The following is a 72089-nucleotide window of genomic DNA, read 5'->3' on the forward strand; positions in this document are numbered from 1 at the left end:
ACTTAAGTTCCAAACTTGTAGTTAAGACTTAAAAACTTGAGGAGGTATTATTACTTAGTAGTAGTAATAGTAGTAAGCTTTGGACTTCAAAGCTTAGTTAGAGGTGAAAAGAAGAGAGAAGGGGAAGAGAAGGGCATGGGAGAGAAGGAAAGGATGGAAAGAGAAAGAGGGGGAGAGATCATCTATTTTAAATGTAACTGAAAATTTCTAAGGTGGTCACCTTCAAGTATGGCTGGATCCAGGTGCTCAAGTAACATGAAAATGTCTCTCTGCTTTTCACCTTTCTTACTTTTGTGTTGACTTCAAGTTCATTCTTCACTCTGGGTTGAGCTGTGTCACTAGAGGCTTACATTCTCTTACCTCTAAGTTCAGGGAAAGATAGTGCTTTCTTCTAAGTCTTCTTTCTGAGCTTGGCTCTGCATAAGTTAACAGGGGTTGCATGTCCAGTTTGAACACATCATTGTGACTGAGTGATGGCATATGATGATATTCCAGAACAGCATAATATTCCCACTGCTAGTGAGAATGGTGCAATCAGCTTCAGACTAACTGTAAGGAATGAAAATTTGTGCAGAAAGTGGAGTCTTAAAGCAAAATCTGCTCTTCTCAGATCAAGGGAGAAAGGAAACTAGGTAGGTAGAAGCAACAGATTCCACTTAAAATGATTTATATAATCTCTTAGGATTTAGTCTCTGCATCTGTAAAACAAATATTAATAACACAAGCTCTACATACTTTCTAGGCTGATTATTGTAAATCTTAGATGAGATCGTAGATGTGGAAGTACACCAAAATGTTTGGTTAAGGGAAAAAAATTGTCATATGGTGAAAAAAGTCTGCAGGAAAAATTTTTAAAAAAACAGAATTTTTGATATGTTGAAACTATCTCAATAGCTCTTCAGTGGAGGGTTATGTGATCATTCTCACTGTGCTGATCAGCAATTATTGCTGTTTTCTTCTCTAGGGCATAAGGACTGCATAAGGACGATGATATATATCCAGTTGTTGTTGTTCCTCAAATATGTAGTAAATCTATGATACAAATAAGCAAGAATGAAATATTGAGATTCAATAAATTTCTGGGAAGTCACAAAGCAAATATCCTCTGGAGGGTGAGAAAGCTACTTCTTTTTCCTAAGATGACAGCCTGATGCAATGAAAAAAATATAAACTTGAGATATGAACCGAACTGCATGTGGGTTCCTGCTTTGCCATTTTTTAGGTGTGAGATGTTGGACAAGTGAATTAACATTTCTGACCCTCAGGTTTTCTCTGTGAAAACAAAGATGATAGCTAGCTCATGGGGTGTTACTGGATTTTAGAGATAATGTGTGCCACAGGATTTTTCACATAGTAGGTGGTTTTATTCATTTTTATCATGAACCCTCAGAATGCTATTCTAGCAGTTCTAGATAATGAGATGTTTTCAGAGAAAATGGTAATGACTTGGGACCTGACTTGAGGTGAACAGGTCAAGAGCTTGCAAAATGACCTTTGCTGTCTTTCAGGAGACCAAAGGTATAAGTCACAGTTTTCTGGGAGCAAGAGAGCCACTGTAAGTGATGAAGAATATGGAAATTTTAACATAGGGATTAGACCTTACACCTCTTTGGGAGCTGGTGGAGACAGTCCTGGAGATCAAAATGTGGAGACAACTAAGGGCACATATGGTCCACGTCTGTCTCTCACCACCTGTAACTGCTCCCCGGGTGACCTGTGGTGGGACTCATGCTCTATCTGGTCTTCACCACCAGGCTGTAACATACTGGATTCAGGACTAGCAGACACTGAAGGAGGAGATCTGGTGGGAGCTGAAGGACCTGCAGGTCTACTAGATGGCCCACACCAACAAAGAAGGCTACCAGGTCAGTGATAGGTAGTGTAAACTGCCTGAATGCTTGGAGACTGCGCTAACTTTCAAGGGAAATAGAATGGCTACTATTTCCCTTCTAACTTCAAAATCATGTAGGAATCACTCTAGGGTCCGACACTGACTCTAACCATGTAGGAAGGGCAATCTGGGGAAGGTAGTTCCAGACCAGTTATGATCATACAGTATAAAGCCATCACGCCAAGTAACAACTTGGAATCCAAGAACTACTTATAAGTAGAAATGAAGAAGCAGTCACTGTGGTTGACGTTAATGCCAGGGGTAGACACAGTCAGAAGCAATCTCATCTTAACTTGTTTGTAGCTTTTTACTTTCAAATAATTTCAAACTTATACAGGAAAGTTGTGTTGGGCAAACAGCCCCATTATACCTTTAACCCAGTTTCCCCCATTTTGCCAAATTTGTGAATTCCTTTCTATGTCTAGATAGATAGATGGATGGATGGATACATGTAAACCTTTACACATGTTCTCCTAAAACATTTGAGACAAAACAATGGTACCCTCAGAGCCTCAATATCCACACGTACGTCTGTGTATGTTTCCTCAGAGTAAGGATCTCCCCTTCCATGACCACATTAAAATGATCCAAAACAGAAAACTACTTTGATACAATACTGTTATCCAATCTCCAAAACTTATTGAAATTGTAACCAAGTATTACAAGCATGTCCTTTATGGCCAAAACATTGAAAATGTAAAGAGTCTGGCCAACACCCCAACCCAAGGTCACATGCTGAATGGGATTGCCATGTCTTCCTGGTCATCTCTTTTCTGGACAAGTTCTGTCTGCCTTGTCTTTTGTGAACTTGTCATTATTTACAAGCATAGGTGGGCACTTTTGTTGATTGTCCCTCCTTTGAGGTTGTCTGATTTTTCTCAGAATTAGACAAAGGAATTTGGCAGGAAGAGCAAGGACTGATGTTGTTTTTTCCTATGAGATAGAGTCTGCCTTGTCCTCTCAATTTGTTAAACGTATATTCCTGCACCAAATATCCACAGGTTCTATTGTCACAGAGGATTTTTGTGTCCCGGAGTCTAGAGTTGGCAGAACTTTTCCTCTAAAGAGTCAGAGAGTATATTTTTGACTTTGTAAGCCAGGTGTCTGTCACAACTACTCAACTTGCTGACGTAGCCTAAGAGTAACCAGCAGCAGTATGTAATGAACACGCGTGACAATGTTCCAAGAAAACTTTCTTCATAGACATTAAAAGGTGAATGTATGTCATTTTTACATGGCACGAGATAGTAGTCTTCTTTTGATTTCTTTCAACCATTTGGAAATGTAGAAACAATTATTTGCTCCTGAGTTGTACAAAATTATTGCAGGCCATAGCTTGTTGAGACCTGCAGGTATTGTAACTCAAAGCTGCAAGATTTCTTCCTCGTCACAGCTTTTCTATCACGTAGATATCTCTGCTGTGAAGGCCAACTTTGAATGTTCTCTTGGCCATTGAATAACCTGAAACCAGTGCAGGGAAAACTTATATTGATAGAAACTGATTTTTTTTATTACTCCGTATTTTTATCCTGTTCTCTTCTCATAGTAAGAGAAGTACATGTAAGCATTGTACTTAAAACCAATTTTCATCTATGGCACATTATACAATACTATTAGTTTGATTAATTAATGCCTAATATATTCTGGAGACTCATTTGTTTACTCCTTGAGGACTCATTAAGGCTTGCTGAATGAATGTGATCTTGGGTTTAAAAAGGGAATCACCTTAGAATGATTGACTTCTGTGTCTGTTTAAAAAGAAAAAAAAAAACCCCCAGCAATCTGTATCCCTCTCTTCAACCATAAAAGAGCATTTGAGGATTTCTAATGCCGCGTGCCTATAACTTGACCTCCTAGGATGACATTAGAGAGCCTCATGATGTACATTCAAAAATTGATCATAGAAGCAGCCAATTAAAGCAGTCTGCTAATATTTTTCTCTGTAGATGAACAGAGCCATGAAAACTGGCACCTCTGCTTTAAGTCTGCATGCCGGTGCATATTTTGAGTTTAGCCTCTTGCCACCCATGTTAACACTATTGTCCCTCAAGTAGGCATAAAGCAGCTTCTAGTAAATAGGATGGCTGTTAGGCGAGCCCCAGCCAGCAAGCCCCGCCAAGGCAGGAACACACACGTATTTGTTAGGGCGGAAACTCATCTTCTTGTCCATACAGTAGAGGATTACAGATCAGCAGGCCCATCCGCATGTAAAAATGGGACTTATCGAGGTAGAGGAGAAGTCAGGAGCATCAGGTCCTTTGCTCAGAGGACTTATATAGCTGGTAGGATGGGGTAAAGAAGTTACGTACTGAATGACAGATAAAGGTGGTGTAAACTTCCCCGAGGGGACGTGACTACCCAAACTTGATATGTGCGGGTGTCTATTAGCCCAAATCCTTGTTTGACCACATTTTGGTCATCTTGTTACAAAACAGATACACGAGAGGGGGCAGTTAATTAAACTTGAGGCAGCTACCCAAAGTTATTTATGGGCTCGATCCTTAAGCACTGGGGACCCCCTCATAAAACAAATAGTGACCAGAAGCAGGCAATTAACCAAACTTTTTCGGTGGGCTCTTCCTTTGGGCACTGTGGATATCCTTCTCTTCCCTCTTCCGGGTGTTGAGATGAACACCCAGTTTCAAAGGCTTTCTTTCCGAGATAGTGGAAATGATACGGAGAGTTTCAAGGGCTTCCCTCCTCCTGTGCTCACATGGTGTTTCTTGTGGTCTTGGAGCACCTGGCAATATCATCACACCAGGCTCAGGACTGCTGAGTTAGGGGGTTAGACACGTCCCCCTCCCTTCTCTCTGCCTTGGTTTACAATCTATCCTACCTAACATACGGATGATACCTTTTGTATTGTATTGTACCTTTTAATAATAGTTTATACACCTTGGTAGGATGAGAGGGTAAGCATAATCCTTCCCCATCTCTGTCCTGATATACTATTTTTAGCTAAGTATTTAGGTGTCCTGAAGGAGCCGCCATTCAAAAAACCAGAGATACGTAGATGTCTACAGCAATCTCATGGAAGAGGTCTCCAAATTCTGTATCTGTCACCCAGTACCTCTTCCAGGGCCTTGACCTTCGAAAGAGCTGAAATCCAATTATCAGATGTGGGTGCTGGAAGGCTATTTTAGTAAGAACAGGTTTTGTGATTAGAATGCTTGGGGCTGTGAGTTTGCTACGGGGCAGAATGTGCAAACACTCCCCTTTCATTGAGAACTCTCTGTAGAAGGTTTGGGGTGATCTTCCTATCTCCATTTGCAAGAAAACTAGTGCATTGTGTTCTTATAGTTTGTGCAGTGCCCGGGTCCTCTCGGAGACTGGCCGTGTGTAGTTTACACGGAGTTGTCATTATGGCTTGGCTTTGGGTATTTATGCTAGAAAATATGGAGCAAACAGTTTGTGATGAAGTCTCTTTGGGCCAAGGTTATCGGAACGCCATCACTGGATTTATTTAGGTGTTGGATGGGAACCCAACCTTCCTGTGCCATTCTAGGAGAGCAAGTCTGCGTGCCTGGGGTTGAAGAAGATGACCTCCACGGATACACTGGCCTTTGGGCGAAATTGTTAAGTAGTCAAAGTTCCTGATTTCATTTGTCATTTTGCCACAATGCCCTCAAGCTGTCCCCTGCCTCCCAGTGGTTATTTCACCCCTGACTTTATCAGGCAATTTCTCCAGGTTTCACCCTCAAAATGTGCCTGGTTGGTGCCCAGCTCCTTTAGGGTGTCCATGATTGTGAGAATAGAGATTTAAGTGAAATCGTTTTCATAACTTAATAAATGATGCCAGCTTTCCCTGTTTCTCCACATTCTTTTAACTCGCCCTTCATTTTCTTAAATATATATTTTATTTTAGAAGGACCGTACTAGAACCTCAGTGTTTTCACGTAAAGGGATTAAAAAAATAGTGAATATTTTAGTTATCATAGCAGTAAAGTGAGGGAAGTATTTTGGAGGCCCTTTCACTCTTTTAAAACCATTTCAAAAGGAAATCTCTCCAGGGAGGAGCCGTGGCCTTCTCTGCTAGTATGTACCCTTCCTTTGCTGACAAGGTTAACAAATATTAAGGCTGACTTTCGAAATAATTGTTTGGTCGCTTTGAGTCTTTGCAGATCCGTGACTAGTGAAGGGATGGAAATGGTAAAAAAAAATAAAAAATAATAATAAAGAAGCAGCTTTAAAAAGGCACAGTTGGGAGCGGGAAAGAATGGCAAGAAGAAGCAGAATAAAATTACACCAGGATTTAGTTAGGGGAAGCCAGTTTTATCAGCCAGAAAGTGAAAAAGATGAGCAGACTGGTTTTGTTGTTCTAAGAATTGTGTTCCGTGAAATGCCTCCCCCAAGCTAGGGACTGAAGAAGTTGCAGAATCATAGAGTTTTAAGTGCTGGAAGTGAACCTCAGAATTGACTTATCCAGACCATGTACTTTCAGGGTGAGAAGTGTGAATCACACAAAATAAAGCTGATGCATTCAAACTAAAGATAAAGAGGCATCGAAGCTAATACAGAGGATATTAGATGCCCCCAAAACACGCAAGAGTAAAGTTTCAATTTGAAATGCAATCACAATAGCACAGAGCAGTGACTAGAAACACCGAATTTAAAGTCAGGTGTATTTGGAATCCTAGTTTATTAGTTGTGTGACCTTGGACAGAGGATACTGTTTTACTAAACAAAGCTTAGTAGGCTGTCCGGTGATATTCAGATTATTAAAATGAGTGAAGACTGAATGATATAACCCCTTGATAGAATGCCTGACGTACTGTGGGCAATTAGTAAGTAGGTTCTGCTACATTACTATTATTTAAGAAGCAGTGTTTCTCTTGCCACATATAATAAACTAGGTAACATTAGAGTGAAAAAAAACAGTGAAGTTAAGTTAATTTCTGATAGCTCTATCCTGCCCCCTCTCCAACTGGTTAACTTTTTCAGGTTTTTCTTTTATAATTGTTAATGGTAAATTTTTTAACAAGGGTATATTAATGAATTTATCTAGCACTAATCATAAATGGTTGTATTTCCTGTGATTATAGTAGATTTACTAAGTTAAAGATGATTGGCATTATTTGATAATGTAAGAGTATGGTTTGGCCTTTCATTTGTCTAATATACTTTTGATCTTTCAAAAAATTTACAAGTTGTCTTTATTAGGTTTGGTTTATTTGCATCTATTTTATTTCTAACTATTTAATCTTTAAATTTGTGCTAAAATGTTTTTTTCACTTTCATTATTGTTTGAAGATACAGAAAGTCTACTGATATTTTATGTTCATTACATATTCTGCTATTTTCTTGAGTTCTTATTGTGTGTCATCTTTTAATATTGATTTTTTGAGTCAGGAATCTTCTCTTATGATTCATACATACAGATAGTTTTACTTATTCTTTTCAGTTTTATGCCTCTAATTATTTCATTTGGCCTGATGACATTGATTATGTCTCCTACAAAATACTAAATACTGTAAGAGTGGAGATAGAGTGCATTTTCTCAATGTGCTTCTTTTTAGTGGAAAATCAGCCAGTAAGTAAGATGCTGACTTTTGGCTAAAATATCAATTCATCTGTGTATCCATATGCAAGTAGATACATAGATTATTGATTGATGAATTGATGACATAAATAAGTTTATGTAGATAATGTAAATATCATGTTAATAAAGCATACATATATTCCTCTTCTGGTAAGTAATTAGAAAAATTTGTCTTTTCTAAGTATATGGCAATGATAAGAGTTATCTCTTCAGATCTGCTAACATGGGTATCTGCTGGTTTTTAGATATTTCTCCCCCATTTACCTATAAATTTCAGTTTGTTGGCCATATTTGTGGCAATAGACAATTTTTTTTACTCTTCCTATTTACTGTTATGTTTTTCTTGAGGATTATAGAATTAAATTTAGGCAATAATCATTAGCCTATAATAACCTAGAATGTTTAACAGATTTTTTTGTTAAGTAAATATGTGCACAATTTTTATTTTTAGGAGAATGGTTCTTTTAGTTTATTACCTGGAGGGTAGGCATATAAAGAGATAAATCACTCAGACCAATGAATAAGAATATTGTGATGTTGTCTTCCTAGAAATTATGAAGTCACCATCTTCTTCCCATGGTGAATCACAAACAAATTATATTTGCCTTTGAGATATTTTCTGCCTTGCAATATCTCTAAAGGGTTTTCCACTCAAAGTCCCAGTATGAGTAGGTTATCTTCTCCAGGAGAAATCTTCTTTAAGCTTCCTTAGTGACTATCTTTCTCCTGAATATTTATAGTATCTTAAACTTTTTTTCTTTTCAGTTCTAGTAAATAAATATTCTCTTCCAGAGATAGATTGAAAATTTTATAAAAGGTCAGAGTTATAAGATTAATTTCACATTTTCCTAATGGCTGTATACAGATATGTCTACATGTAATTAGCTATATTTTTTAAAAAATAGGAAAGCTAACTCTGCCTTCTTTTAAAGTGTTTTGAAAACAAGCCTTTGGTTAAATATAAAAATAAAAGTTTTAAGAAATTTGCATACTTTATGCAAGGGATCATTAAAAACTATGCAAATATTCCTCTATTGAAATGATTGCTGCTTCAATCAATCATTACATAATTTTAAGCTAAATAATTCCACATTCCCATAAAAATCAATTTTTACTTATGCAGATAGTTCAAAAAGTGTATTTAAATTTCAGAACCACTGAATTACATCCCTTATAAAAAATTTATCGCTGATGAGTGCTGAAAAATTGCTAGAGAACTCTTCAGTATTACTGGAACATTGCTTTATTCTCACTGACAGTCAGGGGTTTTTTTTTCTGTTTTTTTTTTTTTTTCTGGAAAAGGCAACATGTTTTTCATTTCTTTAAAAAGTTAACTTCTCCTGACCCAGCTTCTAAACAGTCATCGGAAAATAAGATTGGTCAATTCCCATCTTTCAAAAGAAACAAAACAGCTTAGAATAGATTTTAAAAGAGGTTGAAATTTGTGTGTGTGTTTTATTTTTCCCTCCACAATACAAAACCAAAAATCTTCTGAGAATAAATCCTGTTTCCAAGGAGTAATAGAGGTCATCTGTGGGATCAAAAAAGGAGAGGCAAGTGTGGGGAGAAAGGAAAATGTTTGTAGACCTGAGTCCCCCATAACATCACTTATTATGTTTGTTATTTTTGTCAGATGGGTTTAGATGGGAAACAAGGACAAAAATTTATTAGTTACCTTTTATGGTCCCAATCACCTAGTCCTGACAAATCCTCATAAGTGTACTTTGAAAAGACATTCTCGCCCCAGCTGCTGTGGTTCAGTGGACTGAGTGTCAGCCTGTGAAACACAGGGTCACTAGTTCGAGTCCTACTCAGGGCACATGGCTAGGTTGTGGACTAGGTCCCCAGTAGGGGGTAATGAGAGACAACCACACATTGCTGTTTCTGTTCCTCTCTTTCTCCCTCCCCTCTCATTTGTCTAAAAGCAAATAAATAAAATCTTTTATTTTTAAGAAAAAGTATTTAGAAAAAATCTAAATATTTTTAGATTAAGGAGCTGAGGCAGATCACAGGAATTAAGGTAATTTTGTACAAGGTGACCCATCTGGTGGGTCATCTCACTACAAAGTCTAAATGTGTATGTTTGTTTCCTGCCTTTAAAATAAGTATCTTAATCTTTTAAGATGATACTTTCCAGACTTCTGTCATTCATGTGGTCTTATGACAAGTTTGTCATTGCTCTGTACCACTGACAGAATTAATTGTTACATGACTAAAGAAGTTCATTCACCTGTGTGTATCAAAGTCCAATCAAACATGAGCAGGAGTTTATAGGAAAGAAAGTGAGAATTTACTAGTTGAGGAATTGGTACCATGTCTGTATTCACAGGTATACTAACGTTTGAAAACCTGTTTCCCTAATGGCCTGCAGGGGAAAGATTATATATTGAGAAAATTATTAATCATGTTGATTAAGGGAGTTGGGGTATGGGCTCTACTGATGAGCTGGGGCCTGGGTAGGGAGCCTTTAGTCATTGTATCAGGTCCTGATGTCAGCCATGGCACCATTCTGTCTGGTTTCGAGGGGGTTAGTGGAAAGGTCTGCCTGCTTTCGTGGGCCTGGGGTGCTGAAAAACAACTGAAGTCAAGACGTTATGTTTAGATGAACAGAAACTCTATTTCTGTGGTCCATCTCCCCGAGGCTTTGTTCTTAAGACAGCTTTATGGGACCTGAGTCTAATATCCTCAGGGCTTAATGATTAAGGAAGAGAGTCAACGGGCAGAAAGAAGAAAGGGCCATGTTCAAAAAATGAAGCAAGAGGGAACCTGCTGACAATGCACTTTTCTCCCAGGTGTAAGTGACCACAATGGCAGAGAGATTCCAAGGCTTGCTGTGGGGATGATACAGCCATGCTCTGGCTTTGTGCATCCCACGGATTTTAATGATTAGATCATCAAAAGAAGAGAAAGTAAACACAGCATTTTCCAACGGAAGTGAATCTAACCCCATTCAAGTCAATTTGGGCTCTAACCATTGTGGTTCTGGAAAATTCATTTTAGAAGTCTTTACGTTAACTGATTTTTAGGTATTATTTACGGTTCTCATGAAAAAAGGGGTGCGTGTTCATGACAGTGTTGTACATTTTCTACATTTGTGACTATTCTATTTTGCCATTTTGAGAATAGTAACAAAACTTTGATGACAAAAAAAGCATTTCTGTATTTCTTATTTCAATGATATGATGAATGTATGTGTAACCCCCCAAATTCATATGTTGAAGCCCTGACCCCGACAATGTGATAGCAGTCAAAAGGTGGGGTGTTTGGTCAATAATAAAGTTTAGATGATATTGTGAGGGGGCATGATGGGATTAGTGTCTTCACAAGAAGAGGGACCGACACCAAAACTTTCTATCTCTGCCATGTGAAGACACAGTGAGAAGGTAGTTGTCTGTAGGCTAGGCGTAGAAGCTTCACCAAAAGCTGAATTTGCCAGCACCTTGACCTTGGACTTTCCATCCTCCAGTACTAAAAGAAATAAATGTCTTTTGTTTAAGCCATGCAGTCTATGGTCTTCTATATTGAAAGCCTGAGCTGACTGAGATAGGTGGCAAAAATATAGCTTGGTGTGTCAGAGAGACTTGAGAAATTGTTGATTCAGAAACTAGAGCTGGATTCAAGACTATTGCCCTGGAAGAGAGCTGGCAAGGGATAACTTACTTTAGAAGGAAAAGGAATCCAGCTGATGGAGCAGTGTGACAAAAAGCCACGGGAAGAGAAACTCCCTGCAAGATTTGAGATAAGGGCTTCCTAAGGGTGCCTGGAAGCTTGTGTACAGATGTGAGATATAAGAGAATGAGCTAAAGTCTGGCATGATTGTAAAGAACATGGACTCTGGCCCTGGCTGATGTAGCTCAGTAGATTGAGCGCAGACCTGTGAACCAAAGGATCACGGTTCGATTCCCAGTCAGGGCACATGCCTCAGTTGCAGGCCAGTTCCCAGCAGGGCACACATGGGAGGCAACCATACATCAATATTTCTCTCCTTCTCTCCTTCCCCTCTAAAGATAAATAAATAAATAAAACTATTTTTTTTAAAAAAAGAACATGGACTCTGAACTCAAACTGTTTGATTTTGTCCCTCATGTCCTTCACTCACTAGGTTTGTAACCTTGGAGAATTAAGTTCATTTCCTTACTCTCAATTTTTTCATCCCCCAAATGGGGAGCATTAAAGTCCCTGATTCATCAAGTGAAGTCATACATGCAACATGTTTAGTGGTTTTGTTAGCTTCATAACAGTAGATTTCTGTTAGATAATGTCATTCATGTAGCTATATTCTTACTACGATACTTGGCCTGCAGAATCAAAAGGTCATGGACATAATAATGCTGGAAAAAATGATGTTTGTGACCTATCATAAATGGAGAAAGACAACCCATCTTTTGGGGGATAACAATTGTTTATAATTATTCTAAAAGAAAATAATTAATGGGGAATGAAAAAAAAACATAGTTTACAGATGATCCTGGTTACTTGGAGGAGCTACTGGTATTTACGAAGACAACTTCATTCACGCAATCTATAGTCGATGCTAGTGGATTGATTTTTCAGAGAGTGGCAATAGGTTTGGATGTATTTCCCACTGTTTCTAAGGGCTGACTTTTTGTATTGTGAAAGACTGGAGCCGCTTCAGTTTTCCAGCATCATACTGTCTAACTCCCTCAGTCAACTAGCACCAAATACTGTAACAGTTGCCCTCCTGACTTATGGGTGAACTCTCAAATGACCACAGGCCAAATAATTTATTTAATATTTTATTCTTCTGTAAAGGTTCATGAAGAATTGACGACTATTGTGGCTTCTTATGCTCTCCTTTAGGAAGGAGATGAAATAAGAAGGAAGGCGATTTTAGGATTAGAGCACCAGAAGTACAGTTGTTTGAACATGCTTGAAGTATCCCCTCCAAATTTATGTCCACACACAAAAATATCTTTACTTGGAAATGGGGTTTTCACAGATGTAATTGGCTGAGGTCACATTGGATTGGAGCGTTCCCTCAATCCACTGACTGATGTCTTTATAAGAGAGGAGGGGACACACAAGGGCCCCAGACTGAGAGGACAGAGGAAGAAGAAAGCAATGGAGGCAGAGGTTGATGTAGTGTGCGTACACACCAGGGAAGGGCCAGGATTGTCCGAAGGCACCGTAAACTTGGGGGAGGCAGGGAAGGATTATCCCTACAGATTTCAGATGGACCATGGCCCTGCTGCCACCGTGACATTGCACTTCAACCTGCTAGAGCTATGAAAGAATGCATTTCTGTTGTTTTAATCCACTACGTTCATGGTAACCTGTCATGGCAACCCTGTGAAACTAATATAGAAACCAGTTTCCCTTAGTCCTGAATATCATAGGTAAAGAATGAAAAGTACAGTGAAAGAGCATAAGTTGACAACAGTTAAAATATACTTGGAATAGATTTGTTATCTCAGAATTGTGACTTCCTGATTATCAAATGCCTTGCACTTCTGTGAGAGATACTGAATTTTTTTTCTGACACATTTTGTTTCATTGCATTAAACTGTTTCTTGTATCTAAATTTCATTGCTATGCACCGATTATTATCTTAAGACAATTTATGTTCATTTTTCCTTTTTGTACATGTCATTCCAGTCTATCTAAAGGAAACTTCAAAATATTTGTTCACATTGAAATTCTCTCTGTTTCCCCCAGCTATCCCCATGAACCCTACTACTCTGGTCGTCTGTCATTGCAAAGCTTTCACAAGGACAACTTCACAAGATAAGGAAGAGTCTTAAAAGAGAAGTGCTTCCATCTTAAAACATAACCGCTTAAAAATTCTGTTTGATGACAAAGAGACTCTTAGAACATTATCGTCAGTAATTTCATTTTTAGGGGATATAGGTTGTCTTGTGACTGCCTTTGCAAATTAGGAATAAATTGTTTTCTTATTTGCTCCACAGTTTTATGGAAGGAACAACCATATATCTTTAAGTGGTGAAAGATATAAAAAATGCTGTCAGGGTAACTGAGTTATGCTGAGCCATAAGTAGGTGTTCTGTTTTGACAGTAAATTAGTGGTATTCTCTGGGAGAGGCCGTAGGGATGGAAGGTATAGGAAATGGTAGCATATGTTTTTTGAGAGTTGGGACCTTGCTTTAGAGAAGTTACCAGGTGCTGTGGTGATGTGAATTGGGAAAATACAGTGGCAAGTTGATTTCATGTGTACATGTGCATTGTCTTTGAGGGCAATGTGTAGCATTTCCACAATCAGAATAAGCCACAGCACTAACATATCCCCAGGAGAACATATGGACCTCTAGTGTTGTTTTGGTGTATATGAAACATCGTGGCATCTTATAGTATGCTGTCTGTCCACCATTGTGCCGAAGTAACTACTATGAATATTCTGACATATTTCATTTTCATCATGTTATCTTGCCTGTGGCTTTTAGAGAACCATGTCTTTAATGACATGGTTATAAGCCTTCTCTCTAACATGTCTTGGCAGAGGAAGAGAAGGTTGGATGTGTAAAACACGTGAAATGTAAGGGAGGCGGGCAGAGGCATTTAGGTGTACTTCACAGCTGCTATCTTCTGAACACCAATGCATCTTTTTCTCCTAAGCTTATAAAAAGACTCCCAGAAAATTTAAATTAATAGGTGCTATCTCCACAGTAGTTTCCTGCAGCTGCCGTAACAAATTACCACTTACCAGATGGCTTAAGACCACAGAAATGCATTCATCTGTTCAGAGAGAAGAAGTTCAAATCTTGGTGCGTGCAGGGTTGGTTCTTCCTAGCAAAAAAAAATATGTCCTCATGCTGATGCTTCCAGCAATCCCTGGACTTCTGGGGCTTCCATAGACACATCACTCTAATCTTCACTTTTGTCTTCCCATGCCTCCCCTCTGTGTCTCAGTGTCCCCAAACTCCCTCTTTCTCTATAAGGACACTAGTCTTTGAATTTAGAGTCCACCCTACATATAGAATGTTTTCCTCTTGATATCCTTAATGATATCTTCACAGACCCTATTCCCAAATAAGGATGCATTCACAAATATCAGGAGTCTGTACACAGACACAGTCATACCTCTGTACCCATCAGCTTCAGAACTTGTCAAACTCTCTACTCATCACATTTTCATGAGAAAAAAAAAGTGTCAGCACCGGGTGCTTGCTCAGGACTTTTTGCACTTTTTAGAACTTGCATGAGTCACAACAGGACGCTGCAAGGGAAAATGCTTCATCGTTTAGTGCTCTTCGGTTTCAGCATTTGCCATGAGTTCCAGAATGAGTTAATGATGAGTACCAAGGTGCCACTGTATGTCTGTGGGGGAATGCTCTTTGATCTACGTGAATCTCCTATGTTGCATTGTAGTCATATCTATCTATGGCCAGGTGTGTCTTACGAGCATTAGTGGCTTACTCTAGGCTCCTGTGCAATTAAAGTGAGTTGAGGTGATGTGCCTATTGAATGGAGCACAGTATTCAACAGGACACAGTAAAACAAATGAAATTGGACCTACCTTGTTTAATTTAGAATATTGTAATATTAGAAACCAGAATGCACAACTTCCTTCTGCTTAATTTTGTATTAAGGACAGGACACCTATCGCTTTTCATTAATCAAAATTGAATACAAAACAAGTAGGTTTAAAGAGTCAATTTCTAACCTTCGAAGATTCATTTGAGCATTCAGCTGAAAGTTCTCCATCTCCTGCCTAAATAGAGACCTCTTGTTCATTAATATTTTCTCCCATGTGGCTTGCTTGCTTTTTAGGGTTGAAAAAGAAACCCCAGGTGTCTGCTCTGCTATTATGAAAAATAAATGGTTCTTGTAAAGAATATCAATGATCATAAACTTTAAAAGTCAACTTTTCACAATGGGACTTTGGGTAAAATTGGAGAGTAGGGGTGCAGGGAATATCAGTGAGCATCCTGTAACTCCAATGCTTTCCTGAGAGCAGTGGCGTCCAAAATCAGCTCACTTATGATTACACCTTTTAAAAAAATTTATTCAATTACTTTTCAAGTACAGTTTTCTGTCTATTCACCTGGCTGGTGTAGCTCAGGGGATTGAGTGCAGGCCTGCAAACCAGAGTATCGTGGTTCAATTCCCAGTTAGGGCTCATGCCTGGGTTGCAGGCCAGTTCCCAGCAGGGGACACACAAGAGGCAATCATACATTGATATTTCTCTCCCTCTCTCCTTCCCTTCCCCTCTAAAGATAAATAAATAAAATCTTTTAAAAAAAAGTGATTACTCCTTAGTAAAGATTAAAGTCACATGTCCCCTTTCCGAGGTATGCTCGGCAGGCTGCCAGTATTCTGAACTGGTTATTGGCCCACCTTGATCCATGCTAGATTTTTTCCCTCCTTTTATCTAAATAATTTCATGTTTCTACTATGAAAAAGAAATAATGCTAATTTTTAAATTAAAAAAGAAATAATGCTAATTTTATGTCATCATTAGTTTTCTGTTATACAGGCCCATTAACAGTAACTGGAATTTTTTATTGTTCCAGATTTTAATAATCTTACAATGGTGTTTTGAATCATACACATGTCTGAGTTATAATCTGTTTCCAAGGTATGTGAACTTGATAATTAGACAGTGAATACAGGTCCTTTTTTTTTTCTGTGAGGCTGGCCTGGGTGGGAAGAAATGTGGGTATTATAACAAGGTAGAGGCTGTAACCAAAATTCTAATGCACAGCAGGGGTCTGACACAAGGTAGTTCCATTCTTCTTGTGAGTTGGCCAGAAGCCATTATTTTCAGGGCAAAAAAGTAGTGCATTGTTCTAGTCTCTGACCACTTGTGAGTTTCCATGGACAGCCCCCACAAAAAGCAAGCAGTGAATCATTTTTAAATGGTATTTGTGTAACCTTCAACTCTTGAAACCACGAAGGTGACTGTAAAGTCAAATGAATATATGTTTTAGGAATCACTTAAAATCGGTGATACACTTAACCCTAAGAGAGGCTAACATGTTTTTTTATCTCACATGCATAATAGGTAGATGTAAGAATAGGCCTGTTTGAGAGGTGTATTTGTCTTTGCTTAATAACAACCCATTTTCTTCTTCTTTCCTAAGTATAATTTTAAAATCTTTTTTGTTAAAGTGTAATGCAGATACCGAAAAGTGCACTATGTAAGTTTCATTGATGGACAGCTGGATGGGTTTTTTTCAGGTGGGTCACACTCAGGCCATGGGATGTCACCAGGACCTGTCCTTCTCCCTCATGTCTCCCTTTACTCACTATGTCCACACAGATTACAACTCTGCTGATTGCTAACATCATTAGTGTTTTTCTGCTTTATAATAATAGACTGCATACAATATAGGGTCTTTGGCCCTTGGCTTCTCTTATTCAGCATTATGTTTACAAAATTCACCTGTACTTTTCTGCGAGGTTATAATTGTTTTATTTTCACTGATGCATAGTATTCTGGTGTGAGAATATACCACACCTTAGGAACTTTATTGGTGAAAAATTTTTGCACTTTTACATTTTGACACAATTATGAATAGTTTCTAAGAATTATCCAGTACATGTGTTTTGATGACTATTTATACATTTTTCTTGGGTATGTATATCTTAAAGTGAAGTTTTAGGAGCACAGGCAGGGTTCTGTTCACTTTTGGTAGAAATCAGGTATCATTTTAATATGATTTCTTTTTTTTGTCTATTTTTCTATAATATATAATTTTTGTTCATGTTGATTGTTACACTTGCATGGAAAGCCCATACTTTTCATGATGGAACTTAAAGTTTTCATTCACGAAGATGATTGTCCCAAGAATTATCGAGTATATGAATTATTATCTTTCCATTGGATATTGCTTCTTATAGTTAGGATTACTAGATTTATCTTCTTAATTTCTCACAAATATTTTTTCTCTATTACTCCACGTCATGCTTTTAGTTCAGACTCTTTTCTCTTACCTCCTACACTAAACATTAGTTACTTAGCTGGTTCAGCTTCTTTTAGCCACCGATACCACCCCCCGACCCCCACTGATACCTACATCATGAGTGGTGACCAACACAGAAAAACTGGCCCACTTCTGTGAGACTTACACTTATTATAATTATCATAACCTATTGTTTCAAAATCTGCAATGTTGTGTCATATAGCCAATCTTTTTGTCATTGAGTTTCTGCCTCATACGGAGTTCATAAGCTATTCATTTGTCCAATCCAACATAGTCACACTTTGGAGTCTCCAACTTGCTATTGACTTTACCACTGTTTTTTCTCCCATTGGTTGGATTCAACAAATATTAATTTTTCTGTATTCTCTGATAATTTTTAAGTTTATACATTTGATTACCATGCATGCTATCTTAATTTATTTTCCCTATTAGACTAAACAAATAAGTAAGGGCTTATTTTATACTCCAAGTACCTTGCATGGTTTTGGACCCATGACACACTCATGGATAAAGCTAAAGACAAATGTTGACTGACACTTGCTTTTCACGTGCTACTATTACCAAGTATTTGGACACTTGAGTTGGTTATTTCTTATTTTTCCTTTCTATAAATGTCATGTGCATTCATTCATTCAACTCAGTTGGTGATGTTCAATATAAAACAATTAGCCAGGATTGATTCTTGATGTTTTTTCCTGCCATCTTGCATTAAGTACGGTGTAACTTTGCTCTTAAAAACAACTAAGCTGATAATACTGTCCTTCCGACAAGAATGAGGCATTAGTCAGTTTTTCAGAGGGCACACAGTTATGTTTATACACTATTCTAATTCTCCAAATGTTACCATTCAGTAAGGTAGGAAATGCCAGCTTCATATTCCTGAACAAAATATTTACAGAAATGCCCGATCTCCCTTCTACAAGCTTGTCAGTAACCTCATCTCCCTCCAGGCTGATTGCCAACACATGGTCCTCTGCTGACTCTGCATAGAGGCCCTTGGAATGTTCCTGTAACTGCAAGATGAATTACGGTTCAAGTCTATATGTGCATTTTCAAAATGCTTAGAATCGCATCATATGCCATGTTCATTTCCTTTGGCTCTCTTCTACTTTTCAAAAACTGAGCAGCACAGGTATCAAAAGTGTTAAATTAATGCTTTCAACTTGCTGTTACAAAGTCCCTGAATGCTTTTCCCGACAGGCCCCAGGGCCTGAATTTACTTCACAGAATGCTAAGTGCTGGAGGTTTATCTGGTGCATGTGCAAAGTGTTTGTCTTAAACTTGAAAAATCTCAAACCCCTGTTCTCTTCTGAGGTTATCAGACCTAAATTACAACTTCAGTTTTATGACGCTGAGAAGGGGCTGTTGTAAAATACAATTGTGTAACAGGTTTTATCTGTTCTATAATAAAAAGGAAAAATGTGTGTACAAACCTTCAATAAACATTTAGAAGATTATATTGAAGGTTCTTTAGACCTGAAAGAAATCTGTCAGAAGTATTGCTGACTCCACAACCTACAGGAGAGAACTAATATGACTGGCATACTCTGTTTCTTAGTTTCTAAATCCAGGTAAAGACTTCTTGCAAAAGACAAATACACTACTGCAAATTTAAAGGAAGCCCAAAGAGATTTCTGACTTACAGTTCAAAGCTGTGAGAAATGAAATAAGAGATATTATCATCATGTTATGATTCAGAAAATATATACCATCTGTACCCCAACATATGAAGAACAGGCTTTAGGCAAGCCACTAGCCCCTGATTTAAGGTGGTGTGAGATTTTACCTGGCCAAGCCCACATTATTTGTCTGGCCCATGACTACACTTTGTAGGCCAAATCTAACTTCCTTTGTGGCCCACAGAGCAGAGGTTTTTTTTAGTTTTTTTTTTTTTTTTGATGGGGAGGTTGTCATTTAAGTCTTACATTCTCCTTTAGAACTGCATAAGGACCCACCACTACCAAAGAGTAAATAAATAATACGATCCAGGAGAAACTGGTGAGTTAACTACTGGTTGCAAGTGTGGATTTTGTTGGTGGGTTTATTTATTTATTTTTTAATTTCTTTTTTAAAAATTTTTATTTAACTCTTGTTCAAGTACAGTTTTCTTTCTTGTATTCCCAGCCCTGCCCACCCCCAGTGCTCCCCACTTCCCTCCCATCTCTGCCCCCCACCTTAGTTATTGTCCATGTGTCCTTTATACTTGTTCATGTGAGTCCTTCCCCTTTCCCCCTGTAGTTCTCTCCCTTCTCCCCTCTGGACCCTGTCAGCACCTTCTGTATTACAGTGTCTTTGGTTGCATTACCATATGATATCACCTTTCACAGGATTCTAAACAACAAAACAAACAAGCAAGCAAAATTGTTGGTGGGTTTAAAACAGTGAAGGACAAAGCCACCCCAGGCCCAGGCCCAGAAGCAGATCCGTGGTTGCTGTCCATGGTGCTGAACCGTCGTCCTTGAGTCCATGTCAATTTTTTATTCCAACTTTGGCCCACGAGAGCTGTCTGCCCAATATTTCGAGAATTCAGGTGAAATGAGAAGCAGGAGACACGAGGAAGGGAGGAAGTAAAAGAGAGAAATGAATAATGTCATTAGACAGAATTTCTGAAACAGAAGAAAATACAAATATTTTTTTTCTTTTAAAGTGATATTCAAGCATTCAGTTTCAAGGAAACAAAGCGACCATTGATTTTTGTCCAAACTAAGGTATCTCAGAAGAGGTAAAAGATGGTGTAATAATTAGTACAGCTAAAAGATATCAGCAGTTAAGAAAGCTCTAAAATGCAGAGAAAATACATTTCCTCTAGGCATCCATATATATCACTATAGAAATTCCAGTTGAATACTCCTGTTTATTTCTGTCTTTCATATGTTAAAACATGTTTTTCAATCAACATATGCTAGTAAAAAGTATTTATATTCCAAATTGGCCAAAGTTCATTTTTCTTGAAATTTTTGATATTTTTATAATATTTCTGATTTTTACAGGTGTTTTTCTCTCTATGGCAATTTTAATGAGCCCATTCTCCTCTACAGGAGGAGAGGAGAAAATCTGCTAATGCTTGTGGAATTTATAAGCCTAACTAATACTTAGAATTATCTTTAAAACTCAAAGTGGGGTTGGGTGAAGATATTTCTCTATATCTTTTAAGTTTCACTTTGCAAAAGGAAGGTAGAGAAATGAGAGTAAAAATGCTCATAATGCAAACTTTCTGGAGATTGTAGATGTTTGAGATATGGTTTGAGTAATGAGAAGATAGTTTGACATGAGTTTCTTATTTATGGCTTGAGTTAGTTCATCCTTATTCTCTTTAAATCTAGCCTCATTAAGCCTAGATGGAGCGCACTATTTTAGATTTTTAGAAAATATAGAAGTACCTCATTGACTGAAGCAGCTGCTTCTGAAATACGCTTGCTTTTGCACGTTGAAAAAACAGCTCTAGTACTATGCCTTGATTTGGTGTTGTACTTTACACATTTAAGTGTTACTACTTATATTTAATGTGCATTATCTCACTGACTGTTCCCACCTAGATTGCAAATCAATTAAATTAATTTACTTACCACTGAACAGATAAAGAAAATGGAATTTGGGGAGATTAAGCTACTGGCTTAGGGTCACAAAGCTAAATCTTGACAGATCTGAAATTAGAAATGAGCTCGACTTAGTCCAATGTTTGTTTAGCAATTCCAGAACGAGAAGGTTTTCTCTACTGTTCTACATCAGATGGTATAAAAGTCGGATGGACTGTCATGTCTCACTTCTTGATAGAGACTCACAACTTTCAGATGATCAAAACATCTTCCACTGTAGTTGCTAGAATTTCTTCCAAGGCTGTCCTCCGTTCTCATGGATCAGCGCTCCTATCTCAATGATGTCTGATGATTTTCAGAAACCACATGTATTCCTTAAATTAATTTAAATTTTTGTTTAATGATTTTATGTTCTTTATTTTTCCTCATATGAGTAATAATAATGCTTCTTTATAGGAAATAGTTCTCTTTTTTATAATTTTTTTCTTTAATTCTTGTTCAAGTACAGCTTTCTGTCTTATATTCCCAGCCCTGCATGGCCCCCACCCTGTGCTCCCCACCTTCCTCCCATTTCCACCCCCCACCCTTAGTTATTGTTCATGTGTCCTTTATACTTGTTCATGTGAGTCCATCCCCTTTTCCCCTGTGATTCTCTCCCCTCTCCCCTCTGGACCCTGTCAGCCTGTTCTGTATTTGAGTGTCATTGGTCATATTTTGCTTGCTTGTTTGTTTTGTTGTTTAGATTCCTGTTAATGGTGATATCATAGGAAATAGTTCTCTTAACATAGCTAAATTATTTCCAGTAAATCTCATGCTTGGGGGAGGGTATAATAATTGTATAAGTTAAGTAAAAGAGCCATAACTTTTTAAGTTTTTGTAGAGAAGGTCTCTGAGTCTCAGATAAGTCCAAGAATTTCTGAATTTTGCAGAGGCAGTCAGTAATGAAAGCAGGACCACTGGATGGGTGTCTGGAGTCTAAGCCCTGAACTTTAACTCCTGCCCAACTGACAGTGGTGATTCTTAAAGGGAACATGGGGTATTTTGCTTCCCATGGAACATGTCAAAATGTCTGGAGGCATTCATTAGTCGTTGTCAACACTTGGAGTATCATGCAACCATCATCTAGCCACTAGAAGCTAGGGATGCTGCTAAATATTCTACTATGAGCAAGACAACCCCACCCCACACACACGTGCCCACCTGAAATGTCAGTAATGCCAGTATTGAAAAACCTTGCTTTACACAAGTCTGTCAATGTTTCTTCTTTTTCTTATTAAAAAAGTAAAAGGCTGATTTAAGGATACCAAATTTTATACTTGAACCCAATGAAATATGGGCCCCAAATGATCAGATTACAAAGTGAAAAACACTCAGACTTTGGAAGTAGATACACTGCTTTAAGATTCTTATAAAAAATAAATAAATAGCATGCTCCCTTTGGAGGGGACATGCTCCCTTTGTGCCTTATTTCCCTTTCATATAAAATAAGAATAATTCCTACCTTTTAGGATTTTTGACAGGGTTATATGTTATTGTTATCATTATTTTTCATCCTTCTCTTCTAAGCATGTATACTTTTATCTCTTGTAGACTCAAGGCCCTACAGTGCTTCTTGTATGCCCAAGGTCAGTCACTTTGGTGGCCTATAGATCTAGCCCATTCTCTGGACATTGGTACCATCAACATGACCTGTCTAGCAAATTACCTTGGACTGGTAGATACACACACTAGTGGGAGCTTCTCTGGTTCAGTCAATCCCTGGTGTTCAGAGCTTCACAAGGATCCCCTTGGATGGGTAGGGTAATTGACAGAAATGATGATTTATTGATTCACTTCACCCTTGCGTGTGTCTCTCAGAATTAAGGCAAGCTCAGGTTTTGTCATGCAGTCTCTTCTAACATCCCAATAAGAGAGAGGAAGACTCTACATGCAAGAGAAGAAATGTGACAATGAGTTAGATTTGAGTTCAACACCCATTGCATCTCTTCTATTTATTTCCTTAACTCGATACTGCTTCAGATTGTACTGTCATTTCTGTAAAAGAGTGCTGTCCTAGGAATGAAAACAATTCATATAATATACACCTAGCTTCATGCTCAACAAGTAGTAGCTATGTATCAAAATTTGTAAGCATCACATACATGCATCATGCTTCGATCATGAGTTCTAATTATACATAAGACATTCTCTCAACTTCATCCCCACTGCATAAAAAACCAAATACTTACAAGCATGACTTTCCCAAGACAGGTTTGTACTTCCCTTTATATTCTCAACCTCATTTTTTCCCTGAATCCTCCAAATTAACATGAAATTATCATGTTAGAGAGTGTTTGTTCTCGTTAAAAAAAAACCTCGACTTACATCTGGTGATGAAAGTAAAGGCATTTACTTTAATGATGTGACAGTGTTCTGCTTTTTAGCAGCTTTGGTCTCTGGGGGTTTTGAAGGGATGAGCATTTAGCAGTGTTGGATGATGGAACTATCAGAATATCTAGACCTATTCTGAAAAATGGAGAACTAAGAAAGAGAGAAAAATGCCTTCTCTCGTTTCAAGGACTCCTTCTGGTTCTATCTGCTGCCAACATCATCAAAAGCTGTTTCCTCTGAGAGTGTTAGAGCAAAACACTATCAGTAGAAAGGAGAAAAGTTAGTTTGCCTCTGAAACCTTTCTTCTTGATTCAGTAATGCTTGCCCTGAGGGACTCTATTTCCTTCAGTAGAGGACCTTCACAGTAGAATTCAGTACGAAGAGACCGGATGGATATGGCAATGACAGTTAATGCTACCCAGTCAAAGGACATGTATGAATGACCCACAGGCATGGACAATAGGGTGGGGATTGCCTGTAGGAGCAGGGGGTGGAAGGGGCAGGGGGATGGGCAGAGGAGGGCAAAGGGGGGAAATTGGGACAACTGTAATAAAATAACAATAAAAATGATTTAAAAATAAGAATAAATGAATATTTAAAAATAAGTAGAGATGCCACATATTCCAGGGGAAACGAGAGACAAAATATCTCAATACAAAGATATTCCAAAATATTCCAACGCAGTTGCTGCATTAAGGAAATGCAGAAGTCTGGAAGAGCCTGAGGAAGAAATAGGGAATAGAACAGCTTCAAATTCACACTGTTACTTACTGCTTTAGTAAGTAGGAGAGGCCAGAACCACTCCCAATTCCAATGTCTGATTCCCTGTGTCAAACTGCCCCCAAACTTCTATTGTTTGGCATAGGGGGGCTTTCAGATCTCCAACCTAGGATTCAGTTCATTTATTCATTTTTCCATTGATATATTTAATCCCTTATTTAACAATTACTTATTGAGTAGTTAGGGATTCTGGGTACAAAAATATATCTTTTTAAATGTGATCATGTGACATATTTAAAACCGAGTGAGGGAGTAAAAACTACAAGTAAATAAGTGAATTACAATTTAAATGGATGTATTGCTGTAAGGGGAAAAAGAGTGTGAAATAGAGACCAATACTATATTTTCAGTAGAAGTGAGGTTCCACAAAATAGGCGGTAATTATGTTGGGGTGTGTGTGTGTGTGTGTGTGTGTGTGTGTATGTATTTTGGGGTGGGATGCATGGAGGGAAAGTGTAGCAATGTTTTGAATTAAACAAAAGCACCTGAAAAGTTCAAGCCCCCTCCAATGCTGTACTGTGTTCCATTGACTCAAAACCTTGCTCGTTTCCATGGCACTTAATATAACTTGAGGGCCACTGATTCATTATATAATGTATTGATGCTGCAGTTAACATACTTAACAAAGGCCTGTCTTCTAATATTATTTGATACAATGATTCTTGAATGTACTGTAGACCCTTTGGCAAACAGGTGGGAGGCATTGTTTAGATTTTTTGTCTTTTATGGAAATCGTGTTTCCCAGCTTTCTTCAAGCAACCCTAAAAAGACAGGTGCCAACTGCACTTAGAACAGCCTAAGTGTCTGACATATTCAACATTGGCTTGCAAAATATCAACTCAGTAAGTGCATTACTAGTTGTTTATTTGTTCATCTTTAAGCTCTGTGTAGCCAGCCAACTTTGTATCTCCGAAGCCTAGCAGAGTGTCTGCATTAAACTGGTATTCAGAAAACGCTTATTTAAGAGGTGAATAGTTGAGTAAAGAGTGAAAGATGAACAAGTAGCAAGGGCTGAAGTAAACCGTTATAAAACTGAATCCCAGAATATTTTTCTAAACCAAATTACAAATACACACGCACACGCATATTCACCTAAGCCCTGACTAGTGTGTTTCAGCTAGTTGGTTGGCATTCTGCAAACTGAAAGGTCACCAGTTCAATTCCTGTTCAGGGCACATGCCTGGATTGCAGCTTAAGTCCCTAGTCAGGGTCGTACAGGGTGCAACTAATCAATGTTTCTCACACTGATGTTTTTCTCCCTCTCTTCTCCTCTCAAAAGAAAGAAAGGGGGAAAAAAGAAAAGGAGAGGAAATATTCACCTAAGAAACATGGCATATTTAAATTGAAAAACATAAACATTGACTTTACTTCACTAATAGAAATAGACAAAACAGTTTGGTCAGAAACTTTCAAATTTGAATTGAAAGTATTGCTCTATATGTCATCCCAATATGTCAAGGTTGCAGGTTCCAACCCTGGCTAGGGCACATATAAGAACTGACCAATGAACGCATAAATAAGTGAAACAACAAACTGATGTTTCTCTCTCTCGAAAAAAATAATATATAAAAAATAATTAAGTATTGCTCTATAATTACCCACGAGTTTACTTACTCAAAGAAGATTTGGTCTCTTGTCGTTGATTTTCTGTTCCATCTCTGAGACCTTACATCTCACACTGGCAAAAAAAAAAAAATACTTTGTTTTCTCACCTGAAGATGTAGAGCATTGGAAGGAACTAAAGAAGTAGGTTAGGAAAACTGATTAATCTCTTTCATGCAATCTCCCTAAAGGCAGAGAGAGCCAGAAGAAGAGAAGGCCATGAGGGAGGAAGGAGGGAGGGTCTGGTACAAGTTCAATTTATTTTGGAATCCCTTTTCCCCATGTGTGGGAAAGTTTACATAATTCCTATGAATCATTTTTCTTTTATAAAAAATTTTATCAAAGCTTCAAGTGAAAGGTTTTTTCTAGGAATATGCAATATTTTATTCTATGGCTTCACACGCTCTCTGGCAACCTGACTCACCCCACCTCCTGCCTACTACTTTGAGAAACTCGTGTACCAGAATGCCAGTACATGGGCACATTTTTTTGCTAGGAGGAGGGTGTATTGGAATCTCGATGAGGCCTTTCCTAGAAAATAAAATAGAAAAGAAAAAAGACGTACATGATCCAGTAAAAGAGTATCAACATAGGAGATTCAATCTCTAAAAATAACCATATTGTCTTTAAGAGGCTTTGTCTTCTGTCCAGAAGCTTCCAGATAACTCTAGGCATCTGCACGTGGACACGATATTTTCTTCAAGTGCTGAAATGCAGACGTTAAGGGTGTTATCAACGAAGGCTATTTTTCATTGTTTTTGATTACTGTAGAAGAGCACAGCATACACTGAGATGCATTGAAGCTCTGCTCCGTTCCTCAGGGAGCTGTTATTTCAATAAAAACAATGGAATCAGTTAGCATAGGTAATAAAATAATTATAGTAATTTATTTTGGCTATTAAATGTTGCATCCCCTTAGCTAATCATCCACTTCAAGCTATTATTCAAAACGTTCTGCTCTTTTTGCCTTTAAGTTAAACATCATGAATTTCTATGCACTGATAAATCCAAATCTAATAAATTCCTGATGTGTTTCCTTGTGCTGTGACTACAGACAACTCTCTCTATCTTGTTAATTCAATGTTATTCAACACCAGCAAGAGATGTTTTCTAATACAGTATAAAAGCAAGGAGTTACTTGTTACCTAAGTTTGTACCAAGTCACAAGTGTATTTAGCCTCCACTGTTTTCTGACTATAAAACACCCTGTGTTATAAACAAAGGAAGTATCTGAGATGTTAATCACGGGGCCTTAGAGAGCTGTACTTTCTAAAATAACCCTAAACATCCCCTGCCAACACTGAATCCGTGAAAAGATATCTTTCAGGATTCAAAGAGCCTGATGCATGTTTCACCATATGATAGTGTTAGGTTTCTAATTACAGTTCTATTCAGTTTCACATCCATTTCATTTCAATAAGGTCTAAACCAGGCATATCAAGTCATCTGAAACTGCAGAGTTATTTTCCTGTTTTTCAGGCACGTTATGTGAATTGTTTAGAGAGAAACCAAACTGGTGTTCCTATTCTCATTTTCAGACTCCAGATCATTAAACAAAAAAGCAGAAGAAATAACTTCAAATGATTCCTGTAAAGATGACATGTTCAGAGCTTAAACCTCAATCTATCTTTGTACTATCAATGCACTTTAAAGGAAACATTTCATTCCTTAACGTTCCCCATCCTTGACCTGTTTTTCCAAAGTTACCCAACACATCAGTACAGGTTTGCCTTTTCTCTACAAAAATTCAATTGCTGAAAAACTGCCCTTTAGTATGAGTTCTGAGGATAATTACCAAACTGAAAATATAACACACCAGATAACCTATTTTTTAAATTTATTTTTCAATTTTATTTCACATTTACTATGTTTTGCATTCGTTTCCGGTGTCCAGCATACGAATTAGACAATCATATACCTTACAGAAGTGTCCCTCTAATGTTTCCAGTACCCACCTGGCACCATACATAATTATTATAATATTATTGACTATATTCCCCAGGATGTACTTTACATACCCATGATGTAATTACCATTCATACTTCTTAATTTCTTCACCTCCTTCACCCAGATCCCCAACCCTCGTCCCCACTCCAGTGACCCTCAATCCTCTCTGTGTGTCTGAATGAATCTGTTTCAGTTTTGTTTGTTCATTTGGTTTGCAGAGACGTTCTTTTTTACTAACCACATTTAGGTTTTCAAAACTGTTGTGAGTTTGGGAGGCGTATCATACAATTGAAAATCACCTTATAAACTAAAGGCATTTTTTTGGTCTTAAAGTTGTAACATCAGAAATTTCAAAACACTTGCTTCCAAGTGGATCGTATTTCCCTGATATTCTACTTACAACAAAAAATCCCAAAAAGTGGATAAACAAAAAACTTCCTATTAAACAATATAATTTTTGGTTGAATTGAAAACATGTTATTGGTTGTTTTACTCCAGTAAATACCTCAATTATATTCTATTGACTTGTCAACATCTGAAACTTTACTGAGGTCAGAGAACAAGAAATCCCCACTAGGACCTAGAATTTTTCTAAGAACTTTGGCATAGTGCCCTGGAATTAATGTGGCTTTTCAATAAAGTAACACACACACTGTCGCAAAACACAAAATACTCATTGAAATAGATTGATTGTACTTCCTGAGTTGCCTTGGTATTTACAGTACATTAACATACGTTGAATTGGTATTATCTGTAATTCATTACATCAGGAAGAAAGCGGCAAGGGTTGGATAACTACTTGCTCAGTCAAACTGACTCCGGGAGCCACAGTAATCCAGGTGGCTCTGCACCTTATGGTTCCCTTATAAGGACATCCGTTTTCCTGGTAATGAAAATCAGCACTTGGAAAATATTCTACAGGGCCTTCTAAAGTCTTTGTGGTTTTACTTCAAATCGCATTTAATAAAATCCTTTCTTAAAAATAGATGGACTCTGTATAGTAAGCAGAATTATCTTTAGTGTGAATATATTCTACTAGAAAGGAATGTTTTTAAAGGTCTTATGGACCCAGTAGCTAAATTAAAATTGGTTTATTAGAAAAACCACTTAAATTAGACTCTTTTGTTTAAAAAGTTATGTGTTTGAATAGCTGGGACCCAAGAAGTAATTTTACAAAAGAAATATAAATGTATTGTGATGAATTTAAGTAGCACAAAGAATACAGAAAGCTTTGCATGTAAATTGACTTTATAAATTAGATACCATAAGCTGGTAATAGGACATGGTAATACCCATGGACAAATTCCAGTCCAGATGAAATTTGAGCTCTTTGAAGATAGGGCCAAATCTGTGCTCTTAGAAGTAATAGAAATTTTCAGCCAGCGATGGACTTAACACAGTAGATAACCTTTTCATTAGGCAATTATGTGTTTCAGTCCACAGGATATTCAGTATATATTTTTGTTGTACTTTTTCAGATGCCAGTGACCCCATTTCATAAAATTTAAGTCACACTGGGGTTTTAACATGTGAGAAAATCAATAGATGAAATATTGAAGACTATTATACATCCACTGAAAAAGTTTTTTTTTCTCTTTAACAGTTTTTTTTATTGTTCAAAGCTCCACCTAGACATCAAAAACATCATTGAAAAACCTGGGTGATAATTATCCATGTCTGGGATTTTACAGTAAAACACTTTTGTAGCTTTGTAGCATTTGAACTTCTAATCTACTTGGTACAATACCCTAGGAAAGGAGGTAAGAAATATAAAACCACTAATCCATTGAGCAATGTTTAAAAAAAAAGAAAAGAAAGGAAAAGGTATTACTCTAAGTCAGGCTTTATTACCGTCACAATCAATAGAAACAAATCTGTAGTCACAGTTCACCTCAAGTGACACTAATTAAAAAGAAAATGGTGTGTAATTAATGTGTAATTAAATTGCAATTCCTAATTAGTTTATTTGGGTTATTAGGAACTTACATTTAGGCTTTCAATGGAAGCAAGTAGATTTTGTTTAAATATAACCTAAAATAGGTTTTAGTAGGGACTTCTCTGTTACTTTAGAGAGAGAGCATTATAAAGGGTTTAAAAATTAAAGTAGAGCATTATAAAATAGACCCATCGAAAAGTGAAATGAGCTGCTTGCCATAGATGGATGGTCCCCACCAGGGGAGAAAAGCAGGGGAAGGTAGGGTGACAGGCAGGTGGGCCACCTGACAGGCAGGCTGTAGAATGCACAGGTAGAAATTTGGACCAGGAAACTTTCAGGCTGCTTAAGTAATAAGTTCCTGTAACTCTGTGGTTCTGGTAACTCTCTGAGGGGAAGAATATAGGACTAAGAGCTCTTAGGTGTGTTCTCTAGTACCTTAACTCGCCCATCACGATACTTGCCGAAGTTACCATTGGAAATGGCTCCGTGTCCACCTCTAACTTCAAGTGGCCAATGCATCTTTATCTGCTTTCTTTACTGGAATGCTAGAGAAAAAAGAAAACAGAAATCATTTTAAGAATAACCATCTGTGCTTCACTTTCTAAAGGGATCCAAATCTCATTCTTTTTCTTTGGAAACTTCCCAGAGAAGACAGGAAGGACGAGTTGTCATGTTACACGGGATGCTCAAGCAAGCGTCCTCTGACCCAGCTCTAGATTTGGGAACAGGGTTTAATGGTTTTCCAATATCCTTCTGTAATCCTCTCTCAAAGAAAGCCACACAAATGTCTTAATAAACTATCAGAATTTCATTCCAGTAAGTTTACTGAAGATGCGTACACTGAAAATGCAATACGGACTCTCAGTAATGGAATTGCTCAATTCCAGGAGGCAGAGGTGGGCCAGTGCAGGCAAACCCCAGATCTCCCGAGGGGGGCTGGCCCTGATGTCTGGGGAGGACTAGAATAACAGGTGGCAGGAACCCCAAGGCAGAGCAGTATAGAACTCTGATGAGTGGTAAAGCAAGACCCTCAAAAAATATGATAGTCTCTGAGCTATTCTAAATACTCTTCCTGAAAAGTACAGCCATTAGGCTTCATTTGTGTGCAAGAAAGTGGAGAATAAAAAGTTAAAGTTTTGTTGGTTGTTTCATTCTGTTGGTAACTACAGGGTAGAATTACAAGAACTGCAAAATGCCATGCAATTGAGCACCAGGAAATAGAGGCACCAGGAGGAGGCCGATGTCTCTAGAAAGCAGGATTGAATGGATTGCTACAGCGGGGCCACAGCACCTGAGAGGATGGGCTCCTACAATATCCCTCTTTTGTGTCACTTCCCCCAAAATTCACACGTCAAAGGCAACATACTGTGGCTGGTATTCGGTTGCAGGTTTTGCCTCTGGCCCTTAAGACTGGGGCCCTTTTTATAGCTTGTTTACTGATTTCCAGAGAGAGAGAGAGAGACAGAAACATTGATTTGTTGTTGCCCTTATTTATACATTCATTAGTTGCTTCTTGTATGCATCTTGACTAGAGATTGAACCCACAACCTTGGCATATGGGAATGATGCTCTAACTAACAGAGCGGCCTGGCTAGGGCCAAGTTTGGGGCTCTTGTATGAAACTCAACAACACCTACAAAGGCAGTTCCCCTAGAAAATCTGTATATTCTTATTGAAAAGGGGGAAACTGGTTCTTGGGCAGGAAAAAGAAACAATAATCAAATAACTAGGAACAAAATAAAAACAAGAACACTTGTCTACCAGTAGGAGCAGCAAAACAGGCTTTCAACGTTCATTCTACAATTATTGATTGAGTGTCTGTGGAGTGTGAGCCGCTCTGCTCACATTTAAACAACCTTTTCTTCCACACAGCTGCCTGGGGATGAGAGATACATTATAAAAAGGGGCCCTTAGCTTTTAGTGGTCATTTCACATTGAGACTAAATGTCCACATCTATGTCCATGGTGTTATTTTTCTGCAGCCCAAGAGCCTTATTCTCTCATTTGAAGTTTCTTTTTGTAAAGACGTTTTTATGTTCGAATAACTGTAAATCCCAGAAGACAAGAGGACTTAGTTTGAGCCTCAGCTTCCGCATGCTTTCTCAGGGACCAAACTCAGTACACACAATATATTCACACATACACACAAACATATAGAATGCTCTGAAGCCTACAGGAAGGAGGAGGGACCATCAAGCTTTGAATGAGTATTTGAAATGGGAGGGTTAGAAGTCCTCACATCAAGGTTACAGAACCTACCCCAGAGATTGTTAAAGAGCCAGATGGGGGGACTGACAGACAAAGTTGCAATCAACCATTGGAGAAAAACAGTACCGTTTCATTTTTACACACCATGGATTCAAAATGAGCAGTTTTTTGAAGATTGCTCATTAAGTTTGTTAAACATGAACCAAACAAGTGCCATTGTTGCCTTCAACATCTCAATGCATTGCAATTGCCTTTGGAAGAGTTTTTCCAAATTATTTTCCTAAGTAGATATACCACAAGAAAATGTTTCACTGTATGTTAAAATAAGTCAGTTGACATTACATCCCCAACCCCATGCACACTGTCTCTGTTATGTCCTATAGCTAAAAATACTGCTAACTTTACAGAATCCAGCCTTCCCCCTCATTGGTGACGGATCCTACTTTAGCCACATTGCCATTGACATCCTGCAAAAAGTCCACTTCACAAACACCAAACACTTCAAAAGAATATGGTGTTTAGTATCTTCTACATGGTCCTCCATGATCTGGTCACTACCTCAGTTCACCACCTTTCCCACGTTACTGTGCCCCTCTGAAGTCAGACTGATTTAGTCCTTTATGACTCCATCCTTCACGTCTACTTCTATGACTTTTTTCCTCTTTGTCATTTCATCCACATCATTACTTGTTTCAAACCTCCTCATTCTTTCACTCCTGTTACAAGTGTTGCCATCTAGTCCTTGCAGACTTCCCTAGTTTAAGAATTGTCACTTGTTCTCTCTACACTCACAGCACTTATGAAATGACTGGAAGTTTACAGAGTTATCACTATGACTCAGACACTGAGTTCCATCCTTGTCTAAACAACCCTGCAAGTAATAGTATTATTTACAGATAAGGAAGCTCATGCTTATGGAGGGTGAATAACGTGATTGAGGTCTCACAGCAGAGAAGTGGTAGGGCCAGGACTCTACTCCAAGTCCACCTGAACCCAAATCCATGCTCTGCAACACTGTGTAACAATCACTCTGCCCTTTGGTGTGCGCGTCTCTCTCCTCTTCTCAAATATCAGTGCTCAGAGGGCAAGGACCTCATTGGATTCATCTTTACACACGTTCCGTGCTTTATACAGCACCTTCCAGCTACCCTGTAAACATGTTTCAAATTAAATCAAAACCATGTGCTCTCAGCACCACGAGGTAACGGGACAGTAACTCCATGAAAATCATTTGTCTGTCATTTCAAGGTGCTGGTTCTTTGCATTCCACATGTCATTCCCTCCTTTGGAATTCTCCCCCTAGCGTATCTCATTATGATGCAGCCGCAAAGTTCCCCTTGGTTACAACATCTAATGCAATATGACTAGCGCAACATGAGCACATGAGCCCTGGAGAGCTGGAGAGCAGGAAGGTTGTTTTCCCCACACTGCAGATTTAAGTGAAGCTATAAAAATATGTATGTTAAAGGTCCTCAGTGCAACTCCAAACTAGGAGCCCTCCTATAGAAGGGCTCCTTCCTTTGCGGGGCACCAAACGGCTGTATTCCCATGGAAACTGAGTTGAATAGGCCATGCAAGCAGCCCCATTTATGTTTCCAAGAAAATTACCTTATTAATGTGCATTATGGAAATAGTGCTCCATGTCAGACCTAACAAGAAGAATTTGCACTGCGTGTGCACATGGAAAATTGCCTCCTGCGCTTTTCATCCCAGCGGATCTGGGGAATTTTCTGAAACTCATTTTCAGCTCCGTCTGCTTCTTCAACAATCCCTTTCTCTGTAAACAATCTCCTCTGTAATGAACTCCCCTTCCAAAGCATCCCAGAAGCCAACCAGACCTGGCAACCAGGTCAGCAGTTCGGTGACCCCCAAATACATGTTTCATGGGCATTAGGTCTCTGGCCAGAAAGAAACCAACCTAAAATAACAGGAAAGTCAGTAGAGTGTAGCGGTTAGCATTACCACAGGGATTGTGGATCCCCGCCCACCCGGGCTCAGAGGTCGACTGTCCCTTCTCAACTGCGTGACTTGGGGAGCTGATGTTAACACTTGCTCTTCAAGCCCAAGTACAAATATTAGAAGTAAAATTCTTCCTCTTCTTAGAGTTATAATCAAATTTGATGTGGTTGCATTTACAAAGATTTCGCTCAATGGTTGCTCACGCAAAATATACCTCAGTAAATAATGGTAGGTTTAGTAACATAACACAATTTTATACTAAAGCTTAGGATACTTAATGTATTATCTATAGAACGTTTCCTTCAAAAAAAGACAATGAGATAACTTAGCTAAAAAAAAAACTCCTAAAAACTGTATCATGCATTGGGGACAGCAATCCAATTTTACGAGAGGGAATGGAGTGATTTCTCAGATTACAGAAAGCAGACTATGAGCTACCTTCTCATTCACGTATGTACCTTCCTCACCGTAGCAGTTCCTAAGTCAGAGTGGATCCGCTGTCAGTTACAGTGGATCAGAGTTAGTCCGATTTGATGTTGCAAAACGAAGAGAAACATTTTTCCACCACAGTGTTTTAGTACTACCTTTGGCATTCTTACGGCAGACTGGCAGAAACAACTGTGTAAGCTTCAAATTCCAGAGGCTGTAGAATGTTGTGTCTTTATTGGTAAAACTTCTTTGCCTATTTCACATCTATAGCAAGGTCAGGAATCCCCCTTTTATTTCAAAGGCACTATCACATTCATCTTTTAAATATCCCTGTTGTATCCCCAGTGGCATCCACCTGGAATCATAGGCCTCCCCCCAGTCACTAGTCTCTGTGTATCATTGTTTAAATGTCTCTACTGTTGTGCTCTAAGGCTGTGAACTTGTGACACTCTCTACCATAGTGGCCATCTATTGCTCTGAGTCATCTACCCCACATTCAAAATTTAAAGGGGGGTTGGAAGGGAAACATTATATAGGATAATTTGTATGTTATTGATATGTGTGCTGTTAATTGTTGGGCTTTTAAACTCCTCTCTACTTTCCATTCAGTTTACTGCTAAAAAAAAAAAATGAAGAGAGAGACAGACTAGTGGATTTAAGACCAAGAAGATAATAGACCAGGAAGAAAATGGGGGGGGGGGGGGTGCGTCAAGAAAAAGGAAAACAGTGCGAAGATTTTAAAAAGAAAAAGAAATAAACTAAATCAAACATATGGTATATAAAATGAAGAAAGATATCAAGAAAAAGGAAACAACAGGGGAAAGATAATTGTACTAAACAAATTGCCCTTCAAATTCTGGTGTCTTTACATAGTCCTCGAAAAAAGTTTTCTTAGGTCCGCCTTTCCAAATGATGTTGCTTGTGCTTATTCAGTGGATTTAACAACATAAGGATGCTTTTGAGCTATTGATTGGTGTAAATGTGGCTTAATAGCAGGATCATTACTTTTTTAATCTTGGAACTGCCAGTCCCTACTATTTTCAACTGAACTTCAAGTTGTTTGATTACAACCTGACATTACTAATTGTTTTCAAATTCCGTTGGGCATATCTAGTTCAAGAAGTTCTGTCCTTCAGCAATAGACTTTTTTTTACAACCCCAGGTTTTAGAACTTTATCTGCTCAGACTGAAGGTCATCTCATTTCCGATGTGTTAATCCTGAAAGAGATTGAACTTGGTTGATCCCTTAAAAAATATGGCCTCATTGACTCCTGAAAAAAATATAATTTGGGTCACCAGCCCCATTTCCTCGGGCGCATTAAAATGATACATTCCTGTAGGTTTACGTAGGCTCGTATCCCTGTCCGTCCTACAGTTCGTTACCGGAATTGAGCAGAAAAGGTCAAATGGGGGGTAATATGTCAAAAAGCTGTAATTAAGATTTAGAAAGATTAATACTGATGGTATTTAATGAAATTGGCTTTTAGAGGAATGCTCATCTATTACTTTGATATTTAACATTTTTTTCTTATTAAAATGTTAGTGCTGAGTACAAGCACACAATCAGGGGCAGAAATGTAAGTTTGTGCAACCCTCAAGAAGCAGATCACAACTAATAAACAATCAGATTTCTGCATGTGTTGAGGGGTGCTGATGATATAATTATTTGGTTTCTCCACATGAGATGTAATTTGGTGTTACTTTTCCAGGGCTTGCAAAAATTTTTTATTACCATAAACAGCAAACTTTGTTGTTTCACTGCACTAACACGGTTCTTTTTTTAATCACTCATTTCAGGTGTTTATAGCAATCTCAAACCCACAGAAAAAACCCTATCAATTTTCTACAGACAGGGGTTAATTTTGCCTCTAAAGGAACACTGTGGTTAAATCCAGCATATCACAGTGAAAAAAAGCTTCTGCTATCCAAAGTAGCGGGCTGATGCCTTTTGGTGTTTTGAAGAAGGAGCTGTTTCAAATTGTAAGGAAATTTCCATTTCAAAAATAGCTACTGAACTATCACAATGACTGCTTTGCATATATTTTTGGTCACAAAAATACCATTGTTATATTTTACTATGGGTATGCAAATGAGATGTTGATAGGATTAAGTTCTGTCCCCTTCTGAGACAGTCTCATGTTCTCAGTATTGAAGTTTTCCCTCCCCTCTTCCCACTATTTCCTTTAAATTTAATTAAGGCCATCAAACCCATTTTGATTTTCATTCTGTGTGGTTTCTCTTGCTTCTCTCATTGCTTCTCTCTACCGATTTTCCCCTGAATCCTATTCAGTCCTCTTCAGATTTGCTCCAAGTTGCGACTTCTTTCTTTGCATGACATTTTCCACTTTCCGTTAAGAAAACTACTTTTCCACCTTGTATTTAAAATACAGGAAAACTTAATAGTTTATCATCACAGGCCTATTTTGACTGGTTATTTCCGCACTACATTTGCTAAGTGCTTTGATATCATATGAATTGTTGATTGAATTTGTTCAATATGCATTTTGGCAAGCTCCTGATGGTATTAAGTGTGTGTGTGTATGTGCGTGGAAAATGACTTACCCTTATAGTTGTTACAACTGTGTGTGTGTTTATGAAGCCTACCAACCATCCACCTTAAAGAAATACACACAAACATTCACACACACACACCACTCATTCACACACACACACTACCCAGTGTTCAGGTTTTAAAAGCATTGAGTATTATGTTCATTTTTGTAAATGGCTAAACATATATTCATAATAAGGCTTGAATAATTTAAAAAATTTGTTGTTTTTGTTTTTTTAAGAAAACCAGTCTGAGTGTGAATGGAATAAGATGGATGAATTAGATGGCATGACAGTGAGAAGAGCTTTCTCAGCTGAGGCTTTTCCAAAAGGATTTACTGGTGAGGGAAAAGAAAAAGGAATAATTCACATAAAAGAAAATATCATCACACTTCCTGTGTTAGTTATCCTCAAGTCATAAACTGATGGTAATTAAATGAGTGGTTGTATTGCATGTCCCTAACATTCATACATACACATACATGTATTACTATAGATTCATTGAAATACATATATATTTCATGTTAAAAGCTATCTCAAACACCTTTTCATAACTGTGAACTAAACATCCCTATCCTTAAATTTGTTTTTCTTAATTTAAATTAACATCAATATTGCCATTAAATGAGTTCTTCATATTCAAATGTTTTATGAATATAAACTTTGATTAAATCCCTAATGGTTGAAATTTCACTGCTCTTGGCAAAGTGTTTTGTACACATTTATTATTCCATTTACTTGCTTTCTCTGGAAATGGGATTTGGTGGGTACCTCTGTAATTAATTTATTTTGAAATCTCTATTCTTCTCCCAAAGCTGGAAATTATCTGTAGATTATTCTAAAAGTTAAAATGTATACATGTGCAGTATTTAAATATTCAACTATCCATATCCAACTAGGAGATTATAATCATTGAAGACAATATTCTGAAACAAGAGAATAAGAATGCTTGTAAAAACTTATCAATTCAACTCAATGTTTGCTCTGTACATTAGGATGTTGTGAACTCTATCAACTATCATTTTCTAATTTTGAATATGCAGGCACTATCAAAAACTTTGCATTTAAGCTGTAAAGTTAAGAATTCAGATAGGTTGACAAAGCTATTTTCAATACTCCGTATTTTCAGACATTTTATTGTGGGATCTACAATCTTCCTGAATTATTCTCCTTGACTGTTCAGTATCCATGTCAATTTGTTAGTTGCATGTGTGGGGAAAAGAAAAGGAATTTTCTCTTTTTTCAGTGTTTTTTTTTGGCATAGATGAACTATGTTATAGAATAGGTCTAATTTCAAATCATTGCAATTCATTGTAAGAAAATGCTTAAAAATTAGAATTTAGTCAAATGAGCTATTCAGGACATGACTAAATTGTAGTGAAATCTTTACCATTCACGTACTGTTCACATTGTTTTCTTCCTTCATACCTCCCTTCCTCCCTTCCTTCTCTCTCCCTTTGTCCTGCAAGTTTTTATATGTGGGGGCAGCATGTAAGACAGTAGTCAGATTTGGATCGAAGACTAGGCAATTTAAGCCAACATTGGAGAGTCACTGATTTGAAAATGGGTACATAAAGCATTTAATTACAAATGATTGTGTGGAAAATCAGTTCACAAAACAGAATATATGTCTTATTCATTTTGTTACAAAATACACATAGTTTTAATTATATAGAGTATATTTGTGTGTGCACATATATTTCTAAAAAAGGTAAAAAGAGATGAAGAGAAAACATTAGTATATTCTCATTCTCTATGGTTGATTACATTATTAATGATTTCCTATTCACTGTGCTTTGCTCTATTTTATAAACTTCCTACAATAAATATATGTCATTTTTTTATATTAAGGGAATGATACATATTTTTTTAAATGGAAAAGAGAAAGGGATGAAGGAAGGATGGATTAGAGGCAGGAGGGAAGAAAAAAGAATATCTTTACAATATAGCAGGAATGACTTTGCGAAGCTGAGCATCGCTTCCTTATGTCTCAGTTATCCTCTTCTGTATTTGGACTTTTGTCAAGAACCAGTAGTTTTCAATTATGAAATTATATGTGCTAAAAAAGTGAAGTAATTATTGGCACAAATCTACCAAAAGAGAGAAAAGTTGAGCGTAAGGGTATGTGTGTGAATACACGTATTCAGTTATGGCTTCATGAGATGTTTTCTTAATCTGGCCTGGTTTAGCATTAACTGTAGTTTGCTTTCTCCAATTCTCAGAGTAACTGTGACCAGCAAGAAACAAAACACATCTGGAAGTGAACTGAGTAAGTGGGAAGATGACATGTGATTGATGTTAGCCTAAGATTATCTGGGATTTAGCAAGTTACTGGTTATAATTCCAATGAAATAGCATGAAAGAGATTTCCTTGGGCATATATGGAGACAAGGACCATGTATTACACATGATGTACGTTTTCCACTCACGAAGAGTATGTGGTACCTGCGAGACTTCTAAAGGATGTTTGTAACACTTTTCAATGTTAATGAAATTGTGTGATTTTTAAATCTAAAGCACTTCTTTCTAACCTACTGAAATTTTGCCAGCTCCTACCCCATGATTTTGGAAATATGAGCTATGCAAACATTATTTTTAGACATCGGAGAAAGGCAAAGTCTCAGGTTTGCATAAAAGTAGTCACTTTGCAAGATAAGGATTTCAGGGATTCCAGATAAAACATTTCCATTGTCAAAGTGAGCTCTGCATCTGCGGGCCACAGTGTGCTGATCATCAACACTGAAGATTCATTCTTTCACGTAAAGTCAGTTTTTCTGCAAGTGTGACCTAAAGATAGATTATCTGCATCAGAATTGTGTTAAGTGTTTAGACATGTGCAAATCCTTGGAATTTACTCCAAACCTATTATTTACACTAAAGTTTGAGAAAATTAGGTAATGATAATATTCCCAAAGTCACATTCTCAAACTAAGGATTATATCAGCTCTCTTACCCCCTGCCTCACCAAAATCACTGTCCCAACTAGATGTTCATATGTGGCCGAGAGGATTTGCACTCTTACAGTGGAGTGATGATATGGAAGAAATTTAAAATAGTTAAGTTAGTTACGTGATCTGGAAAAATATCAAGTTAGACAAGTGTATTGATTGATCAGTGAAATCACATGGAAAGTATTTCCTTTTTTAAGCTTCTTATTGGGATTTAACATGTACAGAAAAGTATACAAGTCTTAAGTGTACAGCTTGCTGAATTCTCACAAATCTACCACATTAACTCATTCTATTGCCAGATGCAAAATCAGAGCATTTCCAGCAACCAAGAACCCCCACCCCATACTGCTATGTGACCCCCTTTCTGTCATAACGATCCCTGATCCAGGCGGACCACTGTCCTGATTTCTAACACCATAGATTGTTTTTGTATTTTTAAAACTTTATACAAATGAGATCAAACAGAAGGAATTCTTCTGTAATTGGCCCATTTCCCTGCATATTGTATTTGATTCATTCATATTGTTCATGTAATAGTAGCTTTTTCATTCTCATTGAGGCATGCTATCTTTTTTATTAAGAATGCCATGATATATTCATGATGTATTTTTATTAAATATGCCATAAATATGTCATGGATGGGTATGGATGGGTATTTTGGTAATTTTTCATTTTAGACTGTGTTCACATGAATGAACGTTCTCACACATATGTTTTTCAGTAGATATATGTACACACTTTGGCCGCATAATACTCTGATGTCGAATTATTGAGTCAGAGTGTATGTATAAGATCAGCTGTAGCAGACACAGTGAAGTAGTTTTCCAAAGTGATGGCCTTGAATGTCCCTCTGTCAGTCCACGAGTGTTCCTGTGGCTCCACATCCTCATTGGCACACTTGTCATTTTCTATCTCTTTTGTTGAAGCTACTCTGGTGGGTACGTAGGTGTATCATGCAGTAGCTTTAATTTGTATTTCAGTATGGGGAGTTGCTGTTATTATTTGCTTGTTTGAAATATCTACTTACTGTACTTCAACCTCGGAATTCTGATTCGGCAGAACTAGAAAGGGTCTTGAGACTCAATCTATTTTAAAGCTCTTTAAAGTGATATTGATGTCCATTCAGGAATTTGAACCAGTGATGCTGCCTTTCAAGGATAGGAAAGGGAATGGGTTCAATATTGGATTCACTCAAAATATTCCCATGGGGATGTAAACATAAAAAAACTCATAGATAATTGACTGAATAAGGAGAGACTGGTTTTAAATTTGTAGCAATCATTTTAATGGTCAGAGATGATTAGGTATTCGTCAAAGCAGGTTTGTGGCGAAAAATGAACATTTCAGTATTTTGAAGGTAATTGTTTCTAATGTGGCATAGGGCTCTCTGTATTAATCAGAGTTCTCTAGAGAAAGAGACCAATAGTATATACAAGAGGCAATTTATTATAAAAATTGGCTTCCAAAATTATGAAGGTTGAGAAATCCCATGATCCATTGCATGCAAGCTGGAGATCCAGGGCGGTGATGGTTTATTCCACGTCCAAGTACCTGAGAACTAGGACCTCCAATGTCTGGCAAGCAGAAGCTAGGTGTCCCAGCTCAAGCAAAAAGACCAAATTCCTCCTTCCTCTGCCTTTGTGTTCTCTTTAAGCCCTCGATGTATTGGATGATGCTCACCCACCTGGAGTGGGTGAAGAGTGACCTTTCACTCTTCTTTACTGATACAAATGCTAATCTCCTCTGGAAACAGCACCAGAAATGGTGTTTTAGCTTAGCTCAGAGATATTGTTGGACCTTCACTTGAGCCATCAAATTACCATCCCAACTCTGAAGATGGTATCTAATTTCACCATTGGAAATCCGAGGACATAATCTTATCAAATCTTACTTTGGGTACTTATATTAAATGAAGCTTCACAGGGGGCACCAAGATCAAATCAACAAAGGAGGAAAATAATGGCATCCATAGGTTTTTCCAGTCTGCATGGTATCTGCATATTAACAACACATACAGTGGTTAGGATTGAGCAATAGGAACCTACGCTTAGATGCCAGAAACTACTGTGGAAACCCTGAATGGGCAGCAGGTCATTTTAGCTTTTTGGTTTTAGAACTCAAGAGAGCAGTGTTCTGGATATCAAGTTATCTTTATATATGTCATCAGATCCTGGTGCTTTACCTGACAAAGAATCAATTTTAAAATCTCACCCTGGGAGTGAATGAGAGTATTGAGGTGGCTTTCATTTTTTCCTTTGTATCATTCTTCGATACATGCTGAGTGACATCAGTGGGCTTTATTGGAGATATTTACTTTAGTTTTGGTTTCAGGCAGGGATTTTCAGTCTTTTACCTCTCATGGCACACACAAACTAATTACTAAAATTCTGTGGCATGGCCCAAACTTATTTGTTTGCCGATCTGAAAAAAAAAAAGGTAGAATTTTGATTCATTCACATTGGGCGACTATTACTGTGTTGGGTATTGTCTTCTTTTTCTTCTTCTTCTTGACGGTTTAAGGGAAGAAAGGTCAGTGCCCCTGACTAAACAATTAGGTATTGTGTGTTTTAAAAATTCTTGTGGCACACCGTTGTGCCTCTTGCAAGCATCCCAGCTGAAAATCGTTGGGTTAAGGCATTAAATGTGTGTATTGCTTGTGGGAAAGCTTGCCACGCTCATGTGAGTGTAATGAAACAGTGGAGTTTGGCACCATCCGTCTTTTGTTGTGGGCTGCCAAAATGATGTTGGAAAGTGTATTTGTACGTAGTACATACTAGTGTTGCCAAATATTGACTTTGCTTGCTAACTCCATCACATAAAACTCCTGACGACAACCTAAGTAAAGTTCAGTGGAAGATAAAGTATTGCAAAATAAATGCCAAAAATGGAAACCATTTTTCAAAACACTAAATTAGGAAGTTAAGGAATCGGGGCAATTAATCAATATTTCACAATGATGAATATATTTTACACAATACCACTTAAAGGGAAAAACTCAAAAGGGAGGTTTTTCTGAATGCTTAAAATAATGTTTATTTTGGGCTTCTGTGGCAGATTTCAGATAAGGGTTTTGGAAAACACTGTACCTAAAATATTTGGCTATAATTATATTCTTCATCAAAATGATCTGGAAACATTAGCAAATTACTTAGTATTTGGTGCTTATAATTATACCTGTCGTTTACTGAGAACCTATATCCCAGGTCCTTTACCTAGAATTATTCAATTCTCTTTGCAAGCCCGGATTAGTATTATCTCAATTTTAGGAAAAACACTGTTATAAAACAACATTACTTCAGACATTCCACAAATATTTGTTTTGTGCTAGACAATTTCAGGATTTAAAAAGCAAGTCAAAGTTACCTAAGTTTGTGGGCTTACATTCCTTCAGGGCAGGTGAGATGGAAAGAAGACAATAAATACAGAAATAAATTTTTTTAACTGTGTTCAAATGACTCAAAAGATAGGGCAGGGAGCCCTTGATGGCAAAATGGCACAAAAATGTTCCTTGGCGATTGCACCTCAGTTCAGCAACCTTGGTACCTCATAAGAAAAAAATCAGATCCAAGACGGAAATACAACGTTTACTTAGAAAGTCACAGAGGCAGAAGAAGCGAGCAGTGCAAGAAGTGGCCTCCACGGACTGGTCAGCGCCAGGGCAGGGGGTCATCAGTCATCCAGACTGCCCTGGAGTCAGCCTTGGCATCATCCAGCCCGGCCTGGATGCTTTTCTGGGCCTAGAGCCAAAACACAACGAACTGACTCCAAGCTGTTTTCTTTAGTTTGACCAATACTCTGTCTCCATGGTCAGCAGACCTAAGGCTATGTTCCAACGATTGTCTGAGGAGGGTCAGAACCTCATTGTTCGGAGGGCTTAATGCTTAAGGGAGTGGTCAGGGCAAGGGTTTGTATGGGAGACTTATGTGGCTATTCTCTGGCCTCCTTGTTTCTCCTTTAAGGGGGTCTACCACATGACTAATGGCATGCTAGGGGAGGAAAAGTCAGGAGAGAGTTTGAACTGCATGCCTGGCATATGAAAGGTCAGAGGCTATAAAGAATATGACCAGGCCCTGGCTTGTGTAGCTCAGTGGATTGATCACGGGCCTGCAAACCAGAGGATCGCGGTTCGATTCCCAGTCAGGGCACATACCTGGGTTGCAGACCAGTTCCCTGCAGGCCAACTCCCAGCAGGGGACACACAAAAGGCAACCATACATTGATGTTTCTCTCCCTCTCTCCTTCCCCTCTAAAAATAAATAAATAAATAAAATCTCTAAAAAAAAAAAAAAAAGAATATGACCAGTGATCTTCTGGGGTAGAAAAGGTCACCCTGGGAGCGAGGTCCCACCCTGCAACTGTCTATTGCCAGGTACCTGGGGCTTTCTGCCCTGTCCATGCTTGGAGGACAAGGCAGAGCTTGGCCCCCTGTCCATGCTCCGCTCATGCCTGTCTAACTGCCGCTACAGAATGTGCGGGGCCTGGCAGGTATGGGAGGTTAAGAAGGAAGGAGGTGAAGTACATGTAGGTGAATGTGGCATATCCCCAATAACCAAAGGAAACAAAGAATACAGTGTGGCCAGAGCGGAATTTAAAAGATATTAATATGAAATACTTAGGTAAGGGCTCAACAGTAGCTTTAAATATGATCTGTATGTTGGTGACGCGCGTGTGTGTGTGTGTCCAGCCCAGTCTGATTTCTACATTTAGAATTCCAAGTGCCTACCTGATGTTTCCTTTAAATACCACCTAGCCATCGAAACCTTTGATATGCTAGTTTATGCACCTGTATCTTATCATTTTAATTAACATGAGTCATTTCTCCTGGATCTTGATTAATTATAAATCCTCACAGAAGACTCAACTGCTGGACTTACCAAAGGATGAGGACGGATCACGTCAGCCAGTGCTACTAGTAACTATTTGGGGGGATGTACAGGAGGTCTCTGATTTCCTCCCCAGTGCGCCACATCACTGATGACCTGGTAGGGTCCGTCCTGAGATTCCTGTGGGAGAAAAGAAACCAGATTCCCGTCTTCAAGGAACTCGTGTTCTCGTGTGGAGTCTGGTGGAGCGGTGGCCATGCAGAGTAATGCCCCTCCCACACATGCTGTGGCGATGAACGCTCTAAAGGAAACAAGAGCAAGATAAACAAGGCCTGTCCTTATCCTAACACGGGAAAGGTCATTGGAAATTGCCGTAGTCGGGGAGGACCTCACGAAGAAGGATGCTTGCATGAATTCTGTTGATCTGATAGATGGGGAGCTAAAATTACACTTTTACGAGACCTAAACATCAGAAACCGTTTAATTTTAGCCACCATATATTAACTGTCATTCACGCTTTGAGGCCATAGCAAGTTCTTCTTGCCTGACTCGCCCTCTACCAAGTGACATGTTACGCTGCAAACTAAGGTACAGCAACGCACCAGAGCATCTTCTTTTAAGATTTCATTTATCTCCTTAATTGGTCAGCAATAAAGTCGTTCTGATGATTACTAATTTAGACATTACACCCATCAGTGCCATCTCATTCTTCCCTTTCCAGTAATCATCCATGGATTTTTGAATGGTAATTAGCCAACTTTTATTATTCAGCATTTTGTAATTACAAAATAGCTTGCAGTCATCATTTAGTTATTCCTAACAGGATTCCAATTAAATTATTGGAAATCTGTGCCTTGCATCTATCAGGAAAAATATTAAAATTCTTTCAGACTGTTTCATCATTTTGAAGGGTATCCTTAACTTGATCTCTCACTTCTCTTGATTTAGACCTAACATCTTCTTTGAACGAGCAAATCTTCCTGCTTCAAAAATACCAGTTTGGAGCTTAATCTTTGATTAGACAAATGGAACTTTTCAAAGTATTAAGATAATTCCTTTTGGTGACATTCAACATTTAGATACCAGTATAAAGGCACAAAGTTTTGAAGAAACACATAGTTTCCTATTCCTTAATTTTTATTTTTATTTCTCATTATACCCTTTTAAAATATAACTCAATGGGGAAAAATACAATGACGATTAAATTAAAAACATGACATCACAATTCAATTGAAATCAACAAACACAGCCATTAAGTGCAATCAGTTGATGGATTTCCAGTTCAGGTGAAATAATTCTAATTAAAAATCGTACAAAGGAAAGTGTTGGTGGAAGTGGAATTATTAGAGATGAATATTGTGTTACTTTCAGCGAATGTTTGATTTACTCCTTGTGGTTTGGAATCAGCTTATTCATACCCCACTCTAACAAGCATTGATTCACTCTCTGTCTGTGCCCTTTCTAAGTTTTGGCATCAGGATCTGGACGGTGAGCTTAAATAGAGCAGTTCACGAGAAGGATGCCAAAAGGATGTTCCTGACTGCCCAATAAATGTGACTTGCATACTTGCAGAGGAAAAATTCTCCAAGAATAGGGAAGACTTTTTTGTAGCATAGGATTACCTATGCCAACCGTATTTTAGTAGCATGTACTCATGGTGAGGTTCTTACTTGGGGAAATAAGTGGATAATACTTAGACACGATGATATTCACAGCTGAGAAAGCCAGGGCTCCACCCTTAAACAAGTCACAGAATTTTCCATTCTGTTACCTTAAAGGCCAACCCACACTTCCCTGTGACTCTTGAATATAGAAGAAAGAATTTTAAAAGTAGAACCCATCAGTGCATTGGATCAGTTAAGTCTTTATTATATCTGTAGACCCTTAAAGCTTTCTCTGTAATCATCCACTTTTGTCATTTAACAGCCTTGTTTTGTGTTTTTGGCAACACACCCCAAGTAAACGGGCCTCTCTGGGGATGAGAAGAAAGGAAGCCACCCAAAGGCCCTTTTTTTGCCTTTGCTAACTGATGGTTTCCAAGCAGTTTTCTGGTGTTTGGAAACACTGTGTAGTAACTGGGGGAAGAGGCAGCTGTGCTTTGGGCCACACGAGGTAATTTGCAGACACATTTTAATTGCCTTTTAGGGAGCATGAAGGAGTTCCAAATAGTCTAATGAGTTCCAGCAAACACCTGTGAAATGCTTTTAGACGGCCATGTAATACTGAAATTAAAATTGTAATGCAGCAATTGGAGGCATGATGGGTGTTTTTTCCCCTCCACTGAAAAGGATAGTGAGTGGTGTTTTAAAGACAAATTGCCAAAGCAGGCTTGCCACTCACCAAGCGATACCTCACATCTGACTTCTTGGACTAATAGAGTGAATTCAATGATGTCTGATAACCTCCTCACATCAGTCTCCGTATTTTAAAAAGGAAAGACTCTTAATCAAACAGTCAAATGCAAATAAGAGGGGTATCAGACAGTTTGGGACCTAAAACTACACACCTATTAGTAAATAGTACTAAGTGGGCAGAGATGAAATAGGAAAAAAAATTCAGAATAAGATGGTGATAGATGGAAATTGTGGCAAATAGCTTATAGTTCCTCTGCCTCTCACCCTCTCTTCATTTGAAAATATTTCTTTGTCCATGATAATAGAGATGTTTTTTGAGAGACAAATGAGTTCTAATTCACAGGAGCAAATGTATTGCCATAGGAAGAATATTAGTATAACTTAGAAATTAAAAAACATAAAATTCAGAATTTACATATCCTCACTCGAACTTCAGCCCCATATTAAACTTTTGTGAGCGTGCTTATGCGTGCTTCCACACATTAAGTACATTACTTTTCCTTCTCCTGAGAAGTGACATCACGAATGTATGTCCATCACGCCAAAATTCTCTTTATACTTTCAATATACACAATATATAATGATGCATATACATAAAGATACACACATGCACTCTAAAAAATAAAACACCCTAAGACAAATCACCACTGCATTGTTCTTCGATAGAACTCTTTTTTTTTTAAGCGTATTTGCAGCATACAGCAATCTTAATAGATGTAGCTGTAAATCCCTTGTTTTCGTGGTTGTATAATGTGCCACTGGAAGGCTACCCACACTGTATTCTTTTGTTTTAGGCATTTAATGTTTTTTTTTTTAATTTTTGACTATTATAAGCAATGCTTCTCTCATCAATGGCTATAAAAATTATTGATTGAGATGACTTAGGAATGGAATTGGTAGGTGACAAAATATATGCATTTTCAAGTTGATTAGATCTTGCTATTTTCTCTCCAAAGTTATTATACTAGCTTGTTTTTCTACCTGCAATCTGTAAAAATTCCTGTAAATCTACATCCCTGCCAGTCCCTGGAGTTGTCATTTCTTTCCAGCTGTGTTCATTTGATGGTTTGGAAATTCCAATTTGGCTGCTTTTGTATTTCCTGATGTTTAGTGAGATGTTACATCGTCCATGTGCATATTGAGAATTTACTTAGAAACCTCAGTGAATTGCTTGCTTCTGTTTTGTTATCTCTTGATTAAATGGAATCTTTATCTCTTTGGGGCACAAAAACCTTCTTGGTTACCTTCATTAAAAATGCCATCTCTCTGTCCATAGTTTATCTTTGTCATTTAGCTTATGTTTATTTTTGACACTCACAACATTTAAAATTTCATTGAGTTTATACCAAAATCTAGGGTTGATTTATATGTTTTTATTATTGCATTTCCAATCCATGGAGAGTGTATACTGATCTGTTCATTTAGAGTTTATTTTAAATTATTATTAGTCTGATTCATCAGTTTTATTCTGATTAAATTTTAAAAACCATAAATACTCTAAAGTCCTAACTTTTCTTTAGCACTTGTTTTATCGTATTTTACTTTTTAAAAAATTCACATTCAACTACAGTTGTCCCCATTTTCTCCCCATTATTCTTTCCTGCCCCACCCACCCCACCTCCCACACAAAGCCACACTCCAGGTTGGCTTCGGCCATGGGTTCTTTACATGTGTTCCTTAATGACCCTTCCCCAATTTTCCCCCATTACCTACCTCCCCTTCCCCTCTGGTTACTGTCAGTTTGTTCTTCATTTCACTGTCTCTGGTTCTATTTTACTCACTTGTTTGTTTTGCTGATTAGGTTCCACTTATAGGTGAGACCATACAGTATTTGTGTTTTACCACCTGGCTTATTTCACTTTGTGTAATACTCTCTAGTTCCATCCACGCTGCTGCAAAGGGTAGGAGCTCCTTCTTTCTTTCTGCTGCATAGTATTCCATTGTGTAAATGTACCACAGTTTTTTGAGCCAGTCATTTTAAATTTCACAGTTTTCATGTATAATACATTTTAATAACTTTAATCTTAAGTACCTTAATTTTTGTTACTATTATAAATTATAAATTTTTAATCTCACCTCTTCATTGCTGTATATTAATACAATTAATTTTATATATTGATCTTATATCCAGCAACCTTACTGAATTATTTTTTAAAGTCATGGAATTCTTATTAAACTTCTATTGTTTTATAAAATCCCTTAAGTTCCCAATGTAGACAATCTTAGTCTTTGAGAATGAGTTTAATGTTGGATTTTTTATTTCAATTTTTATAACATTTTTTCCTATTTTTCACTTTAAGCAGAGATTGCTACTACCATGTAGACTAGATTTTACATGAAATGATGGTGCTAAAGTTTCATAATCTGCTACAGATGTTTGTTTCGATTGATCAATACTGGTCTATCTTCCTTTTACCTTTTATAATTTTTTACCATTTTCTTTACAGTTGCCTTTCATTATTTTCCTTTGGACTTGTGGTTTGTTTTGTAAAATTTTTCAACTGGATAAATGCTTAGATCATTATTTTTCAGAGTGTAATGTGAACATTAATGCTGTTTTTTTCCTAACAGCTACCTAGCTTCATCCCAGAATTATTTACAATATTATTCACATCTAACTATTTTATAATTCTTGTTTTGATTTTCCCCTGAACCCATGATATATTTTTTAAAATGTGTTGAAATTTCCAAAAGAATTTTGGAGATTTAGTTTTTTTTTCATACCTTGATTTCTCCCAAATATAGAATGTTGTGGGCATGGTTGTGATTCGTTTACATGAGCTGATCATTTGTTTCATAGCTCACAATGCATTTGCTTTTTAAATGAAGTGTCCTCTGGAGGTTTTAGCAGCATGTCTGCTGTGTAAATGTTGAGGGTAGGGCTCTGTTATAACTCCACTTGTTTGAGCTGGTTTATAAATAAGCCATTGATACGTTGTCTGACCTTACCAGGTTAGTTTTTTGTTTGTGTTTGATAAATGAATTAATGGTAGAGATGTGTCTCCCAGTGTGGTTGTGAATTTGTTAAATTCTGTACATTTTTATTTACTTTGAGGCCATCTTACTAGGGTTATACACTTAGGAATTATATAACCTTCCTGGTGAATTGAACCTTTTATCATTAGACAGTAACCCTCTTTATTTTTAATAATGTTTAAAACTGATGATTTAATGCTCTGATATTAAAATACCTACAAAGAGTCAATTGACTAGTATTTGAGGAGAAAGTCTTTTCTCATTTATCTTTAGTTTTTTCCATATCTCTGTTTTGCTTATATAAATTAGATAATACATAGAGTTTATTTGTGTATTTATTTATTTTTGTTTTTTGACAATCTGTTTTAGTTCGGTTATTCGAGTTCCATTTATAGTTTTTATGATTGCTTATAAAGGTTATTTTTACCATCACATATTATGCTGTGTTTCATTCTTTTAAATGATCTTTTCTTCCTTTTCACTGACCTCATTTACTTGTTCATGTCTTCAAAATGATTTATTGAATGCTGAGTGAATGCCAAGCACTATTATACTTTTGGCAAAGTAGCAGGGAAAGGCCCTGCCTGCAGAGAGCTTGCAGCATGGTGTGTGAATGAACAGCAAATGCAGAAAGGCAGCAAGCACTAAGGAGAAAAATAAAGCTGCATCATCAGTAAATGACATGGTTGTTGGCCACCTAAATCAAGATCTTAAGGAAACAAAGGCAATAGTTTATTTTAGTGAAAATAGCAAAGTTCTAAGCTAGCATTTAGACACAGATTGACTAATTTACTCTGCTGTAGTATGAAACAAGAGATTTCTGTCATTTGTATCCCCATTTTTTGTAATCTTTCTTACTTAAAAAAATAGTATCAGCAGTCTTAAAGGTCTCATCATAAGAAAAATAATTTGTAATTATATATGGGGATAGATATGAACTAGACTTACTGTGGTGATCATTTTACAATACATACAAATCAATATTCATTTTGATTTAACTCATCCATACCATTTTTTGAGATTTTTTTCATTTATTCCAGAATTTGGGGATCATGTGTATTCTGGTAGTGTAAATGACTTAACCATTGCTAGTCTGTCTTTTTATCTTGTTTTCTCTTCCACTCTAAATAACTAGTATTTTTGAGTATCATTTTATTGCTGACAAATTCTTATTTTTGTTTGTGTGAAAAATTTAGTGTTTTATCATACTTGTTGAAGAACGTTTTTGTTCAGTTACAGAATCCTAACATATCATTGTTTTTAAGTAGTCATTCCATTATTAGCTAGCTCTCACAGTTTCTTCTGAAATGTTGCCCCAAAGACTTTGTTCTTCTTTGAAAGGAAAGAGCTTTTCTCTCTTTTGCTGCTTTAAGTATTTATTCTTTGTGTTAGAGTTCAATTTTTTAAATTTTGCTTTGCATTTATTAAACTTCTTCAAACTACAGCTTTATGTACGTCAGTTTGGGAATAATGTTAGCCAACATCTATGTTAGTCTAGGTCTTTCAAGAAGCAAAGTCCAAGACAGGACTATGCACAAGACACTTACTAGGAAAAATGTTGAGAGAAATTAGTGAGGAGCCAGAAGGTAAAAGAGCTATTGGATCACAATTTGTGTTTGTGCTCAGTGAAGGAGAAAGAGGAGACATTCTGAATAAAAACCATCTTATATTACAACAAAATCCTAAAGAAAGTGTCTGCAGTCATTGAATACTGCTTAAGCCAAAGTCACCCATGTTTTTGTCTCTTCCAAAAACATTCCCATCTTAGTTTCCATGCAGGATGTGGTCACTGCTGGCAGCAGCCTATTGGACATGGGGCCTTGGCACCAACAAAGTGGTATTTTCTGACACTATGTGTTCTGAAGTCAGAGATCTGAGAGGCTCATCCTCTTGCCCACCCTGGTATCTTTTCAAATACTCCTTATGTTCATTCTCACTCCTCATAAGCAGCCTCTAAGATAGCCTCAACAATACCTTCCTTTGGTATTCAAAATCTTATATAATTCCCTTTCTCTGAATGTGGGTAGGGACATAATGACTTTTTTCTAATGAGTAGAATGTGGTCAAACTAATGGCAGGTCACTTTGAAGATTTGATTCCAAATGGATTGTGACTCTCCCTCACTTCTCTTTAAGGGAGTCAGTTGTCGCGGTGTAAAGTATGAGTTGCCCCAGGAAGAGGACCATGGGGCAAGAAACTGAGTGACCTCTAGCCAGTAACTGTAAAATAGATAAATATTTTACTTAAAAGCCCATGAAGAATAAAAAGCTGCCAACGACTATGTCTGAAAGCAGACTTCCTTCCACTCAAACTTTCAGATGATACTGCAACCCTACTGATTAATATGAATAAAATATAATTAAGGACGTTGTAATAGAAGCATCAGGCTAATACTTGCCCAGGTTTCTGATCCATAGAAACTATGAGATGATAAATACTTGTTGTATTAAGCCACTAAATATTGCAATGACTTGTTACATAACAACAGAGAACCGATACACCCTCTTTCTTCTTTTTAGGAGTGTTACTTATTCAGAGGATATGGCTTCCAGTATGTTGCATATGTTTCTTGCTTTTAATCCCCTTAAATTTTACTCATGTGCTAATATAGACATTTTTATTAATCTGTTTACTAATCCTCTTTTCTGCAGTATTTTATCTAATTCTAGATATTTTATGTTTGAATGCTCCAATTTATGTTTGACTATTTTATATAGGGTCTAGTCACCAAGTAAAAATCTCCATTTTTTCATCTTTTTTTTGATGCATATTAATACTAGTAACTTAAAACTCAATTCTTGATTACTCCAATATCTAGATCACTTGTGGTCCCATTTCTCTTGTCCATCCCCAACCTGATCACTTGTTCTATACATGATGTGATTGGTAATTTTTTATGGCATGTTTGTCTCTCATGAATAAAATGCTCCTTCAGACTATCATTACTCATGGATTTAAGTAAGAAATGAACTCCTTGAGTATTGATAATTAAACTATTTTATAAAACTTTTAGTTTTGGAAAACCAAAATTATAGTATACCCAGATTGGCGTAGTGTGTCTAGATTGGCACTATCTATGCAAATGCAGTCAAATGCCATAATCCTCTTCTGCACAAGAGATGCAATGCACTTGAGGTTTCTGTAAACCGTCATGGACCCCATTGGCTTATCACTAGTAGTGGTAATAATAAAATGGATGGCACTTTAAATGTTAAATACGAATTCATCAAAGTACTCAGTGTAGCAGAAAGAATGTTTTTTTCCTCAAAAGATCTGCATCCTCGTCATACCTCTGACACTTTTTGGTTTGTGTCTTTGCGTTAATATACAAACGGGTGTTCTTTGTTAGTTGATAACACTGGACGTTGTCTGGCACGCCTTTCATAAATGGTAGTGTGAGAAACTAATTGTATAAAAGAAAATGAGATAAGAACGGTGCATCAGTGGAATCAGGCTCAAGAAGATACTAAAGCAGTTTGGTTGCAAGTATGGATTTTTGAGTTAGGCCGTTCATTTTGAGTGCCGATTTGGCCCTCTGCCATACTGTGGTCTTGACAAATTATTAGATTAATGTATGCTAGAGTTTCCAAATCGGAGCTCAATAATTTTATAGAACAACATTGCTATTGTTATCAATATTGTTATTATTATCAATGGTATTATTATTCTGTGCCTATGTATTCCTTAGGCTTAAAAAAACTCTTGATTATAATTAATTATAAAAGAAAAGGAGATTTCTGAAGGGGACCATCATGGAGTGAGGGTATCTATATACTGCTGCATTGATCTCATTATTCTAAAGAAAAGAATCCTGACCAGGCTGTGATGAAAAGGTAATATAAGAACTACCCCACTTATTCTTGTTATAACATAACCAGGCTCATGCCTACATCTTAATCTTTCTATCCCAAGACGCTTTTCCTGCGATTGTTAACAATAACTATATGCTCAGTCCCAAGCTGAGTCTCGTCTTTCTAAACTGTGTTGAATAAATGGCGACTTACCCATGCATACACTCTTTACATTTTCAGAGTGAGATGCCCACAAACAGCGCAGTACCCACCATTGATTACCTAATTACACAATCACTCCATCAGTAAATCAGCGCAGCATCTGTGACCCTATATGTCAGCACCACAACCCCCTCTTGTCTGTTCCCCCGGAGCTTCACTGAGGCGGTTCTGCTGACATAATATATTCATTACCCATTAGATCTGGCACACGCTCTGCAGTGCTCAATTACGATACAATCGAGCGAAGGGTCTGGTGTCGGCCAGTGTAATGACTTTCTGATTATCTGTCTTTAAATGATGAATGAAACGAAAATGTACTGCTCAAACCAAATATAAGATTGTTAGGATGCCAAATGAAAATGGTACATAGCCTCCTTTATGGGAGAATGGCAGAGGCCTGCATTTTTTCAGCAATAGCTCCCCAAAGATAGGTTTTCGAGTCATTCCCACCTTTCAGTTATAAGATGACCATGAGTTCATTGACTCTAAGTCCTAAACTGACACTTTGGGGTCATGGTAATACCCTGTGATTAAGGCTTTAATTCGTAAGAACTTGCAAATACTTCTGCACTTGCCTCGTCTTTCAGCTCTAATTATGTGAACTGACCTCCCAGTGATAGTCCTAGTGCGTCAAGTTTGTCACCTGGACCAGATTATTTTTTGAGCTGTTTTTGTCTCATGGAGAGCTGTAAAATAATGAAGCATATTGACACATACAGGGGCATTTAAGAAAACCTGCCAGGATTATAAATAAGTGGGAGACTCAAAAACATTTTGTTGCTCAAATAATTATGAAGCAGGTGTTTGATAGTACAGTCATTTCTGTTTCTGTTTACATCTTTAGTTATTATTCTGTTAATTATAATTGAAAATCCAATAAAGCTTTATAATGGAACACTCGCAAATCTGCCTTAAAGTACAGCCTCGCAGTTTATTCCCTTAAATAGAACACATTGGACTTTTGGTTATAAAAGCCTTTTTAAAACCCAATCCCCTTCCCAACTCTTTAAATCCTGTATAATGATTAAGCCCTATGTAAGATTCAGACAAGAGAGAAGACCTACATGTATTAATTTTGCATGTCACAATGAGGCTTACAGAATGTTGTTTGGGCATCTGAAAAGTTCCCATAGTAGCCCTCGTTATATAGCTTGTAAACTGGGACAAATTTCTGCCATGCTGTGCTTCATTTGTATAAAAAATTACCAGAAAAAAGTAAGAAAAATGAGGTCTTTTAAAGTAGAATTTCCAAAATAGGTTTCTAATTTTTTTTTCTTACCTTAGTTTACATATTTGAGGAACTGATCTAAAATTCAGCCTCAAGATCAAAATAAAGTGTGTTGTGTCTCATTTAATTGGAGCAAAGCGACAGTCTTTGGCTTTGGGGTGATTGGTAGCTCCAGGTGTAAAGGATTGGTACCTCAAAGACCACTGAGGATCACTTAAGAGGTTCTGTCCTTCCTATGTGTTTATATTTACACCAAAATTAAATTTACTTTATGGTGAAGAACTCTGCATATGGCTACAAAATGCTTCCATTCCTACGATTGTAACTGCCTTCTTATTGGTTAACTGTCTCCAGTCCTTTTTGGAGAGTAAAAAACAAGAAAAAAAAATGTCTCTAAGGGCACTGATTAAATGAGTTCACTAATTAATTAAGTGCATCTCAGCATTCTTGATTTGGAAACTCTAACACGAATCTTGTAAGCATGCAGTTTGCAAAATTAGATAGGATAGATAAATATTATTTCTTCCTTTTGTTTCCAAAAAAGAAGGAAAAACATTTAAGTGGGGACATAGTAGAAGCTGTAGGGAAATCTGAATTAATTTTAAGGTCATTGACTACCTCATTTTCATTTCGTATTTGTTTATTTAAAAATAAATGCAAGCTGCATTTATTTGAAAAATGTGCTGATTTTTATTTACATAACTGATGTAGTAGAATGAAGGTCTAAATCCCCTTTTACTTGGTAAAAACAGAATTTTGTAGGAGTATGTTTTTGAAAGAGTACAGGCTTAACACACCATCCTCATCATTGCTTCTCAATCTATTGTTTGATAGAATATAAATACAAAACATACCAAAATTAGAATCTTGAATATGCTATTCCTTTGATCACAAGACTTAAATATGTTGAGAGATCATTTCAGTATATCCACAAAAAAGCCAGGGTCATGGGAAATGTAGCTCTCTGACTAGAATAAACACAAATTATTCTAGAAAGATATCTGCCTAGTGCTGAAAAACGTCCATTTATCCTTCACATAAAACTCCTGGGCAGAGGAAAATAATATTTCTTATGCCAGTTACCAAAGTTTCGAGTTCCACAGTGGGTACCAGGTATCACCTGTGTATACTGTGTGCTATGTTGCAGGAGAGCAACTCAGGTTTTAGGGAACGCAGATATTTCATAATGGCAAGAAAGTGGGTCTGTCCTTTCGTCCACAGGAGGTGCCATCTTTATGCACCATCGTTCCAAGGAATCCCGTCCTTTGTTACAGAAGAAAACATTGTTTCTCAGTATTTCTGATATAGTCTAAATAATGAAAGCATGCATCAAGATATGGCAGAACGTGACACCCATGAAGAACTGTCTCTCAACACCTGTCTTTTATATTTTCTATAAATAGAAAATATGATAGCACTGTAATAGCACTGTAATATGAATTCATAATAGCACTGTAATATGAATTGCTTCTATTGGGTTAAATACCCATGGTTTAGACGGGGCATTCACAAACGTGTTCTATTTCTTTGGCAGCATACCTCTGAGCCGGGTTTGACTAATCCCACTCTGCAGGGTGAGCACGCTGAGTCTGATAGACTGAGCAAATTGTTCTGGGCCCCCTAGCATTCACTGCTAAAGCAGAGACCGCAGTTCAGGTCTTCTGCCTCCGAAGATACTACATTTCCTACAAGACCACAGTATTCCCTTAATTACCACACTTACTGGCAACTTTATGTAAAGAAATCAGTGAGCTACATGATGCAGTATGAGAAATGCTTGGGGAGGCTTACCATCAACAGAGCCAAACATTCCCCTCTGCCCTGCTGCACGGGCTAGGCGATCCACTCTGGAGGAGACTGTTCCTTGGGAGTGCTGCCCGGCAGGATTCTCTGGAGTGCGTGGAGCAACACGCCGGGTATAAAAAAGACACGAGGAGGAAAGGCTGTCAGGTCCCGAGCTGATCTGCCCAGGGGCTGGCGGAAGGAAGGCTTCCTTCTAGTAAACAAACGGGAACCCAGAAAAACGGAGAAAAACAAACTGGGGAGAGCGATAAGAGTATGTCCATATTTTGCCCAGTTTATAATCTTGGCTGTATGTTTTTATTCTCTGTCTCTTTTGTTTATTTATTTATTTATTTATTTATTTATTTATTTATTTATTTATTTTACTTCTCTGTAAACCAGTAGCAGCAAACAGTTTGGGGACTGGCACCGGATTATGTACTACCCTTGGAGTAGAAATGGTGTATGTGGTGTAAGCTTCATCAGATGACAATAATGTGGTATTTTAAAAAAAGATCAGGAAATATGATATTAAACTGTCTGTTGTAGACAATAACTCAATGCACTACTAGTATCATTATACACACACACACACACACACATACACACATATTTTTTTCCCTCCCTGAATTTCAATATTGGCACTGACAGCCGTTTTGGAAGGCCAGGTTGAATATAAATTAGTTCATGTATCCGCAGCAACATATTGTTTACTTTAAAACTAAAAAAGGAGTGAAAGGAAAATGGTTTACCTCTGAAAGCACAAATAAAGGAATGGGCGGCAGATGTGAAGGGCAGGGCACCTCTTTCTCCTGGAGGGTGAAGGCTTTGAAGACCACAGATTCCTATGAGAGCACACAGTTCTTTTCTCTGTAAATAAAGTTCATTTATCTAATTAGCACTTATATATAGTGTCAGGTAAAAGGCCTGAAATAACACAAGCAGGAACGATGCAAAAGCCCCTCTTGAGAGAAGAAAGTGACCAAGAAGGCCATCTGTAGGGAAAACCTGTATTGGCATATGATTAAACCATCATTTTAGTGAGCAAATGGTCTGTTATTCTTCACAGGCCAAAAAAGAAACAGGGTCCAAATAAGATTGCAGAAGTGAGGGACTGGATAAGAGATTTTCTGTGAGACGCTGCCCAGTTCTGGAAAGAGAACATAATGCAGAGTTCCCTGGTCACGGCTACCAGGGAAAGATTAAGAAACAAACATCTGAAACCTTAGAATTCTCCTAATTGCATAATCACTTGATTAGTGTGAGTTGAATCACATAATTGCACAGCGAGACTTGACATTTCAAGACAGCATGCCATTCAAAAAGGGAAGTGGGGAGGGCCTTGCAAGACAGAGTGAGCTGGGAAACAGTGCTGCATGGCCCAACACTTGTGTGCCAGGGAAAGCTGCTGAACACCGCCAGAGTTTCCATCACAGTCGGTGACAGTCTCTTCTGCCAGGTGACAGATCACCGCAGCAGGGTGTTGCTCCACTTATTGAGCTTCGGAAGAGTTAACTGTGGGTCTTGGGGTGTTCTGTGCAATTGCAGAAAGGACCAAGTTTATTTATCTGTCTATCTGTCTGCCTGTCCATCTATCTATCACCTCTACAGGTCTTCTTGCCACTATTAAGTCTCCTAACTGTGTTGACTGTAAGAACCTAGTAAGGTAATTAACATTTTAAAAACACTTTAAAAAATAAAGAAGCTCATGGGTTCTCTCCTTCCTTTTCATTTCTTTCTCTCTCTCCAATTTTCTCTGTCTTCCGTATGGGTCTCCTTTCTGATTCCACCATACTCCCATTAGTTGAAATGAGCCACACTAAGTGAATGTTTGAGAGTTTTGCACCATATTCATTCTTATGAAGAGTCTTTGATTTTTTTAAATATTTTTTGCATCATTTTATACCATGGGTATATTTTTTACCACATTATATACAATGTGTTTTAATTATTTCACTTTCAGTAAGATATTGTGAGTCTTAAAGATATAGTTAAATTATTAGTCCCTAAGAGAGAATTCAATAAAACAATGCCACCTCTTCTTTTTAATTAATACTGAAACACAACTCCTCGCAGTTCATTCCTATTCCCAGTAGAAGAAACTTGAACAGGAATTTGTATCTGTTATTGCTGAATAGTATCTGTACAATTTATTTTTCTCCTCTATTTCTGTGTTTTATGGGAGTCAGGTTTTTTTTATTTTTTTTATAACTGTGGTTTTATATCCAATACATGATTAGCTGAGCAAAGCCTGTATTTTAATAGGAACTCACAGTTATTGCCCTTTAAAGAAGAAATAGTTGGAGTCAACTTGAAGTCACAAATCTGGGAATCTCACCTGGTACCAGCTAAATTTTCTGAGTCACACAGCTCAAAAATGCGTGTGTGTGTGGGTGTGCACATCCACACCCACACACTGAGCTAAACTTCACAGGCATATCAGTTAAGAGGCTTTTACTTACAGAAGACTATCTCGGGTCAAGCTTGCTTAAAGAATAAAGGTGTTTGTAGCCTGAGTACGTGGAAGGAGAGAGGTGGTTCTGGCTTTAGACAGATACCCTAGGATCTAAACTCCTCCTCTGTAATGTTCTTGGCTTTGGTCTCCTCCTGTGATGGCATCACACATAGGTCGTTCCTTAGGGGACTACCTCGGTGGAATTAAACACCTTCAGGCGTGAGAATGTCCAACGGGAAGGAAAGGGGTTATTTTTCTTGCTTACGATTCCTAGTAGCAGGAAACCTCTTTCAGGACCCCATCTTTACTCCCAGAGCTCTATACTGACTGCACCTCACGTCTCCTCGGCCAAATTCATTCCACACCCCTATTCCTGAACCTTTTGCTACTGAAAGCAATGGGCTTATAATATTTGGCCTAGACCTGTGAGGATTTGCTCCTGGGCAAAGAATGGTATCATCATTCCCTGAATCATGTGAAGAAAGGATACATATTTTAACAAATTCGAGGTTCACGTAAGAGTTGGCCAGAGAAAGGGAATACGTTTTACTTAGGTAACTGGCAGTGTTCTACATTTAGGGCAAGAGAAAAGGCAATAAATGAATTTTATTCCATACCACAAATCAGTAATGAGCTTTTGGTCTGAAATGTTGCAAATAAGAGTTAATATTTTCTTAAGAGGAACCTGTAACTTCTCTGCCTCACCCCATTGTGGATATAGCAGAGCAGGCAATAGAAGGAGACAGAGGGAAAAAATGGGGAGAGTCATCTTGACCTCATTTGAGTTTTGAAGACAGCCAGGCCTGACGCCAGCTCTAAATCTGGACTTCCAGATATTTGACAGAATGAATGATCTTTTGTCCTTGACCCTGTTTGAATTGGGTTTCTGCCATCCGTAACTCCTCCCACCCAAATCATTTCTAATGCATACAAGGTTTCAAACTCAAAAGAAATCACATCCTCCCCCAGACTGGGTTCTCGCATCTTGACTTTAGAGACAGTCATAATGGAAATCACATCATGGTGAAGTTCGAGTTTCTGCTATAATATTGAGACCTGGTTGTGATTTTCAAAAAGTAGAGTAGAGGCTAGGCCTTCATACTAATGTGTGATAGAGCAATGGGGAAAATTTACCACAAGTTTAGAAACCAGAGTTGAGTTTTCAAACTCCAACAGGGAAAATTGATGATGCTAGACCCAGGACAGGAAACCAAAGCATTTGAGGCCTGACAGGAATTCATACTTGAATTTCATTGCCACGTGAACAAAGGACACACTGAAAATAAACCAGCAGAAGACAAAGTCTAGAGGGATTCTAGCCAGAATTCTGCTGCTGACCTGTTATAAATTTGGATAGTGACAGTTTTGGATGTAGACATAATAGAAACATTTAGAACAGTCTATGCTAATTGGACAATGGAGTGTTGCCGACACTCTCCAAGTTTGGTTTCAGAAAAATCATTCTGGAGAAAACAGTTAAAGATTAATTACACTAAGAAGAGATGACAGGTAGCAAAGCAAATTAGAACACTTGCAGTATTCTAGCAAAAAAAATGACAAAGGCTAACCTACATACTAACAAAAAGAAGAAAAAAAATAGTATAAATGTAACATTTGTTGAATGTGTTACAGTGGAAAAAACCCATTAAAATTATTGCCAGGTAGTTGGTGTTTACTCGTGGTTCTGGCAATAGCTACATGATCACGATCAAATGTATAAGGACAAGAAATTGTTTGTACATATCCATCAAGCTACCAAATTTATGAATTCTTATATTATGTTTTCCCTGCTTATTATGGTCTTGCAATTAAAGAACAGTTGGGATATTTGCACAGAAAACATGGCAAGTAGCTGAAATATTATGGCCCTACTCACTACCATCTACAGTAGAATAGCCGAGCAATTGCAGACTTTTAATGTGAGAGTAGCAAGTAAAACTATTCAAAAACTTTAACAAATGCTGCAGAAATAAAAATACTTAGAAAAATATGTCATTAACTAAGTTCATTGGTACTACCATATTAATTTACATCTGTCAAATCGACAATCAGATGTATTCCACAGAAGCCAAATGTAATGTGACTCCATGGAGACTGTTATTTTTAAAAATATTTATTGTTTTCTTTTTTGATCACATGTGAAGTGAATAAGCTGGCAAAAAGCAACCCTGCCAAAATTAATTGAATAAAAATATGAAAAATGTGTCTTTTCTTGGCTTCTCATAAACTAAAAGCTACCATCTGAACTCAAAATGTACGATATAATCAAATATGTGATAAGATGTTGGGAAGGTTCTCCAACATAAACTGGAAAGCCATAAAAGACAGTAGGGAAATAGGGTAGAATGAAAAGTTATGAAAAACAAACAGCCCTGGCTGGTGTAACTCAGTGGATTGAGCACTGGTGTGCGAATCAGAGGGTCGCCAGTTGAATTCCCAGTCGGGGCACATGCCTGGGTTGCAGGCCAGGTCCCCAGTCAAGGGGTATGTGAGAAGCAGCCACATACTGATGTTTTTATCCCTTTCTTTCTCCTTCCCTTCTCCTCTCTCCAAGAATAAATAAAATATTTTAAAAAAGGAAAACAAAGAAAAATTTAAGTCAAGGAGCAAAGCATTTCATCTGCAGATTTAATGGAGAACACTTGTAATTGGATTCATTTAAAGGACTTATTTCAATATCAATATGGTCTCCTTTAAAATAGTCATGTTTATTCCGATAAAGTTACTGTTGCTCACATATGTCTGAAATTCTTTTTTGTTTGTTTGTGTCTAATGCCTTTATCGTAGCCTTTCAAAAGTCTGTAGGAATGATTCTAAGTCTCTCATTTGCAGGGAAAAGTAATACAACAAAACCCAACCGTAGGTACGGTAAGTACAAAGGTAGAGATAGACTGAAAGTAAAGTAATGGGAAAATTATGCTGTGCGAACCATAAGCATAACCAAGATGGCACAGCTAAATTAATATTCAACAAAGTGAATATCAAAACAAAGAATATTACAAGATATAAAGCAAGATATTAAATAATGGTAAAAGAAGCACTTCATCTGAAAGATGTGGCAATTCTCAATACATGTGCACCTAATAAGTGAACATTAAAATTCAAAAAGCAAAACTAATAGAGCCAATAAGAGAAATAGAAAAATTTGCAGTCAGAGATTATAATATCCATTTCTCAGTAATTGGTAAAACAAGCAGACAAAAAATCAGGGAATATAAATTTAAATACCATTATCCATCAACTGAACCTAATTGACAATTTGTAAACCCCCAAACCCATATTAACTCCCCAAACTACCGACTATATTTTGAAATGGAATACTTCATGTAGAGACTTTCCCAAGAATGCCTTCATGCTAAGTCATAAAATAAGTCTCAATAAATTTTAAAGGTAAAATTTATCAAAGTATATGTTTTTTTACCACAACTACATCAGCAATAATGGTAAGATATCAAGAGAAAAAAACCCATGGGTTGCAGACCAGTTCCCTGCAGGCCAACTCCCAGCAGGGGATGCACAAAAAGCAACCATACATTGATGTTTCTCTCCCTCCCTCCTTCCCCTCTAAAGGTAAATAAATAAATAAAATCTTAAAAAAAAAGAGAAAAAAACCCAAACATTTGAAAAATCAACTAATTTATTTTTAAATAACCTGTGGGACACAGAAGAAGTTGCAAATTAGAAACTATTTTAACTGAATAAAAGCAATATATTGGCATCTGTGGAACAATGCTAAATCGGGGCTTAGAAATGAATATACAGCTTTAAATGTTTTTAAAAAGGTCTAATGTCACTGAGTAAGTTTTCATTGTAAGAAGTTAGGGAAAAGAACAAGTTAAATAGAATTTTGGGCTTAAAAAATAAAAGCAGATATTGATCAAATAAAAAAAAACCAAGCAATTGATGCAATTTACAAACCAAAATTGGTCTTCTGAAAATATTTATAAAATTGATAAGCCCCTAGCAAAGTTATCAAGAAAGGACAAAAATTGCAAATAACCAATATCAGTCATTAAAGGGAGGAACTCACTTTAGATCTTATTGACAATAAAAGATAATAAAGAAGAATTAGGAACAAACCAATATCAATAAATTTGACAAGGTAGAGGAAGTTGACAAATTTCTTGAAAATACACTTTTCCCCAAGTGATTCGTGGTTCTTCTCAGTCATGGCGAAGATGAATATCTTTAAGATAATATTTGACCGTTATTCAAAAGCAAGTCAGAAGAATCAGGATAATTATGAAGTTTAATAATATTTTATCTCAAAGTGGTATAATGCCTATTCAATAATCATGTTGAACTTCTATGAGAGTCACAAGGTAATTAGTAATTTCTCATTGCAACAAAACTGTTCAAAAAGTACTTTGGACAATAGCATCATCTAAGAAAGAATATAGCTTTTCAATATTTTTAGATGCTGGGCCATGACATTATTTATGTATACATTTTTATAAAAATTACTCATAATTTTCTAGCCATAAAACATATACCAGTTTCTTTCTATTTTTGCATTGAATACATTCAGTTTCAATCTTCAAATATTCTCTATAGTGTCTTTAAAATAAATGCTGCTTCTTTTGGATCCCCAACCCCCTAAATTTCTCTCTCTGCTTTCCCTTTATCATCAGACTTGGAGAATTAGTGATAACACACTTATTCTTTGAAACAAAGGATGTGCATTCATGGACTGCAGATGTGTTTTTCTTTGCCATCCTAGTAATTAAAAAAAGCAAACAAAAATAAAACAATGCCTTCACGGAGCATGCCATCTTCTGCTTGTCATAGTCCTCTCCATTGTTGTTATCTTATAGCCCTTGCTTCACGTACTTTATTATCTGCTATCTTTAGATATTTAAACTGAAATGTGCAACTCTGTCACCACTGCACTGAAACTGACCCCACACTGATCACCAATCAGTACCCAGTTATCAAATAAAATAAAATTTGCTCAGGTCTCAGGCTCCATACTACAATACAGGCATCTCTACTGCATTCAGCACTATTGACCATCCTTTTGAAACAGTCTGTTCATTTGTATGTGTAGATACATGTGTATTTATATATATATATACATGTGCATTTTGTCTTCTGCATTATTTTTCTGGGACCAATATAATAAAGTACCAAACTTAAAGCACTAGAAGTTTATTCTCGCAGTTCCGGCATCTAGACTAACTATGAAATCAAGTTTCTGGGAAGACCATGCTTTCTCTCACAACTCTAGGCAAACACCATCCCTTGCCTCCGGTGGCTTCTGCTATTTGCGGGCAATCTTTGGCCTTCTTTGGCTTATAAATGCCTCTTGTCCAGCACAACCGTTTTCCCGTATGTATCTTCAAATCATTTTCCCTCTGTGCCTGTGTCCAAATATCCCCTTTTTGTAAGGACATTAGTCATATTGGACTAGAGCCCACCCTTATCTCAGCCTGGTTAAATCTGTTAAAACCCACTTCCCAAACAAGTTGCATTCTGAGGTACTGGGAGTTAGCACTTCAACTCAGCTTTTCATGGGATGCCATTCAACACATTACACCTTCTGTCTCTTTGATCCTCCCTGGCTTCAGCCTCTGCTTGCCCTTTCTCTTCCTGGTCTACGAAAGCATTCTCAAAAGTTGGTCCTTGACCCCCTCTCTTCTGGTTTTCTCTGCTCTCTGTCTTGACAATAGTGTGATTTTAAACATTTCCTCTGTGCTCACGCTCTCTAGTCTCTAGTCTCTAGTCTTCACACTGGACTCCATTTCCAGACCCGCCTTTTGAACTTGAATCTCAGATTTCAAGTTGTCTGCTGGACCGCCCCATTTGGCTGCTCTCGATGCATCGCAGACTCATTATGTCCTAAATATAAACATTCCCAGAGGTTATTAGTATAATTTTGAAATCCTATAGGTCAAATAGGGGGACAGTCACTCCCTGTTTACTTTGCATCTAGAGAATTCCTCAAGACTTTAGATTTAACTTCTACGTAACTAGGAGCTGCTATGAGCTGAGATTCGGGAGTCACATTACCTGGGTTCATACTCTGGCTCTACCAATTGCTAGGTGTGACATTGGTGCTTTATGACCTCAAGCATAAAATGGTGTTAATGTAATATGCTTGCTAAACAAATGCAATGATGCAACAGTATTCTTAGTACAGCGCCTAGAACAGTATATGGTTATTTAGCCAGAAATAATTGTTAATAGAATAATTTCTCTATGTCACTGTATCTGCATTCTCACTTCCTTGACTCTGGTTTCAGACATCATTGTAATTCACTTGCAATTTACAGCTCACACATCCCCTTACTCCGGTTTCCCCACATCCGATCCAGTCTGCAGACATCTCCCAGATTAATTATCCTGGACCACAGCTCCATTCACTCCCCAGGGCACCATCCTTCACTGAGTCCCCACTGTCCACAAATAAAGGTAAAACTTCTTAGATTGAAATAAAAGGCACTCTTGTCCCAAACCACCGTTCCGACCTTGTTTCCTATAATTCACCTTCTTACAGCAAATGCTTCTCCCAGACGGAGCTGGTTGCCATTCTTCATACATTGCTCCCTATTTTGATGCTTGCTTGCTCTTGTCGATGCTGCTTCTCTGCCTTAAACCCAATGTCACTCACACCCTGACCCGGCTGGCAGGCCCAGGTGCAAGGTTGTCTGCTAAAAAAGGCTTCCTTAATCCCTCCAGCCACAAGTTTCCTTGTTGCGATTTGAAATTGAGTAGTGCCCTCTCCTGTATCCATTAATCTCCCAAGTATTTATTGAATGCTGCTTATATTATATGTTGCACACTAAATAAGGGACTTGGAAACAGTGGTAAAGAAATCAGACGTGGCTCCTCTCTTATGAGCTGTGCTCAGAGAGACATATATTAAATACGTTTAGAAATCAGAATATGGCCTCAATTTATGACAGCTACTATACGGTATTCTTTATTTTTAGGTCAATTGATTCATTCATTTTATTTTCCTAAACTAGATTATAATTCACTTGAAGGCAGGCCACACATAGTAATGGTATTCAGATCGTAGAAATCATTTTTTGTCTTATTTGGCTGAAGAAACATAAGAAATGAGTAAAGGCAACATAGTAGCTTAATCTTAGAACCATCTTTTGGTCATTTCTACCTAGTGAAATATTTTGTTTTGTTCAGAATTAAATTACTAAATCATTACTGGTAAACTAATTTTTGGTGTAATTTGATGACTATAAAGCAAGGTACAGAACAGTTCACACTGGAATTCTAGAGTCAGCAAGAGAGTAGTAATGTAGACAAATGACCTACGAGTAAATATATTTGCAGAGCAAATAAAGAACAAAATTGCTAAATCAACTAATGAGAAAACACTGTAATATTCCAGAACTTTTATATAACCTCAGTCATATCAAGTTTTTTATGTCATAATATCCTCATCTGTAGAATGAGGCTGATCATAACAGATGAAGATCTTTCAAGAGTATGATTAAATGAAGTGGTTTATGTAACAGTACCGTGAAATTCCTCAATGTGGCTATTTCCTTTTTGGGGTTCTACAGATAATCAACTGAGAAGAAGTCTCCGGGACCTATGTCATGAGCCAGTTTGACAGCTATAATAGCGTAACTAAAATCTAAATGTGTTATTACAGATAGAGTCTAGTAATAGTCAGGACTCGAGACTGCGGATGACAGAACCTAACTCAGACAAGTTTGAGAAAGAAAAAAAAAAAAGGCTTACAAACCAGAGGGGGCTAGGGAGCTGGCCAGCGGGTCATCTTTCTACATCATTTGCCCCCTGGTTTTCTCCTCCAGATGTGTTTTATTCACACATAGGGGGATTTGTTTTTATTTCTTTTTCTTCTCTTTCATGTTTTTGTGTATGTGAATTCCAAGGAAGGACGCCAACTAACTTGGCCTGGGTCTGAAAGACTGAAAGACGGGGTATTACGATTACCTAGATGGAGTCCCCATGCCTGTCTTTGTATTAACTCCATTAAGAAAAAGAGCAGCGGACGGATCAGGTGGGGGGTCAGCTCCCTAAGTGAAAGCAGAGGATGTTTTCCAGGGATGACACGCCATGCTGTGGAAACCAACAGACAGCGAAAGCAATCCCTACTCATTTTCTGCAACTCCCCTTCACATACCAAATACTTTTAACCAAACCAAACAAGTTAACATTCTGTAGAGTCGCTGCCTAGCTTGACAACTGCGTGCACTATTTATGTTCCTCATCATACTTGGCTGAATTCTTTCTTTAAAGATGGTTGAGTTTCTTATCTGAGAATTACTTGAGAGACACTGCCACTTTAGATAGCAAGTAGAAAGTTTCAAGATGTGATTCTCATCCCCCTAACAATGATGATTATCCAGATGAGCTACAAGAGCATAGAGTTTTGAAAGCCCATCTGAGAGCCATGGACACAAAGGTGCTTAACTGAACTAAAATCTGAACAGTAGAAAGTCATTCCTAAGAGGGAAGAACTTATAAACAAAAGAACCCTCCCCTTCCCTGGAAGCACATAGGGTTTCGTGGAGGGCCAGACAGCAACTGAAGAAAAGCTGGGGAAAAGCATGTCGACTGAGAGGAGGCTTCTTAGGACCTCCAGGTTCATACTGAGGGGGACCCAGGGGCTTCCCAAGGCAGAAAGGGGGTCAGAGACTTGAGGAATTATCACTGAGTCATTCTAGGTCTTCAGACACAAGCACAGAAAACCCCGATCTGGATAAATACACCCAGACAGGCCATAGTCGAGCTGTTAAAAGAGAGAAAAAAATAAAGCCTCAGTAAGGTAGGGAGAGATGCATTGTATAAAGCGGGGTGTTTTATATGAGTGACAAATGATGAGTACATTTAACTCTAATGGAAGACCAGGAAACAGTGAAACTCAATTGCTAACGGGCTGAGGGAGGAGTGGGGGTGGTGGGAACTGTCAGCTTAGACTCCCATAGTCACCAAAACTAGGTTTCAAACATGAAGTTGAGAGGAAACACCTTTAGACACCAATGGATGGAAGAATTTGTCTTTAGAACACTGTACTACAATCAATGTTACAATAAATTCTCTAGGTTGAAGTGAAATGATAGTAAATGGAGGAATGAAAAGCATCAAAAATAGTAAATATGGGAATAGGTCTAAAAGACTACTGTGAAAGCAAAAATGGTAACAATGCATTGTGTGGTTTAAAACACATGTACAAACTAGCAAAAAAAGAGTTATCTAGCATTTAGGTGGTTACTGTCTTTAATACCTACCCATCATAGTTTCTTTTTGTTAAAAAATATGTATTTCATTTTAGAAGGAGGGGTAGGGAGGGAGAAAGAGAGGGAGAGAAACATTGATGTGCGAGAGACACAGAGATAGGTTGCCTCTCACCCTGGTCTGCAACCCAGGCATGTGCCCTGACTGGGAATCAAACCAGTTACCTTTCCCTTCCCAGGCCAGCACTCAATCCAGCGAACCACACCAGCCAGAGCTATCATAGTTTCTATAAGAAAACTTTTATTGCAAAACCTGAAATACTGCTGAGCATATATCAAGAGATTAACCAAAACTAACCAGGAAGAAAAAATGTATTCGTCTTTCACTTCTTTATTTGTTTTTAAAACGTGTCTTCTTTCTTAAGCTCTCTATATAATATATACACATATATATTACATTACATTTTAGAATATACACAGGCATAAATTTACTTTTTGAGTTGATACCAACTAATACTGTACAGCGTTCCCTAACCAACAGGAAATGGAGAAAAAGTATGGACGCCACATCCACACCAGCTATGGAGCAAAATTTGAGCACACACGATTTGCAGTACAAGTTTTCTAGGGAAGCGCTAAATTTCTTTGGATCCATTCTCTCTCCCCGAGCCACGGGCTGTGCCTTGCTTTGTTGGTCTCATCATCCGGCCCTTACACTGGGCACTGCTCATCAAACACCCTCCATCCTGCTGCTTGAACTGCCGTCCAATTCCCCCCGCAGTCAATCTCCAGGAAAACCGAGAAGCTGTGTTAAAAGAGCACTAACCTTCAAAGTTAGAGGGGAAAATATTCATTTTTGCACTCTGTGATTGAAGTCAGGGATGTCTTGCCGTCAGAATTCTCAAATGTCACTTCTTCTGTGAGGGAATAGAGGCCATTGGAAGTGTGTGAAACTTTCCTCTTAAAAGAAATCCAAATGAAGACTCCGCGGAAATAGAAGGTGTCAGGTTGAAAAAGGAAAGCAACAGGGCCTTGTGAAAGCCAAAGTTCTCTAGGACCTCAGCTCGGGTGGCGGGAATGATGACATCACTGCATAATGTGGCATTCAGTTTCTGATCCCTATTTCAAAACTGGAGGTTCAAATGGTGATGTGGCCCAGGGGTGAAATGTTGAGAGACTTGCTCAGTTACGGGCTTCATCTGAATTGAGATGATGGCTGGCGCTGGCCCCCCAGGGAGGGTTGGCTCTCTGTCTCAATCCTCCCATGGCCTGTCTCAGTGCCCACAGGTGTTTTATTTAACAGACCTCCTACGTCTCTCTCCTCCCCCGTCCTCACAAAAGTAGGCATTGAAATGGATGAGGGCCATGCTCTTTTCCAGCTAAAACTTTATGAGTGAATGTTTTGAATTTTCTTCATGTGAAAGTTACTTTACACCTGGGGAGTTTTATAGAAAGCAAAAATGGTTTGTGATGAAAGATCAAAATTAACCTTGAAAACATGTTGGAGACTAATTTAACATCTATCCTTTTTTTTAATAATTTCAACACAGCTAAGTTTTGTGTTCTTTTTTGTTTTTCAATATTAATTTTGGGGGGTGAGGTCTATAGCTGAACACAAATTGGGGTAGTTGGCTTATGTTTAAGGACCATGGAAAAAAATACTAATCTTTATACACTTGGTCCAGAAATGCTGATTTTTGTTGTCTTAGTGTGCAGATTTGGGCTACACAAAAGATTATCCAGGTGTTTATTTTATTCAAATTAAAACTTAATGCATTAATAATAAATTTATAAACTTGGTTCTTCCTTAAGTTTTTTAATTCACTATACAAAAATTACTAATTTATTTATAAGTATAACAAATTTTAGCAATTACCTTTAAGGAAGCCTTTGATTACTGTTTGATTCCATTTACAAATTTAGTTAATTAAACAACTTTAAACTTTTAAATTGCATGTATAAATTTAATATATTTGATTTTCTTTTAATTACTACAATTGTTCAATGAGTCTTATTGAGAAGTTAAATAATGCTCATATATTTAAAAATAAACCTTACAGGTATAGCAATGTTAAAGTTCCCTTATATGTTCCAATACTGAATATAAGCACAATGAACTTTCAACTTAAAATGCATCTAAATTAATTCATCAATTTTATATTTTCAAATGGAATTACAACACTATCCAGTTACTCTGTTAGGTCAAAATATTGAATACATTTTAAGTACCTGAAAAACTGAATATATATAGTTTCTTTAACATTAAAATATTAATACTAGAATTTTATTCCCTTAAGGATTTTTCTGTACTCCATTGTAAATGCACCAGGGTTACCCATTAAGTAAATAATTATGTCACCTAATGCAATTTAGGAGGTATCTCCTTAGCTAGTTGAAATTAAATAAAGAATAAAGGTCTTAAGCAATAGATGTGTCTAGATGCGAAGACCTCCAGGATAATTTCTCTTTGCCCCAGTCGCCAGGGCGAAGCCATTCATACAGCCACTGTACCTTCAACTCAGTAACTTAGAAGATGTTCATAAACTCCACATCCTTCAGCGTGAGAAATATTACCACTTAATTAACCTAATCATCTCGCAGAAATTTACTACCCCTCCCAGACCACCCCATTACTTGACTGTGCCTCTTAAGATTTTGAACAATTTTTCTATACAGTAGCAAAAAATGCATTTGCAATGATGGAAACTTGCACACAAACATTCTTCCTGTCTAGTGGGGCCACATAACTTTTAAAAATACTACAGAAACTTTGACTGAGTCCGTGGATCACACATCTTGATGGTCTTAACAGAGACAGAAAAGCCATTCTCACTTTGAGGGGCGTGCTGGGGCAGGTAGCCATTGGTATAATGGGGGAAAATGACCTGCTTTAGCCCTGGCTAGTGTAGCTCAGTGGATTGAGCACAGGCCTGCAAACCAGAGGATTGAGGTTCAATTCCCAGTCAGGGCACATGCCTGGGTTGCAGGCCAGTTTCCAGTAGGGGACGCACCAGAGGCAACCATACGTTGATATTTTTCTCCCTCTCTCCTTCCCTTCCCCTCTAAAGATAAATAAATAAAGTCTTTAAAAATATTTTTTAAAAATCACCTGCTTTATTTATTTTCTATTACTTCTTTCCTCCCACCTCCCTCTTCACATGAAGTTGAGTTCTCATCAGATAAACTCACTTGTGGTACCATTCCTCCACAGCTTATTACACGTAGTGCTGTGGTTCCCAGAGGCAGTTCCAGGAAAGGCAAAGCTTTTGAAAGACATATCCCCGGGATCTTTTCTCCAAGATTCAACTTCACAGGGTCTCAGTTTGAGCAAGGGGGTGATACATCCTTTTAAAGGTAGGTAAGAGCAATTAAGACCTACGTTTAGAATCTCTAGCCTCCTGGGCCAGGACCTAGGCATCTGTAATACTCATGTTTGGTAACTATTTAGATATCCGGCCTGAACGGTCATTGGGTCCCTCTGGGTATAACGTAGTCACATGGGGAAACTGAGGAAAAGGTGCCATTAAGATCTGAACCTAATATCATCTCCTGGTGTCTAAGCTCCAAGCGGATTGTAAGCAAGTGTGTCAGTAATATATTTCTAGCAAAGAGGAATTAAAAGCAGGGCATTAAATACAAAGGTATGAGAAGAGCAGGAAGAGTAAAAGACTAAAACAACTAAGAAAAGAGG

This window comes from Sturnira hondurensis, unplaced genomic scaffold (genome assembly GCF_014824575.4).
Source record: "Sturnira hondurensis isolate 20B ecotype Veracruz unplaced genomic scaffold, ASM1482457v3 Scaffold0000022, whole genome shotgun sequence".
Taxonomy (NCBI): Eukaryota; Metazoa; Chordata; class Mammalia; order Chiroptera; family Phyllostomidae; genus Sturnira; species Sturnira hondurensis.